The sequence below is a fragment of the Apium graveolens genome, chromosome 7 (genome assembly GCF_009905375.1).
Source record: "Apium graveolens cultivar Ventura chromosome 7, ASM990537v1, whole genome shotgun sequence".
Taxonomy (NCBI): domain Eukaryota; kingdom Viridiplantae; phylum Streptophyta; class Magnoliopsida; order Apiales; family Apiaceae; genus Apium; species Apium graveolens.
Window position 1 is genome coordinate 214,396,044 of NC_133653.1, and position 72,089 is coordinate 214,468,132.

Here is a 72,089-nt window from a genome sequence, read left to right on the forward strand (position 1 = left end):
TACAAATTAAAATATTCAGAAATAACTATATTTTAGTCCAAAAATAGATTTTTTTGAATTTTAGCAAATAAAATTCATAGAAAAATATTTTTAGAGAAAATAAAATATTCTGAGATATTAAAATTGACAAGATGAATAAATAAATAAGATAAGATAACAAAATTACATAGAATAAGCAAGGAATATGGTATAATTGATAAAATAAATTTGCGAATGAATTTTTCAATCATGAGAAAAATTCATTTGTAAATTCATTTAAGAACAGATCTCAGATATTAACCAGATTAATCACTAAAACTATTCAACATACCCAATTTACCAACTAATCTGGTAAATATGGATTCATCAAGAGGTTTAGTGAAAATATCTGCTATTTGTTCTTCTGTTGGAATAAAAAATAGTTCAACAGTACCATTCATGACGTGCTCTCTAATAAAATGATACCTGATGTCGATGTGCTTGGTCCTCGTGTGCTGTACAGGGTTGCTGGTGATGGCTATTGCACTTGTATTGCCACATAGAATAGGAATTTTGTTCAATACAGAGCCATAGTCCCGTAGCTGGTTCCTAATCCACAAGATCTGAGCACAGCAGCTTCCAGCAGTAATATATTCAGCCTCGGCCTTGTTGTTTCTTGTTGTACCATGAGACTAGCCTGCTACCTAGGAATTGACAACTCCCTGAGGTGCTTTTCCTATCAATAACACCCTTAAGCAATTGATTCTTTATAGAGGGGTTTATCAACACCCTTAAGCACATGTGGTACTTCCCTACCTTTAGCACATACATGAGGAGGGGAGTTTATGCCTAATTCTCCAATAGCAACATTGTCATCAAAGCCTATTCCAGATGTTTGATTAATAGCTTGCTTATTGTAGAACTCTTTACCTTTCGAACAAGAATTAAAGTAAGCTTTAATTTTATTCTCAAGACCGGTGATCTTGTTTTTGAGAATAATTTCGAGTTGTCTATAACAGTTAAATCTATTCTCTAGAAAAGATACTTGTTCTTTTAAATTGTCTTGATTAATGTGCACAAGTTTTAATTCATTGACCTCTTTCTCAAGGTCTTTGACCTGTTGAATTAACATTTCATTATCACGACGAGCACAATCTAAGGAACCTCCTAGATGATAAACTAATTCAGCATCAGTAAATTTTACCTCTTTTCTTGACGATGAAGTATTTCCATCAATAGCCATAAGAGCAAGATTTCCAACTTCTTCATCTTCACTATCAGTATCATCCCAGCTTCTTCCCTTTGCCAGGTAAGCCCTTTCAGATTTACTCTTCTGATTTGAATCATAAGAGTTCTTCCTTACTTGCTTTGGCTTCCTGCATTCTGTGGCAAAGTGGCCCAACTCATTGCAGTTAAAGCATCGAATGATGCTCCGATCAACCATCCCTGTTTTGTATCCATCACTGCTGGTGTTAGAAGATGAAGATCCACCTTTCTGGAATCTGTTGTAGTTGGACTTGTACTTGAACTTGGGATTCCTCTTGAATCTGATATTGGAGAATCTCTTGACAATCAGGGCCATTGACTCATCTTCCAATTGCTCCATCTCTTCCAAGGAGTAAAAATCATCACTGGATTGATTTGTAGTAGGAGGATCAAATTCTGCTACTATCACATTTTCCTCAGCCTTGGAAGACTGTACCATTCTCTCTGACTGTTGAGATTGTTGTTGTTGTTCTTCAGCTACTAGAGCAGTAGACGTGCTGACCACTCTACCTTTCCCGTAGACTTCCTTCTGCCGAATCTGCTCCAACTCGTAGGTTTTTAACACACCATAAAGCCTTTCCAAAGAAATCTCAGATATCTCGCTTCTCTTATGGCATTGATTCTATGTTCAAGATGAGATGGCAGTGTTAAAGAAACTTTTTGTTGACCTCCCTGATTGAATAATATTTTCCATTTATGTTCAGGTTGTTGATCAATGCATTGTACCTCTCAAACACTTCAGTAATTCCTTCTCCTGGATTGGATTTAAAATGTTCATACTCAGAGGTTAAGATCTCTAACTTGTTCTCCCTAACTTCCTCTGTGCCTTCATTAATCACCTCAATAGTTTCCCAGATGTGTTTGGAATTTTTACAGTTCATCACATGTCTGTTCATCAAGGGATCAAGGGAATCAACTAAAATTATTTGAAGGCTGGCATCCAAGGAGGCTTCTTCCTTTTCAGCAGGAGAAAAATCATCAGGATCTTTTACATAGGTTCTAACTTTGGTAATTACAACATCATCTTCTATTACCTCTGGTTCAATAACCATCAGAATTTTTGGACCCTTCTTTAACACGTCCAGATATTTGGGATTTACAACTTGTAAGAACAAGAGCATCTTCTTCTTCCACATAATATAATTTTCTTTATCGAACAGTGGAATTTTAACGGTTCCAACTTTTTGTGAAGTCATTATGAATTTTTGAATAAATAAAAATTCAAGGAGTTGAAAAATCACAAAAGTCTAGGATCTTGATTTGTTCGTTAATCAAAAGGCTCTGATACCAATTGTTAGGTCCCAATATGTTTGTAGAAGGGGGGTTGAATACAAACTTTACCGTTTAATCGGATTTAATGCGGAATAAAAAGGTGAAACAAAATTCAAGTTAAATAAAACTATTATTAAACTTGAATGGTGTTACAACAACGGTATCGTTTACAAGGGATTAATCTCAAATAAATTATCACAAATCTAGAATAAATTCGACATGAACTTTTTCTTTTTTTGCAATAAAAAGATCAAATGCTAGAAGCAATTTGAGATTACGTTCTAGGGATTTTGATCCGCTAGATAGTTATACAAGAACAAGAGAATGATTCCTAGTGGTTTGGATTTAACTTAAATGACTAGAAATTAATGAACTTGAAATGCAGTTGAGAGATAAAATATTTTTGCGGCTGCTGCTTCTTTTGTTCTTGAGCTGGTTGAAATGTATTGAATGATGTCTGTTAATGATCTGCTGATGTTGTCATTTATAATTCACTCAATAGAACTGAATTGAGCTGGCAAGACAATCTGTGAATTGGCAAGACAATCGGTGAGACAATCTGTTGATCTAGCAAGACAATCGGCATGACAATTGATTATACTGGTAAGACAATCGACATGACTATTGAATGAACTGGCAAGACAATCGACATGACAATTGATTGAACTGGCATGACTTTCGGTATGACAATTGATTGTCATACCATTTCAAATGATTGTCTTGCTGAATTAATATTGAATATAAATTCAAAATCAATTCTGAAAATTCATAATATTAATTCACAATTAATTAATCAATTAATCAATAAATTAATCTTTGCAGATATAATTTATTTTCTTAATTAAATTATATGACTTAATTAATTAATAGAGAATTAATACTACTCTTGAACAACAACCATTCTACTGAAAATCTTCTGAAAATTATGAATCAATTCCACCACTTCACTGTTGACACTCGATGTACTGTCTGGTTTATGAGTGACTAACTTCCGTGAGTTTCTTCATGTCTTGACTTTGATAACTTGATTTTCTTCAGATTAAAACCCTGTAATTATCTGATACCCTGACAAGATCTCTGACACTTGATTAAATCCACAATCTTGATTTATATCACTGAGGCTTGATCAATTTCTTGAACTTCTTCCAGTGAATTAATTCCTCAAGTCTATAGATGAACATTGTTTTCTGAATCCTTTGACAGATGTTACTTTGTGAGATCTCTTTGACGGTAGATCCATTATTTACTTGTTACATTCTTATTTGAGTTGAGTTAAATCCTCGAATAAACAAATAGGCTATGACATATGCCTTTCAAATTTTTAGAATGAAGTCAAAAATTAATCAATTTAAATTTTGAAAAATGAAAATAAAAATGTAATTAGGGACTGAGGGAGTAGAATTTTGAAAATATAAGAGTGCACAATTAATATGAAACAAAATTTTATTTTAACAGTGTAAAACTGAGGGATTACTAAATTTCTTTGACTACAGTTTGTAGTTTATACATGTGTAAATGTAAATGGTAATATTATATAGGATTAAAAAAGTTATTGTGAATATGATATTGTTGAGTATACAATAACGAAAGTAAAACCTAACGTGAATAAACAAGAATAAAAAAATAAACGACAATCACATATTACTATGTAGTTCATAAATTCCTACTTAACACGCCGTACTAATTTTGTATTGATCTCTTATAATTGAATTCAGTTATGATTTTACAATTATATGAGAATATTTATAAAAGAAGAAATTCGGTCTAAATCAAATTATAGTAAAAATTTGAAAAATAGAATAATTCATAAACTAATCTGAATAGTCTATTTTTATGGCTTTAATTAATAGATTTCACAAACCCAACAATTTTCCACTTGGAGTCTGACCACATCTTCGCTTCACTCTTGTAAATCTAGTAAAATCAATATTTCAATTAATAACTCTAACCAGTGTAGCGCCTTCTCCTCAATCAATCCTCAATTTCAGTTGAAACTACGCAAAACTTCACATTTTCATTGATAACCACCTTGGTCAACATATCTGCAGGATTCTTTTAACCAAGGATTTTCTTTAAGGACAAAGTAACACCGCTTATCAACTTTCTTGTAAAGTGATATCATAGTTGAATATGCTTCGTCCTAGCATCATAGTTAAATGACACTCTGATTATCGCTATACAAAATGTTGTCCGCCTATTTTTTGCTCAACTCCTCAAGACAATTCTTCAACCAAATCATCTCATTTTCTATGGTTGATTTCCACTAAACCGAATCATCCAAATGTACTGTTTCTGAATAACATTGAGGCTCTCCATCCTCGGTCAATAACATATAATATGCTGAAGGATAAAATATTTTTGGTGTCCTCACAATTCTGCTATATTTTCTTACCTCGGTATGTGAGTAACTAGAACTAGAATTGAACAGAGAATTTCTCAATCTGTATTTCATGGCCAAAGATGATGGTTCAGAGACAACCTCAGGAAGCAGTCAGTTAATCACAACTGATGTCTCTCAGTTAAGTAAGAGTGAATGTCAAGAATCTATCCATGATGTGTCTTCTGATGTACACAACTTGCATGTCACTCTTAATTCTCTTAGAAAGGAAAATGCTAGAATTAAAAATGCTAATTCCTTATTATTTGAGAGAAATAACTTACTAGCGACTCAGTTGCTTGATTAGGAGAACGCTAAGAAAGATTGACTAGCTGCCAAAAATGACTTGCTAAGGATATTAAAAAGAGAAAAAAATCTAAAAAGGCAACTAAATTTTGAACTATAAGTAATTGACAAAAGGAAGGAATCTCGGGATGTAGCAAAGCAAATTCACAAATGTTGAAAGTGTTGAATCTTTCGGTGAAGATGCTTAGAAAAGAGAGAAAAAGAAATATGCACAAGATGATTCTACAGATAATTGTGCCTCAACAAATAATAATTATACATTGAAGGAAAAGAAATCAAGGGATAAAAATTATTTATTAAAAGAAAGTATAGTACTTGAAAACTGGACATGTTAGATGAAGATGATGAACCAGCAAGCAAGAACTCTGTGAAAAGAGAAGGAAGTAAAACCAAAAGAGTTTAGCATAACAATATAGGTTACTTGTCTAACAGGAAACTAAAGGGTAAGTTGGAGCCCAAGATTACGAACAAGAGGAAGAACAACAAGAATGAAATGGCAAAGTAGGGATTAACAAGCACATCAACTACACCAGTGACAAATATGCTCTAGGAAAACTTGTGTCAAGTGTGGTAGTGTTAGTCATCTATCTGCTAATTGTAAAATCATTTCCATTTCTGTCATGTATGTTCCTCCTTTACCTATGAACTAGCATAATAACCCGTGCGAGTCACGGGTCATTTTCTAGAATTTTTTATGCATAATACAATTATAATGTTCTTAATTGTTTTCTTATTCGTAAATCTTGTATAATGTCTAACGTATATCAAATACAAGTCATTATTTATCAATGTGTATTATTTTTATAAAAGATAATACCAAATTACACAATGTTTCAAATATAACTAATTAAGCAATATATATATATATATTATTGTCTGTGTTGTATAATTTCTATTTAATGAATGAATATAAATAGGGTAGTCAGTGTACGTTTAAAACGAAACGATTATACTTAATCTGTAAAATGCCGTTAGTATGTTTACAAATAAAAAGTTAAAAAATAACATTTATGTTGAATATAGAGTTAACCAAAACTTTTGAATTTTATTCAAATAAACTATATATACTGGTCTATATTATTACTGAGTTCACTACTAACTTACAATTAACTTACTTAATTTAAAAAGATAAAAAATGCATAATTGAAGTCAGGATGACTTACAATCATAATATACAATAATGTAAAATTTACACTATTGTTAATATAAAAGTTGACTTTAACTAAAAATGTTAGTTTTTGAAATTAAACGTATGTATGCATGAAAAAATGTTAGTTTTTTATTTACACTACGGTTACCAAAATAACATTAAGTTATATGTATGTGTGTCGGCATGTAAATTGTCGTATGTTACATTTTTTAGTAAATTATGATGGTTCCAATTATTTATAAGCTAAATATTTGATTTATGTACATTTTTAATCAGTATTAACATCTAGTGAGACAAATAATTACTTAAATAACATGCATTTATAATTATTCGAAAATTAAAATTATGTAATAAATAAATTGTAATTATTTATATATGGTATTCATATTATCACTGAAAAATAATCTATATCTAGTTTTTACGCAACTGAGTATCAATCATGGTTGTAACATAAAAATATATTATATATTATAAGGACTTATTATTGATATTCATGATTTTTTTCAAGGATTCGAAGGAAAAATTATAATTATATCGTTATTTAAACCATTTTTTAAGTTACTTTCGTTACTACTCTAATATTTCTTCATATAATAATTTGATAACATTGTATACTATTCTCCTAAAAATAAATATTTTTCAATTTGATAAAAAATTTATAAATATCAGTTGAACTGATTAATTCATTCAGATTATTGAAAAATTTATATATTTTCTTTAAATAGTATAAAACACATTGAATCAAATGTTACAATATAGTATAGATATAACTTTTATTTGAATAATTCAAAATATAAAAATAATTTCAAAATAGTTGTACAATATTATCTTGATCAATGAATATTATTTATCTATAAGATTTTTTTTAAAAGCTAGTTTTTTTTAAAGTAAAAAATAAAAAATAAATCGATTTAATATATCATTGTAGTTTTAAAAAATCTTGTGAGATCTCATATCAAATTTTGAATATTTTTAAAATCGGGACAAGTCCCAAAAATAATAATGCGCTACCAGTGAAGTTAATAATTTTAATATAAATATCAATTAACTTGATCCTTAAACACCTCAAACACATTAATTTATATTAACATAAGATATTAAAAAAATTCACATTAGTTGTAAGATATTCTCGCAGAACTTGTAATTTAAATTTACTAAACGTAGAATGTGACGATATTTTTCGGTCGGGTCATGTCGTCAAATTTCGAGTATTTTTTGAAGAAGGGGCCAAGTTCTAATTTCAAATTGGAATAAAATAAAATGCTCTCACTCATTATAATTCGAGCTCATCTAAATATGTAATACCATTATAAATTATTTATATATAAGCGATTCTATTTTCAATATTTTCTTTAAAAATTATATATGTACATTTTAATACTTTTTATATTAATAAAATATGTTAAAAATATATGAGATACATTTTCAAACTAAAAAAAGATTAATGAATAAGATAATAATTCATTTATGTACTATGTCTAATTTTGTATCCGAAATTAAATTTTTTAAAATTAACCGTACAAATATTAAAGTAATTATCTTTTTTTTGCGGAATTCAAGTAACTATCTTTAAAGTTAAATAAAATATTCATTTAACACACTTACATATTATGTGTATGATAAAAAGCACATGTGACATTGTGGTGTAGTGGTATGAGGTTGTACAGGTGAATGAAATATCTCGAGTTCGATTCCCCCAAAGCACATTTTTTATATAAAAATTAAAAACAGGGGTATTTTATTCTTTTTAATGAGACTTTTTAATCTCACTAATTATCCCCTTGTTCTCCTATTATATATTTTTATATAAAAATTAAAAACGGGGGTATTTTATTCTTTTCAATGAGACTTTTTAATCTCACTAATTATCCCCTTGTTCTCATATTATATATAGAAGAGATGTCATGTCTAATATGCCTAAGATGTTTAGTTAGAACTTAAAAGCATGACAATCAATTTTATTTAGTCTTTTCAATGAGACTTTTTAACTCATTAATTATCCCCTTGTTCTCCTATTATATATAAAAGAGATGTCATGCCTAATATGTTTAGTTAGAACTTAAAAGCATGGCAATCAATTTTAGTCTTTACTCCCTCCGTCTCAACCAATTCTTTACGTTTGGTTTGGGCACGGAGATTAAGAAATATGTATAAAATAGTGAAAAAGAGAAAGAAAAGTGGGTAAAGTGGTGGGAACCATTGATTTTTAATATATAAAAGGGAGATAGTAGAGTAAAAGTAGTGTGAAAAGGGAGAAAATGGTGGGACCCGTTAACTATTTTTGGTAAGTTTTGAAATATAAAGAATTGGATGGACACCCCAAAAAGGAAAGTGTAAAGAAATGGTTGGGACAGAGGGAGTATTATTCTGTACTCAATATGCCATGGAATAGACAAGTTATTCTGAAATTTTTAATTTTTATTCACCCCTATATAAATTAATCTAAATGATTGTTAGTGAATAACAATATTTAAATTGAATATAAATATAAGTACTAAATACATAATAATTAATTAGTATAAATGATTTGAAATGAATATTTAATGTATAATAATTAGAGTATTTATGATTATATTTGCTCGTTGACCCTTATATTACTGCATTATATATATAATTGATAGATTGATTACGTTTGTAACATATGCAACTGAAACTAACTCAAAAAATAACAAATGCAACCGAATAAATCTCAAAATCAACATTCAAAAAAGCAAAAATAAAAGCCACATTTTAAAATACAAAGTTGCTGATTGTAATTTTTAAAACAAAACTTAAAAAATATACTTTTGTGATTAATTTTTAATAATACCGTATTTTTGTAAAAAAAGTTGTGTAAGAAAAAAAATTAAAAGCAAAAAACTCAAAATTACCCATTTCTCTATTGTATAAATTGCATAATATTATCTTTAGTATTACTTAAAGTAGATAAGCATATTATAAAATATGTCAATATATTATAAGACTGTAGATTTTAATATATTGGGTAAATTATTTATTATTATCACTGTGTAATATTGGTCTATTAATTATATTGATAATCGATTAAAAAAATTCAGAAGTGCACACTTTTAAAAGTAATCTCAATCACTCATTTTTTATATTAATCTTAAGTTGTACCACTAATTTTAGATCTTACACATATAATAATATAGATATATTTTTTTCATCTTTTTTGTCGATCTTCATCCCTTTTATGAACTCGCGAAACTTGAATTTTGATTGTTAATTATTTTTTTAATTTATCCCCTCTGCCCATTTTTCATATATATCTATGTTATATTTTACATCGGTCAATGCATGCTTCTGAGAAAAAAAATTGTTTCTTTTAAGCACTTTTTTCCATTTTTGTTTTCAATTTCATATGCATGATTTTTTTTCAATTTTTGTGTGGCTCTCGTGGCGGTTTTAGCTTGTATTTAGTTATCTATATAATGATGGTCTATAGATAATTTTAAACTCTCCAAAATTCACATTTTAGAAATTAAGATATAATCAAAATAAAATGACACGAAAATCAAAAAATAATTTTTTTCTGCTAGGCAATTTTTTTTTATTTGTTTCCAACTCCATTTTGATAGCTTTTTAACGATTTCAAAGTTGAATTTTGAAATAAAGAGATGATAGTTGTTTGATCTAAAATAAAGAAATATTAATATTTTCATGATTTGAATAAAATATAAGTATCCTATATATAAACAAATACTTAATGCAAAATTCGTAACTTTCTTTTCACTTTAGCATCTGGATAATTTTAGTTGTATAACATTTTTTAAAATATCCCTTAATTAAATACTATGTTGTGAGATTTGTGTGGGCTGTAAATTCGTCAAAACCTGATTTATAGAATTCAATATATATCCAAAATAAAATCAAACGAAACTTGACTAATTAAAGTTTAAGATGAAATATTTGAATACTCGTAATAATTTTAAATAAAGAATATTTTTATTTTTATTACATATAGAATATATGAATATATTCAATTTATTACTGTTATTAACTTATTGTGGTTTTTTTGATAAATAAGCGAAAGATATATTAAAATATTATAACACAGTCGGAAAAAACCTCCGTACTGTCAACTACAACCTTATTTTGAAACAAAAAATAAACTAAACAAATAGTCGTTTTGTTTTCCGATAGATTAACACATAGAATATTCAAATTCTTTGTTAGTCCCTAACAATGCAACAAGAATTACAGAAGGGGGTTGAATGAAATTCTTGAAACTTTTTCATAAATAAAGGTGTTCTAACTTAAATATATGTATATATATCAGTGTGAATTGATTTGTAGAGTGCAGAATAATAACTTGAAATGAATCAAAACACAAGTAATTAAAAACACAAATCTTTAAAAACTTTCTGGTGGATTTAAATATATCCATCAGAGATATATAATATATCAAGAGAACTATGTGTAGCAGTTAGCTCACAGCTGCTTACAAATTCTAACAACTAAGATTGCAGAGAAATGCTAAGAATACAGCTTACAAATGTTTCTCTGTTGTTGCTTAGTTCTTATTGTTCTATTTGTTACTTCTTGGTTTATATAACACCAAGATTACAAAGTAACAAGACAAGATAATAAGACAAAAACTATCTAGTCTAATACTATGCTGTTTCATTACTCTTTTCCAGCATCTTTGAATATCTTCATAATAGCATGGAAATGGTAATGCTTCTTTGTTCTCTAAAACCCAGTTGAATAGGCTTCAACATTCCATTTGCATACACTCGATGCATGTGACTGTATTATCACTGTCAACTGATGTTTGAATTGATTATCAGTCGGGTACATGATCATTCGTCGGGTTGCCTAGTTGATCATCCATCGAGTAGCATTGTTGTTTATCCGTCGGGTAGCTATCTGGCACTTGACTTCACTTCATTTATGCAGAACAATTAATCAACTTATTCTGCATATCTAGTTTTAGTCAACATGACTTGAGTACTACTTACAGAATCTAAACAATCTGTATGCAGAAATGTGCTACAGACTTATTGTTACACAAGCTACTCACTCGATGGATAGTAAATTATCATCTATCGGGACTATATAGAGTCATCCGTCGGGACTACAATCCTTATCCGTCGAGTGCTATATTTTTCACTTAGTAAAATCTACTAAGGCGTTTTGTTAATGGAATCATCAAGTTCACAACATATTTACAACAATCTCCCCCAATTTATGTCTACTGGAATTGTAGCCATAAATTAAGAGAAACTTGATGATAACAAAACACCCTAAAAATACAGCTTCAAAAGAAATTAGAAAATACTGTAAAGTGCTTCAACTAACAAAATGTACAAAGATTTGCTCACAGTCATTTTCAAGGTGCTCCTCTAGCCTGAGCAGATTAATCTATTTCCTTAAAGATCTGGATCTCCTTCCAAGCTTTCTGTTATTTTCTTCTATTTGATTTTGGAGCTGTCTATGGAATTCCTGTTCATCAGATTCTGAGAGATTTAGCTTCTCTTGCATTTCTAAAAGAGTCTCATTGCTAGAGATGCTCAATTGGTCTTCTAATTTGAAAAATCTTCTCACTCCTTTGTCATCCATGAACTCCATCAGCCAGTAGGGCCTTAGATGCACTCTTTTCCCTGTGTAGGGAATGATTAGAGTCTTTGGGAGTGCATCTTTAGCTCTAATACTCCTCAATTCTTCAATCTTCTTTAGAACCAGTCTTCTTGCAGTTACATTGAATCCAAAGTTTTTCTTGAAGGATGAATAAACCTTTATCAGCACAGCTTGGCTTTCTTGAAGAATCCTGTGAAGTAGCCATTGAATCTCCTTTCCTCCTTTGTACTTGAAAACTAACCTTTCAGGTAGATTCCTGTAGGCATCAATCCCTCTCACTTCTTCTAGTTCATCTATATAGAGATTTAAATCAGAGAATTCCTTGATGTCACATAAGTACATGTAATCTCCATTGTTGACTTTGGATTGAGCTTTAGTTAGAGATTTGGATTTGAGAGGTGACAACTTCACTTTATTGACTGCTCTTGACTTTGTTCTTTTTGACTTGCTAAGGATTGGCAAATTGAAGTCAGGAATTGGTAGACTCTCCCAGTCTATTGGTTCATCCTTAGGGACAATAGGTTCACCATGAATGTTCCAGTAAGGATCCACCTCCTTGATGTCTTCAAATACCACAGAGGGTTTTGATGCTTGATTTGTAGTTGGAGTGCATTCCTTGGAAAACTGAAACTCCAATTCCTTATCAACAAAGTCTAGTTTCCTTTTGGTTCTTTTAGCCAATTCCTTGTATCTTGGAGCTTTCTTCTGTTGTGGTTCAACTTGCTTCTTTGGATCTTGAGATTCAGTGATTTCAGATGGCTGAGCAGGAATTTGTTATGTTGGTTTTACAGCTTGTAGCTTGGCCAAGATAGCAACTTGCTCTTTCTTTTGCTTAGCCTTTTTGGCATCTAGAGTAGCTTGCTTCTTTTCTTGCTTTATTCTTGCCTTTTATTCTCTCTTTGCTTGAGCAAATTGAGGATTTCCAGCCACCACACAAATTTCTTTACCATTTCTGAAAACTTTAGCAATTCTCCTTTTTAAAGCTGAATCAGCTGGATCCTTGTAGAAGGCAATTGATCTTGATAGAATCTTCTTCTCATCAGACTTAGGTGTCTCATACACTGTATCCAAAGGGTTCTTTAATGATGATTTTGGATAGTTCACCCTTGGTTTCAGAATTATTTCAGCCTTTGGAGATTTGATGCAGGATGGATGTCCTCTTTCCAGATAGTTCATGCTCATTTCATTAACAGAAATCTATTTGACTTAAGAGTGATGAATGACTGATTTTTCTGGCTTCTGTACTAGCCCAAAATTCTTTTGTATGTCCTCATCAATTTTCTCCCAGTTGATTGGACTCAACTTCTTCTTTTCAGCTGCTCTTATGTTGGTTGCTGCTTCATTAATCAGATCAATGTTGTCTGTTACTGGTGACTTGGTGAGAGCAATTGTAGGCACAATTACTTTACTGATTTGAATGTGAAGCTTCTCCCCCTCACTTGGTCCTTTCTCCCCCTTTTTGTTATCATCAAGTTGAGTAGATGAGGAGGTTTGTGCAGCCACCAGTTTCTGAAGCAAGTCTGTCTGTTGAGCTTGATGCAGATGAATGGCTGTTAGAGATGCTTCCATGGCTGTCATTCTAGTATCTAAGGCATCTATCTTTGTGGAAAGATCGGAATTTTTCCTGAGTTGTCTCTTGATGTCAAGCATTATAGCTTCTGGAAGCTTAGAGTCCATCTTGTCAGAAATAGCCTTTTTCATTTCATCAATATCACCCTTGATGGTGTTGACATCTCTAGCATGTTGAAAGCCTTGAATCTGTTATAGTTATAGAGAAGCAAGATGTGCTTGAAGGAGCTTCTTGGTGTTGGCATTTGTAGTGGTTTGAAGAGCAGAATTTATCTGATTTATGAGTTGGATCAGGGTTGTCTTGAAGTAGTGTTCATCACAATGTTTTAAAAATGCCCATGATGGCATGCCTGATCTTGAACTGGAACCTACTTCTCCCCCTAGGTCCAATGGCTCTTCTTCACTATCTCCACCTTCATCTCCAAAGAAATTTGTTGAACCACCAGTCTCATAGTCAACATCACCAGCTGTAGAGGGCAAAGCTGTGATGGCATCCTTAGCTCTTAGCATTGACTGAGTGATATGCACCAAATTGAGCATCCTTTCTGCAATGTCATTGCACTGTTCAGCTAGAAGTTGATAAGCTGGAACAGGGTGAGTAAATGCCTCAGCATCAAGGGAGGTGGAACTATAACAGCTTGAGGTTGCTGAGATAGTCCCTCCGTGTCTGCATGTTGGACATTCATTGACTCACTAGCAATGACATCTATCCTTATAGCTCATGTGCCTGCATTTCTCTCTTGTTCTCTCTTTTGTTGTATCAGGGTCTCACCCTGGCTTCCCACCCTCACACCCTCACCTTCACCATCTAAGATGGGACTCCTCTCACTCTTTTTTGCTAATCCTGAAGAAGTGGATTGCATATTTTCACTATTTTCCTCTCCTTTTTCCTGGGAGCAATCCAGACTCTCACTCATATTGTCACTCCCTTCCCTCAATCCTATAAGTGATTGTACTACTACTAAATCTTCTGCACTTGAGCTAATTGAAGAAATGTGAAGCTGTGCGGAGACACTCGACGGATAAGGGACATCCGTCGGGGTAGAATTTTGGCTAGCCGACGGATAACTGTTGTTAAGCTTATCCGTCGGGATACAATCACTACTCGACGGATGAACAATATCCATCGAGAGAGTAGAAATGAATGAACTTGGAATTGAAACTATTGTGGACTCTGTGCTGATTGATGAGATTTTAGGCACAGATGATTCAATAGTTCCTGTAAGAATTGGCAAGTGAGCCAACAAATCATCCAAAAGATGATGCTCACTTGCACTAGATTTTGGCTTCCCCAACAAAGTTAAAGAAGGGGAATCAGGGATTGATGTGTTGATCATATCCACATCCAGAGAATTTGTGGGAGAATTTGGTGTTTGAGGTGCTTCTATAACTAATGATTTTGGCTGTGACTCCACATTTATTGGAGCCACATCAAGCTATATTTATGAAGGTGCGGTGACTGTGTCTTTAGCACCAGTTTGCACAGTGTGTGAACCCTGTGCATCTCCAAGGGTTTTGGATTTCTTCTTTCTGGCATAAGTTTGGGGTGAGCTAGTGTCCCTTACCCTTTTGACTAGTGCTCTTGGTTGAGAGCTTTGTTCAATAGTCACATCCTTTTGAGAGGATGCAACTAGAAATGAGCTTTTGTCCTTATTAATCACTGCAGTTTGTTGGGAAACTGCAGTGTGGCTAGGCTGGGAACCACTCAACTCTCCATCTTTATCCTTAGGGTTTCTTTTATGTTCACCCTGTCCCTCACTTACCTTTCCCACCTTCACACTCCCCTCTTTGGTTTTGGTGGATTTTACAACTGGCATCTTTTGAGAGATACCAGAGGGGGCTTTCTTTGATTTGGATTTTAAAACCTTTGATGGTTTGGTAGCTTGGGTAGGCAACTGTTGGGTCATTGACACAGTTGCCATAGCCATACTATAATTCAAAGAAATTTGTGAGGTTGGAATAGTAGGTACAGATGAACTTACCTCACTTACCTGAGGTGCTTCCATTACAGGGAAATAGAAGAGTGGCCTCTCCTTGTGATGATTTGCCCTGTTCAAGTCTGCAATAATTCTTCTCTCTTAAACCCAACACTCTAATTTGTTGTTTGGGTTCTCAAGCACAATTCCCTCAGAGAGATTGTTAGCTAACATCATGAAAAATCTAGCATACTAAACATTTTTACCCCTCTTATTTAACTCCCCTAATTTAAACCCCATCTCAAACAAAACAAGATCACTAAAATTGAAAAACTTATCTGTAACTAGCATGAGAGCATGTTAAGCATAGAAATATTGACAAAAATAAAATTACCGATTTTACCGGAAAAGACCTTGGTCACTATATCACACATGAAACTCCATTCCTTCCTAAGACCCAATCTCCTAATGTCACTTAACTTAGAAGTAGTGAGTGCATAGTTCATGGAATTAAGCATATTAACTATATCAGTGTTTGTGTGTGGTGAAGTCACAGTATTTTCAGGAATCTTGAAACATGCTTTGATAACATCACTGTTGATACAGAATTTCTTACCTTTAATGGTGAGTGTGATGGTCTTATCTGTCGCGTTGTATGAGGTAGTAGTCCACATCTCTTCAACAACCTCACAGAAGATGGTGGGTGATTCTAGCATTGCATAGCTGAGTTTGCAGTTCTTCACAAAATCCATCATTTTGTGGTAGTCATTTGAATGTTGAATCCCCTTATTTACTAGAGCCGTGGAGTTGTTCTTCTCATAGATGTATCCAGTTTGTGACATGATCTTGACTACTAGTGCCATTGTTAGAGAGTGGAAATTACAGAGATAGAGATGATAGTTGCTTTTGAGAGAGAGAATTTAGAGCAGATGATTTGAGAATGATAAAAGAAAAGCAATGAAAGTGAAATAAGCTTTTATACTATCTCAAAAATAACTGTCAAAATAATAAAGTAAAATAAAGTAACCAATGAAAATTGCCCAAAATAGCCGTTTAAAAAAAACTGTAAAAATTCCATCAATTATCAGTCGTGTTATGCTTACAAACTGTAAGTATACCCGATGGATAATGTTCAGGAAATTAACGGCTAAGATTAAGACAATTCGACGGATGAGGATAAATCAGTTATCCGTCGAGTTATAAAATATTCCAGAAAAATAATTGATTTTCATTTACAAACAGTATTCCGACGGATGATCGAACTCGATGGATAAAGATCATCCGTCGAGATGTAAATTCTGACACAGCCAAAATTCCATCTAAGGCTGAAAAATCAATTAAATTTCTGGCTGCATTATAACTAGCAAATTATCTAAAAAGATTTAAGAATAATTTAGCATACCTAACTCACTTACCAACCTTGAAAATGTGGATTCATCCAGTGGCTTGGTAAATATATCTGCAAGCTGCTTTTCACTTGGAACAAAGTGTAGTTCCACAGTACCATTCATTACATGGTCCCTTATGAAGTGGTACTTGATGTCTATGTGCTTTGTCCTTGAATGTTGTACTGAATTTTCAGTGATGGTAATTGCACTTGTGTTATCACAGAAAATAGGAATCCTTTCAACTTGCAAACCATAGTCTAGCAATTGATTTTTCATCCACAAAATCTGTGCACAGCAACTGCCAGCAGCAATATATTCAGCTTCTGTTGTAGAAGTTGTTGGATTTTTAACGCAGTGGGGGCATGGCAAAACACTTTTACACATACAAAATCCAAATAAAAGCATACAGATCATGAATAAAAATTCGAGGGATCGAATCTAACCTTTTAAATTAATTCGGAGACAACGATCAGAGATCCTTAGCAGTTGCTCCTCAAGTGTGAAGCACTCCACCGGTATCCACCAAGAAAACGATGTTAAGGAGGAGGAAGGAGGTGGAGAGAATTGGGTTTTCCAAACTTTTTGGGTTTTCGGGTTCCGATATTAAAAATAGGGTCTATAATAGTGTATTTATAGGCAAAATTTTCAGCTGGAATTTTCCCATAAATATTATTATTATTATCCCATTTATTATTCTCATTAATAATTAAAACACCTTTTAATTATTAATTCTTTTTCTAAACACTTTAGAAATAATTCTCTCTCTTGATTTAATATCCAAAAATTAAATCCTTAATTAATAATATTAAGAACTTTTCTTAATTAATTTATAATCAATTAAATCTCATTTAATCAATTATTAAATTTGCCAATTAATTATTTATTTCATAAATAAATAATTATTAGCCATTATTAATTATTTCCTCCACCATTAAATCATTCTCTTTTTATGGTGTGACCCTGTAGGTTCAATATTAAGCCGGTAGTAGAAATAAATAATAATAAAACTATTTTATCATTATTTATATAAATTCTCTAATTTATTAAATATGATTAATTAATTAATCACATTTATTCTACATCGTGAGGGATACTTCTCAGCATATCGCGACTATCCGGATAATATGAATTCACTGCTTAGAATACCAAGAACCTATTCAGTGAATAGTTACCGTACAATAAACTCTTTCTACCTACAATGTCCCGATTAAATACAAGGCATGGATCTCGTGTCAAGCCTATCTAATTCAATCACTTGTTTACCATTTACTATGCGTAGTTCTATGCAAATTAGAAACTCCTTTCTAATTTCATTTACTCTGGCCAGAGATTCTTGAACTAGCATAAGTGGATCAGCCTTGAACATTCGCTTCCTTCACTGGAAGGGGTAGATCCTTTATTGATCATACACTATCTTCGTGTACAAATTCCTATACCCAGTAGAGCCCTAATAATTGTCCCTGGAGACTAAGAACTAAACCAAAGCATAGTTCAATGTACACAAGATGACTATGATGACCTCAAGTCTAAGGATACTTGTACAACTATCACTATGTGAACAACTGCTGACACGTGAGTGAACTCCATCAGTTGTTCAGCTGTGCGAGTCATGTTCAGTGAACTTATTCCATAATAAGCACCTACATACTAGCTATAGTGTCACCACACAAATGTCTATGAGAACAGACATCCTTCATAATGAAGCAAGCATAGTATGTACCGATCTTTGCGGATTATTAATTACCAGTTAGTAATCCTATGACCAGGAACCATTTAAGTTTAGAGTTATCATCTTTTTAGGTCTCACTATTATGATCTCATCATAATCCATAAAAAGCTTTACTCTAAACTATGGTATATCTTATTTAAACACTTAAATAGATAAAGCCCGTAATAAAAACAAAACAAGTCTTTATTAATATCAATGAAATCAAAACAGATTACATAAAAGTTATTCCTAAATCCTAATACATGATTGGACTTAGGACATATTCCTTTCAATCTCCCACTTGTACTAAAGCCAATCACTCTGGTATCTAATACCCATCTTGTCTTTATGACGATCAAAGTGACTTTCATAAAGTAGCTTTGTGAGTGGGTCTGCTATGTTGTTATGTGTGTCAACTCTATTTCAATACAATACAAGAAATGTTACCGCACTCCCACTAACCCTTTTGTAGACGCATGGTTCATCTTCGTTTTTGATAAAATCAAACTCTTTGATTATCTCATCAAAACGAATGTTCCATCTTTCGAGAAGCCTGCTTTAAACCACATATGGTTCGCAGCAGCTTACACACTAGGTTTTCATTTCTCTTGGAAAGAAAACCATCTGGCTATATGCCAGATCTCATAGTCGTAGTAAGCGTCAATCGCAAGCAAAATCCGAACTGATTTTAACAGGGCTCCAGGTAAAAGGTTTTATCAAAGTCAATCCATTGCCTTTGTTTGAATCCTTTTGCCACAAGCCTGGCCTTAAAGGTCTCCACCTGGCCATCTGCTATAATCTATCTTTTGTATACCGTATACATAGATTCCATTCTCGATTTCATGGCACTATGCCATTTCTCTGAGTCAACACTACTCATAGCCTCATTATAGGTCACAGGGTCGTCATCATCAATGATCGACAACTCATTGTCATTCTTAATGACAAGTCCATATTACCTCTCAGGTTGGCGAGACACTCTCCCTGATCTATGAATGGGTTGTTCCACAAAAGGTTGTTCAGTCAGAACAGGTGTTTCCACTTGATCCGTAGTAGTTTGTGCTTCTTGAACTTCATCAAGTTCAATTTTGCTCCCACTGTTTCCTTCAAGGATAAACTCCTTGTCCAAGAAGGTAGCATATCTGGAGACAAACACCCGATGATCGGTGTAAAAGTAATACCCTAAAGTCTCTTTAGGATATCCCACAAAACTACATTTTACGGATTGATATTCCAGCTTGTCTGGGTCAACTTACTTGACATAAGCTGGACATCCCCAAATCTTAACGTGTTTAAGACTCGGTTTCCTTTCTTTCCATATCTCATACGAAGTTTGAGGAACAGATTTTGGAAGGCACCATATTCAGTAAATATGCTGAGGTTTCCAATGCATAACCCTATAGGAATACTGGAAGATTTGCATAGCTCATCATGGACCGAACTATGTCTAACAAAGTTCGATTTCTCCTTTCAGATACCAATCTGGAGGCGTCCACTGGGAGACTATACCATTTACTTTGAGATAATCTAGAAACACTCCATTAAAGTATTCACCGCCTCGATCTGATCGAAGAGTTATAATACTATGTTTGGTTGTTTCTCCACTTCATACTTATATTCTTTGAACTTTTCAAAGGCCTCAGACTTGTGTTTCATCAAACACATATCCGAATCCAGATCTATCATCTATGAAAGTAATGAAGTATGAAAATCCACCCATGGCTTGCGTAGACATTGGTCCACATACATCTGTGTGTACCATTCCTAGCAAATCTGCAGCCCTCTCTCCATGTCCACTAAATGGAGACTGCAGTGCCACTATGAAGTGAGATTTTCATCATCCCTTTTCTTTTATTAGTTTGTTCAATCTGAAGTAAATTATGTCACATTTATACAGACCATTATTTAAAGTACCACGTCCATAAAGAATATTATCTCTAAGAATAGAACATTCATTATTCTCAATAATAAATGAAAATCCAGCCAAGTCTAACATGGGAATAATATTCCTCACAATCGAGGGAACAAAATAACAATTATTTCAAACAATAGTCTTGCCCGTAGGCCTATGTAAATGAAATGATTCTACATCTTCAGCAACAACTCTTGCTCCATTTCCATCAGTAGAATCACCTCCTCTTCCTCAAGAGTCCTACTTCTCCTTGGTCCCTGCAACAAATTGCAGATTTAAGAACCACAGGCGGTATCTAATACCCAAGTAGAAATTTGATTTAATGACATATTCACTTCTATCATGAACATACCTGAATCAGAAGCGGTAGTCTCACTACCCTTCTTCTTCTTCTTCAATTCTGCAAGGTAAACCTTGCAGTTCCTCTTCCAGTGCCCCACCTTGTTACAGTGAAAACAAACAACTTTGCTCTTGGGGTCTTCAGCTTTTGGTGGAACCGACTGTTCTTCACCTACTTTCTTCTTCTTGGAAGAGTTCCTCTTCCTTTTCTTAGGATTGGAACCTTCACCAATTAGAAGAACAGAACTCTTCTTAGGGGGAAAATTTGATTCCGCAGTCTTCAACATGTTGTGGAGTTCAGGCAGGCTGACATCCAACTTATTCATGTGAAAGTTCACAACAAACTGCGAGAACGAACTCGGAAGCGATTGCAAGACCAAGTCTTGGCTCAGCTCCCCATCCATGGCAAAACCAAGTTGTCCAAGACGTTCAATCAAATTGATCATCTTAAGTACATGGTCATTCACAGATGATCCCTCAGACATCCTACAACCGAACAGCTCCTTCGATATCTCATATCGAGTTGTCCTCCCTGCCACATCATACAACCCTTGTAGATGCATGAGGATAGTGTGAGCATCCATATGCTCATGTTGCTTCTGTAGCTCAATGTTCATGGAAGCTAGCATGATGCATTGAGCAACATTTGCATCATCAATCCACTTACGATACACAACATGTTCATCATTATGTGCATCACTAGCAGGTTCAGTAGGCTTAGGTGAGTCAATCACGTATTCCAGCTTCTCAATCCTGAGAACAATTCTCAAGTTTCGAAGCCAGTCAGCATAATTAGGACCAGTCAATTTGTGAGCATCTAGTATGCTCCTGAGTGATAGTGTAGAAGACATAACGTACAAACTAAATCTGTAAATGATAAACACATAACAACACTTAGCAAATATTCGATTTCATTTCAAAACACTATATGAATCGGGTCTTTATTCATAAGTGGCTCCCACTAGTTTTCCTAATTTATTCAACCCCCTACGTGAAAAATTAAGCATTCATAATGCTAGTGGGAATAGGGATCCTACATTCCATTACACAACCCCGGCTGTAGCACGAACCGCCATGTAATGTTCAATAGGCAGACAACTCTTGTCAATTACATCTCATATTATTCCCTAATCAAACTTTAGCCTCTTGAATAATTGAGTCTCGGCTGTAGCATGACAAACTCAATATTCTAAGTCAAGTCTAACCCAACATTCCGTACAGTTGAATCAGTCCCCAAAGGCCCACGGCTGTAGCACGTACCGACCTTTAGATTCTTATTCAATGTACACATCTCTATGTAATAGACAAGTATTTCTTATTTCGAAATCAAAGCCCTCGGCTATAGCACGAACCGACAATGATTCAAAAATAAGAACTACTTTTCAATCATGTTGGAAGGCTATGACCGACACAAGCCCGTTGTATCATTGGCCAATTACTACTTGATATTATTTAATTTTAGAGGGATTATATTACGTTACAATCATAATCATATTATAAAGAGATTCTTCCTTTTAAATTAAATATTTCAAATCAATAATCAATAATCAGATGATTCCCAGATATGGTGGAGCATTGTCAAGAGGCGTCACTTAATAACCCTTTCTTACAGATAGAAATCTGTTGTTGACAGAATCATCCTTTCTCTCATATCGAAAATTCATATTCAATTACGTGTTTCACAAACACAAGAATCTCATGATTGTATTCATAATATTATTCTTAAGGTTATGAAACAATTTCACTATACTAGGTTGTCTAACAAACGCCTTATTTTCATTTAAGTTCACCTAAATCTATCATCGCATGATAAACCAAGCATATATCACATATATCAACATGAATAAACATCAAGGTAGGCATGTTAAATCATCTAGCACATTAGTCTAAGCATTATACATCTCTATGTATCACATGAAGCATTTAAAAGCAATTAAAATAGTCAAAAACAACTTTAAAACACTTCATGGAAATATAAACAGTTCAAAACTTTTATATAAACTAAAATTGATCACTCCAATAGATCCGTCTTGAAAAAACGAATCCAACGGTATATTGCACGCCTAAAACGGAGTTACGAAACTCCCAGAAAATCAATTTTAAAATCAACAGACGGGCTGTAACGCATTACAGGAACGCGTTACAAGTCCTGTAACGCATTCCGGTGATGTGTTACACCCCTTTTAAGCCATTAAAGGGTGTAACACATTCCGTGAATGCCCCACAGGTGTGTAACGCATTCCCGGAATGCGTTACACCCCTATTTTTTATTATTATTATTATTTTCAGCAGCCGCCTTTTGCTTTCCTCGGAAAACGAGCCGCCTGACCTGCTTTACTCTGTCTGTGCTTCCGTGCAATCTCAGACAGCAATCAACAGCAGATGACAACATAGATAACAGATATATACATACAAACAATTCATATATATATATATATAATTATTTAATTACAAATTTAATTGATACAACTTTAAAAATTCATAATAAAAAATCTATACATCATAAAATTATGAAAAAAATACCCAGACGATCTACAACACTTGTAGAACCCAGATCAACTTTCAAAATTATTCTGAGAAACGATTTCTCATCAGACAAAATTAATCCATGATATAACTTGTAAAAATCATAATTAATTCATACAAGCACATAAAATTCTGAAATTTTTACCACAGATCTATATGCATACAACCTATGCTCTGATACCATTGTTGGATTTTTAACGCAGCGGGGGCATGGAAAAACACTTTTACACATACAAAATCCAAATAAAAGCATACAGATCATGAATAAAAATTCGAGGGATCGAATACAACCTTTTAAATTAATTCGGAGACAACGATCAGAGATCCTTAGCAGTTGCTCCTCAAGTATGAAGCACTCCACCGGTATCCACCAAGAAAACGATGTTAAGGAGGAGGAAGGAGGTGGAGAGAATTGGGTTTTCCAAACTTTTTGGGTTTTCGGGTTCCGATATTAAAAATAGGGTCTATAATAATGTATTTATAGGCAAAATTTTCAGCTAGAATTTTCCCATAAATATTATTATTATTATCCCATTTATTATTCTCATTAATAATTAAAACACCTTTTAATTATTAATCCTTTTTCTAAACACTTTAGAAATAATTCTCTCTCTTGATTTAATTTCCAAAAATTAAATCCTTAATTAATAATATTAAGAACTTTTCTTAATTAATTTATAATCAATTAAATCTCATTTAAACAATTATTAAATTTGCCAATTAATTATTTATTTCATAAATAAATAATTATTAGCCATTATTAATTATTTCCTCCACCATTAAATCAGTCTCTTTTTATGGTGTGACCCTGTAGGTTCAATATTAAGCCGGTAGTAGAAATAAATAATAATAAAACTATTTTATCATTATTTATATAAATTCTCTAATTTATTAAATATGATTAATTAATTAATCACATTTATTCTACATCGTGAGGGATACTTCTCAGCATATCGCGACTATCCGGATAATATGAATTCACTGCTTAGAATACCAAGAACCTATTCAGTGAATAGTTACCGTACAATAAACTCCTTCTACCCTACAATGTCCCGATTAAATACAAGGCATGGATCTCGTGTCAAGCCTATCTAATTCAATCACTTGCTTACCATTTACTATGCGTAGTTCTATGCAAATTAGAAACTCCTTTTTAATTTCATTTACTCTGGCCAGAGATTCCTGAACTAGCATAAGTGGATCAGCCTTGAACATTCGCTTCCTTCACTGGAAGGGGTAGATCCTTTATTGATCATACACTATCTTCGTGTACAAATTCCTATACCCGGTAGAGCCCTAATAATTGTCCCTGGAGACTAAGAACTAAACCAAAGCATAGTTCAGTGTACACAAGATGACTATGATGACCTCAAGTCTAAGGATACTTGTACAACTATCACTATGTGAACAACTGCTGATACGTGAGTGAACTCCATCAGTTGTTCAGCTATGCGAGTCATGTTCAGTGAACTTATTCCATAATAAGCACCTACATACTAGCTATAGTGTCACCACACAAATGTCTATGAGAACAGACATCATTCATATTGAAGCAAGCATAGTATGTACCGATTTTTGCGGATTATTAATTACCAGTTAGTAATCCTATGACTATGAACCATTTAAGTTTAGAGTTATCATCTTTTTAGGTCTCACTATTATGATCTCATCATACTCCATAAAAACCTTTACTCTAAACTATGGTATATCTTATTTAAACACTTATATAGATAAAGACCGTAATAAAAACAAAACAAGTCTTTATTAATATCAATAAAATCAAAACAGATTACATAAAAGTTATTCCTAAATCCTAATACATGATTGGACTTAGGACATATTCCTTTCAGAAGTAGACACTGAATTCTGCTTTTTTCTGAACTAGGACACAAGCTTGTTTCCTAGAAATTGACAGGTTCCTATTGTACTTTTTCTATCAATTCTACAACCTACATAATCTGTATTTGAATAACCAGTTAGATCAAAACCAGAATCTCTAGGGTACCAAATGCCAAGTTTTGGTGTTCCCTTGAGATATCTGAAAATTCTCTTAATAGCTACTAAGTGAGATTCTCTAGTATCAGCCTGAAATCTAGCACATAAACATGTAACAAACATTATATCTGTCCTACTAGCTGTTAAGTACAGAAGTGAGCCAACCATGCCCCTATAACTTGAAATATCCACAGACTTTTCAGTAGTGTTTAATTCGAGCTTAGTTGCAGTGGCCATCGGAGTTTTTGCAGATGTGCAATCCATTAGATCAAACTTCTTTAAAAGATCATAAATGTATTTAGTTTGACTAATGAATATTCCATCACTAACTTGCTTAACTTGCAGACCAAGAAAGTAAGTTAGTTCTCCCATCATACTCATTTTATACTTACTTTGCATCAATTTGGCAAACTTTTTGCAAAGTTTTTCATCTGTAGAGCCAAAAATAATATCATCTACATAAATTTGAACACGTATACTAGAGCCATTAAAATTTCTAAAGAATAAAGTTTTATCTACAGTACCTTTTGTGAAGTAATTTTCTAAAAGGAACTTTGATAAAGTGTCATACCAGGCACTAGGTGCTTGCTTCAGTCCATAGAGTGCTTTCAATAGATAGTAAACATAATCTGGGAAATTTGAGTCTTCAAAACCAGGAGGCTGACTGACATAGACTTCCTCCTCCAAATCTCCATTTAGAAAGGCACTTTTGACATCCACTTGATAGACCTTGAAATTGGCATGGGCTGCATAGGCTAAGAAAATTCTTATGGCTTCAAGTCTTGCAACATGAGCAAATGTTTTATCAAAATCTATTCCTTCCTGTTGACAATAGCCCTTAGCAACCAATCTAGCTTTGTTCCTGACCATTATGCCATTTTCATCCATCTTGTTTCTGAATACCCATATGGTGTCTATTGGATTCTTTCCTTTAGGCTTGGGCACCAGCTTCCATACCTTATTCCTCTCAAATTGGTTTAGCTCTTCCTGCATAGCTAAAATCCAATCAGGATCCAACAAAGCTTCTTCTACCTTCTTTGGTTCTTCCTTAGAAAGAAAGATGCTGTATAGGCATTCTTCTTGAGTTGCTCTCCTTGTTTGAACTCTAGAAGATACATCACCTATGATAAGCTCAAAAGGATGATCCTTTGTCCATTTTCTTTGTTGAGGTAGATTAGCTCTGGATGAAGAGGCCTCATTGTTGTCTTGATGTGTGATTGAGTTTTGATTATTTGAAACTCCCCCTGAGTTTATGGATCTTTGATTTGAGAGAGGGGAATTTTCTGAAAGTGATCTATTCTGACTTTCAGCCCTTTGTGATAACCCGACGGATGGTGAATTTTGAGTACCGATGGATGAGGCTAGTTGTCTATCGACGGATGATGCAGATTGTCTACCGACGGATGATGCATTTTGTAACTCGATGGATGTTGAGTTAACATCTTTATTGAAGGTAGATTTTTCTACACAATCCTTAATAGTAGTTTATTGATCACTTTCATCATCACTGTCATCACTGACCATCTCCATATTTTCAAACTTGAGGCTCTCATGGTAATCTACATCTTGTAGTCCTTCAATCTTTTTATCATCAAACACAACATGTATTGATTCCACAACAATGTTGGTTCTCAGATTGTAGATTCTGTATGCTTTACGAATAGCATACCCAACAAAAATTCCTTCATCTGCTTTAGCATCAAACTTCCCATTCTGATCAGTTTGATTTCTTAAGATACAACATTTGCAGCCAAAGACATGAAGAAAATTTAGAGTTGGCTTCTTGTTCTTTAACAATTGATAGGGAGTCATGCATTTTACCCGATTAATCAGAGAAATATTCTGAGTGTAGCATGCAGTATTTACAGCTTCAGCCCAGAAATATGTTGGTAACTTAGATTCTTCAAGCATTGTCCTTGCAGCTTCAATAAGTGATCAGTTCTTCCTTTCTGCTACTCCATTTTGTTGTAGAGTTCTTGCTGCTGAAAACTCATGCATAATCCCATTTTCTTCACAGAATGCTCTCATAGTAGAATTCTTGAACTCAGTTCCATTGTCACTCCTGATTCTTCTAACTTTAAAATCAGGATGATTATTGACTTGCCTTATGTGATTGATAATGATTTCACTAGCCTCATCTTTAGACTTTAGGAAATATGTCCAAGAGAACTTTGAGAAATCATCAACAATAACTAGGCAAAATCTTTTCCTTGAAATTGATAATACATTGACTGGTCCAAACAAATCCATGTGTAGCAGTTGCAAAGATTCTTCAATTGATTAATCAAGCTTCTTCCTGAATGATGCTTTGATCTGCTTTCCTTTTTGACAGGCATCACACAATCCATCCTTAGAAAACTCCACTTGAGGAATGCCTCTAGCCAGTTCTTTCTTTACTAGTTCATTCATGGTCTTGAAGTTTAAATGGGATAGCTTCTTGTGCCATAACCAACTTTCATCCTGACTTGCTTTACTGAGAAGACAAGTAACAAATTCTGCATTTGATGAGTTGAAGTCAGCTAGGTACACATTTCCTTTTCTCACACCAGTGAGAACCACTTTGTTGCTCCTCTTGTTAGTGACAACACAGGCTTCTGAATTGAAGGTTACTGAATTGCCTTTATCACAAAGCTGGCTGATACTCAGCAAATTATGCTTGAGACCATCCTTTAAGGCAACCTCCTCAATGATGACATTGTCTTTTGAAATCAAGTCATATCTCACAGTATAACCCTTACTGTCATCTCCAAAAGTGAAACTTGGGCCAGCTCTCTCCTTGAACTCTATGAGCAGGGTAGAATCACCAGTCATGTGTCTTGAACAACCACTATCCAAGTACCAGAGATTCTTTTTGTTTCCCTGCACACATCAAAATCAAATCAAGTTGATTTGGTACCCAAGTTTCCTTGGGTCCTGCCTTGTTAGCTTTCTTTTTCTGTTTCTTAGGTTTGATCTCATTTGACTTGGGGATATCAGATTCATCCTTAGTCATTTGAGTTGAACCTTTGAAACCATTCATTACAGCAAAATTATCATGCATATTTTGATTAACAGGGAATGGCATGCTATTAGTGAACATGTTATTCCAGTAAGGCATGCTAAATGGCATTTGTGACATACTAAATCCAGCATAATAAGGATTAGGTGCAAATGGCATATTAGCAAAATATGCATTCAAATTCTGTGTAGACATAGCATTCATAGGCATAGAAGGCATGGCATTCATGTTGGGAAAGGGAGGTGGCACAGATATGGAAGTAGGCATGGCATATTTGCAATTAACAAAAAAATGATTTACACTACAACACTTGACACAGATTTTTCTAGGAGCGTATTTATTAGGTGTGTAGTTATTGTGTTTGTTAATCCCTACTTTACCATTTCTATTATTTTTCCTTTTAGCCTTTGTTTTAACCTCAATCTTTTCAAGTTTGTCACTCAATTGCTTGACAGTCATATGACCAACATTAGCCTTCTTCTTCTTCTTCACTTGACTAGATTCTCCTGGAACAAAATTCTTGGAAACTGATTCATATTTCTCATTTAACTTGACAAGCTTGGCTTTACTCACAGGCTTGCTCACAGTCGACGGATGAGGATTTATATCACTCGACGGATAACCCTTTTTGTTATCCGAAGGATGACCCTCAGCATCCGTCGAGTCTACATCTGTTAGCAATCCTTCAACCAAATTGGATTCCAGCTTCTCATTATCCTTCTTTCATGCTATATCACAAAAGGACTCAATCCCTTGAACTTTGGTGATTTGAGCATGAACACTTCTAGATGTTTTCCATGCCTTAATCACCTCATGTTCTCATTCAAGCTACTTCTTCAAGATCTCTTCTTTCTTCAAGGACTCAGTTAATTCATCCTTAGCAATTTTACACTCAATTCTTAATTTTTTAAATTCAATGAACTGAGATTCTAGCACATTATTCCTCTCACTTAAAAACAAATTATTTTCTTTGATTTTAGCATTTTCCTTAGTAAGAGACTTAAGTGTAACACGCAAATGATATAATTCTGTAGACCTGTCATTTATTGCATCATTACACTCAGCTTTAGATAAATGTGCAAGGTTAGTGGTGATTACCTGATTGCTTGAAGAACTTGTCTATGTTTCATCAGACTTGGCCATTAGGGCTAGATTGACATAGCTGACATCCTCATCCTCATCCAGACCATCAGCTGCCCAGTCATTCTCTTGTGTAATGAAAGCCTTTTCCTTTTGTTTGATCAACTCAAAGTATTTCTATTTATAATCAACAGGCTCAAACTTCTTTTTGCAGGAATCTGACTTTCTACACTCACTGGCAAAGTGCCCTGCTAAGCCACATTTGAAACATTTGAATTTTGATTTATCCATCATGTTTCTATTTGGCTTAGCTGCTCCAAAGTTCTTCTTGAACTTGAGCTTGGAAAATCTTCTGGAAAGAAATGCTATATGTTCATCAATATCTTCCATTTTATCTTGGCTCAAAGAATCTTCATTTTCTGCTATCAGCCCCTTGCCCTTATTTTCACAGACCTTTGAAGTTGATTCAACAGCTTCCATCTTTATCTCCTTTTCTTTTTCTAACTCAGCAACTAGTGCAATGGATCCTCCTTTCTTCTTTCCTCTCTCCATCCTCTCATCTTACTCTATTTCAAGCTCATAAGTTTTCAGGATGCCATACAGTCTCTCCAAAGTAAACTCCTTGTAATCTTGAGAGTTTCTCAATGAGACTGTCATAGGTTTCCATTCCTTTGGAAGAGATCTAAGGAATTTAAGATTGGAGTCTTTTATCTGATAGACCCTTCCATGCAACTTCAGAGAATTTAGTAGTTTTTGAAACCTACTAAAGATGTCAGTGAAAGACGCACTTTCTTCACTATGAAAATGCTCATATTGCTGAATGAGCAGCTGCATCTTGTTTTCCCTTACTTGCTCAGTGCCATCACAGATAATCTGTATAGTATCCCAAACTTCTTTGGCAGTTTTGCAATTGATGATGTTGTCAAACATGTCACCATCAACTCCATTGAACAGAATATTAATGGCCTTCTTATCATTCCTGACTTGTTCAATATCAGGATCAGACCATTCATGCCTTGGCTTGGGGATGGATGGCTCATTTCCAGTTGCAGCTCTCATTGGTACATGAGGGTCTCTTTCTTTGCAATCTACATAAGCCTCATCTTGAGAAAGTAAATGAAGATGCATTTTTACCTTCCAGTGATGGTAGTTATCTTTATCCAGAAAAGGAATCTTGACTCCAACATCCTTCTTGTTCATCTTGCTGTTTTGTTGTGATTTTTAAACTCTTTGTTTATCAAGAGTTTGCTCTGATACCAATTGTTAGTCCCTAACAATGCAACAAGAATTACAGAAGGGGGGTTGATTAGAATTCTTGAAACTTTTTCACAAATAAAGGTGTTCTAACTTAAATATATATATCAGTGTGAATTGATTTGCAGAGTGCGGAATAATAACTTGAAATGAATGAAAACACAAGTAATTAAAAACAAAAGTCTTTAAAAACTTTCTGGTGGATTTGAATGTATCCACCAGAGATATATAATATATCAAGAGAACTCTGTGTAGCAGTTAGCTCACAGCTGCTTATAAATTCTAACAACTAAGATTGCAGAGAAATGCTAAGAATACAGCTTACAAATGTTTCTATGTTTGTTGCTTAGTTCTTATTGTTCTATTTGTTACTTCTTGGTTTATATAACACCAAGATTACAAAATAACAAGACAAGATAATAAGACAAAAACTATCTAGTCTAATACTATGCTGCTTCATTACTCTTTTCCATCATCTTTGAATATCTTCATAATAACATGGAAATGGCAATGCTTCTTTGTTCTCTACAACCCAGTTGAATAGGCTTCCACATTCCATTTGCATACACTCGACGCATGCGACTGTGTTGTCATTGTCAACTGATGTTTGAATTGATTATTCGTTGGGTACATGATCATTCGTCGGGTTGCCTAGTTGATCATCCGTCGAGTAGCATTGTTGTTTATCCGTCAGGTAGCTATCTGGTACTTCACTTCATTTATGCAGAATTACAAGTCATCATTTATGTACAATTAGTCAACCTATTCTGCATATCTAGTTACAGTCAACATGACTTGAGTACTACTTATAGAATCTAAACAATGTGTATGCAGAAATGTCCTACAGACTTATTGTTACACAAGCTACTCACTCGATGGATAGTAAATTATCATCCGTCGGGACTATATAGAGTCATCCGTCGGGACTACAATCCTTATCCGTCGAGTGCTACATTTTTCACTTAGTAAAATCTACTAAGGTGTTTTGTTAATGGAATCATCAAGTTCACAACATATTCACAACATTCTTCAATCTAAAAGGTCTTACAATGGCATCTCGATCAATCCAACCTACACTAGTTATGAAACTAGTAGCATCACAAGCATCATCTGTAGCCCAATGTTCAGAACTATCCATCGACTGATAATGGAGTAACAGATAACCCCAAAATATGAATAATTTTTTGTTGTGAAATGTAAGCTTTTGCGATATACACCACCGTCTCAGATCCGATGCGATTCTTACCGATCTCCCAAAATATCATATAAATCCTTTTCATAAAAGTTATCAAAAATCATAACAAAACACACAAAAATTGCAAGACATAACACACTAACATCCCAAAAAGATGGGTACGAATAACAACCTTGATAACAAGTACTCAACAAGATTTCATCCAAAAAGGATTAGATCTCGGTTTTATTGAAAAACGGATAAATGGAAGAGCAAAGGACGAGGAGGGCGAGGATCGGAAAGGAACCCTAGATACACACGGGAGTAACTCTAAAAACCCTAGTTCTTTTGGTATGTAGCAAAACCCTTTAAGTCTTTTGGTATGTAGCTGGTTTGTGAATTTTTAACTAATTGTGGTTAGTACATCAGAATGAGAATGATAAATAAGATAATCTTTTATTATAATGTGATTGGTCTATAATTATTATGTGCTCTCTTATTGATATAACATAAATTTGTATAAACCATCTCTAAATTAAAGTTTATTTTCTGAGTTTCGCGTGAGCTGTAAATTCGTCAAAATCTAATTTGTTGAACCAACAATAGAGCGAAAATAAAATTAAACAAAACTCGGTATTTTTTCTGCTAAACAAATTTATTATTTTTTATTTCTTAAACTATTATAAAGAGTTGTTAGATCTTGAATTAAATAGATGAATATATGTTCAATATAAAATTAAATAAATATCTATATTTTCATGATTTAAACCAAAAATAGTAGGTATCCTAAATATAAATGAAAACGTAATTATGATTTAAACAAAAAATAAGTAGACATACTAATTATAACGGAATATTAATGCAAAATTTGTACATGTATTTTCTATTTGGTTTTGTGATAATTTTAGTTGGTTAATAATTTAAATCATCGTTAAATTAAATATAATTTCGTGAGTTTCGTGTGAGCTGTAAGTCCGTCAAAATCTAATTTTTAAAACTCAAGATAGAGATTAAATAAGATTAAATATAATCTCATAATTTTTTAAATAAAATATATAAATATGTTAAAATAAGTAACTACTAAATTTAAATTAGAATTATTAACTAAATATAAAAGTCCATGTGATTGATTTGGAGTTTTTGGTCTAAAATAATTTAAATTTCTGATTGGTTAACTACATATCTAATTAGACTCATAAAAATATATATGAAAGTAGTAATTTAAAATATGTTGGTTTAATTGTTAGATGTGGCTTTCCATTTAAATAGAAAATATGTGATTATAAAAAATATGTGATTGATTAACTAAATAATATTGTTAATTCAAGTATTATAGTGAAGGATGTGTTTTTTTTTGTGTTCTTTATATTTTTGTTTTTTGAAATTTTGTTTTGTGTCCTCTATATTTTTTATATTTTTTTTGTGATCTTCATTATATTCTATATTTTTCTATGCTCATTAAAGTTTTTATTTTTGTATTGCAAAATAATCATTCAATATCATTACATGTTAATTCTAAAATACAAAGTATTTTTTAGGGGTCTAAGTATAGGTCTTATTACACAGTACCAAACAAAACATCCCCACACAAATTAAATAATTGACACACAAATTGTTAGGCACCCGAAAATCAAAAATAAATTAATCTCGAGAAAAGGGAACTAGTGTTCTCTCATTTTTATTCATGTTCTGTGATTCTCTCCAACATTATGTAAAAAATTTACGTGTTCTTTAATTTTGGTTGTGTCCCAATTTCTTGTATTTTTTATTTTGTGTCCTCTTTTATTTTCTAATGTGTTATGTATTTTTTGTTTTGTGTCCTCTATTATTTTTTTATGTGTTCGGTATTTTTGTTTTGGGTTTTTTGTATTTTGTTTTTTAATTTGATTTGTACTATATTTTTCGTATTTTTCTTTTGGTGATCTTCACTTTATTCTATATTTTTATATGTTCTTTAAAATTTTATTTTGTATTGCAAAATAATACCACACATTTCATATCATTACATGTTAGATTGTAAAATATATAGGCCTTAATCTGTAGAAAAGGAAACTAATACCAATAAATTAATCAAAGCCGTTGCTTGCAAAATTTGTCTTTCTTTTATTATTATTATTATTATTATTATTTTTTGACTTCGCCACAAGCAAAAAAAACAAGCAGAAGGCAATAAAGAAAAGCAACCACCCAATCATCATTGAAACAAATGGCTACTACAACTCTCTCGGTCCGGCCCAACCGCGCCATCTTCTGCCGTGATTTCCGACGACCCATTTCACCGGCGCGTCGATTAAAACAGACCCATCTCGACAAACTGTTCAACAACCGAGCCACGGCGCTTAGTTTGAGCCATAGATCATTATTAGGCGTGTTTTTGGCTAGCTCACGTGCTGATGACTCAGCTCCATCTGAGATGTCAGTGGAGACTGCTTTAAAATTGTTGGGTGTGGATGAAGGAGCTAGCTTTGATGATATTCTTAGAGCTAAAAAATCTATTCTTGCTGGCTGTAAAGATGATGACCAAGATTCTATTGCTCAGGTCCAATTTCTTCTTGTTTGTTTTCGCTAATTAAATTACACACACGCGCACCAGGAATTGAACTCTTAATCTCCCGCAAGGGAATAAAATAAGAGCTCAACCACCGTACCAACTTTTAATTTCTTGTCGTGGTAGTTGATTATGTAGTTATGATGGTTTTGTGTGTGTTGTGAGATAAGGAGGATGGTGTTATTGTAGTGATTTTGGTGAATATATACTTAATTATGAACTTCCCTATATGTGTTTCATATTCGCGTAGTGTTTTTAGCATCCCTTGGAGGCACTACAGATGTATATGGATTTTAGATAATGCGAATTGCCAGTTTGTAGCTTATAATTTTGATGAATATGTATTATTTAATATTAATGTTTTATGGAGGCACGTCAATTTATTGGATGGCCTCTTCACATTCGTGATTAGGCTTAATTTCTCGTCTTCGTACCTAAGAACTGATTCAGTTCTTAACTCAAGTATAATCTATATAGTATCCGCGTATTGCTTACACAACTTCATCTAAAATGCAATACTTTCTCCATGAGAATCATGGAAAAATGAGAACGCATATGCAGCTGTTAAATTCTTGGGGATATGTTCAAATTTTGTGGACTAAATTAATGGGATAGAGAAGGAAGAAAAAGTAGAAATTCGAGAACTTTGTTTAACTACAATGTTGCTAGATTCTGTTTCTTTTAGGGAGCGATATATCTACATTTTGAACTTGAATCCCATTACTGTGAGTTATTATCTTTTTGCATAATATAATACAGCTTACTGTCCAATAAAATTATACTACTAGTGTACTTAAGTATCTACTATAGTCTCATGAGTAAATCCTGTGTTTTTGTTAAGGTAGTGAAGTGGTGAATGTCAAAGGTCAAACCCTTTATATGCCAATATGCATTAGACAAACTAGGTATAGTTTTAGGCATCAATTGAAGGTAGTTCATGGTTTCAGGAGTTATCTTTCATCCTTGCAACTTGAAAATTCGGGAATTACTTGCTGAAACAAAGATGTTACTCGTCATCTTCAATTCTATGTTTTTTAATCTACTAAGTTCTAGTGTTGAGGTCACAAAGTTAAATGTACATATTATCTCCTTTTTCATATAATCTTTTAACATTTTTTTGGTAATTAGATATATTTCTATACAACAATTATTAATTCATGACAAAGTCGGATGCGAAACCCGGAGTCTCTGTTTCTTGCAGATGTCATCTGTATCGTTTACTCACTGATTTATCATCTAACAGGAAATCTCACAGAATTATCATCATACTTACTATCTGTTACTATTAATGAATTTGCAGGTAGAGGCTGCATATGATATGTTACTCATGCAGAGCTTCTCACAACGAAGAGCTGGAAAAGTTGTCAACAGTAGCATTCGATATGCTGATGTTAAACCTGTTGCTGCTCCTCGACTGGGATCAGCACCAAAGTGGTTGCAATCAACTATGAAAAACTCTCCAGTTTCGATTGAATCACCATCTACCACAGATCTGGGCATACAAGCTGGAGTATATGGAGCTCTAATGGTGCTAACTTATGCAAATGGAGGTTCTACATCATCAACAGGTGTATACAGCGGAGCTGATGTTTCTGGGTTGGTTGTAGCATCTAGTTTTGCGGCATCCTTATATTTCATGACCAAAAAGAACGTTAAGCTAGGTAAAGGAATGATTAAGACGTTTTTTTTAAATGGTGTCTTTTAAACTGGCTGGCTTTTCTTTTATTTAATTGTTTTATACCTCTTCCATCACATGAAGATTCTCATTTAGACTTTTGAAGCACGACTAACAGGGTGCGAAACATCAAACTAGTGTGAATTTCAAGGATGTTAGTTGATTGAGTGAATCATTTAAAAGTTACCACATGAGTTCTTTTGGCAAGAATAAAGGGGATTTTTTGGAGGTGGGAGTCCGATGCGTGCCTTTTTAGCCTTTTATATTTATAATTTATGAACTTTACCTATAGTTATACTTTATATGTGTACAAAATATTATTTATAGATTTATAAAACCAATTGACACTTAGATATAAAATCTTGTAGGAGAAATAAAGAATTAAGGAGATCCTAAAAATAATATCGGTAATCAACTATCCGATATATGTTAAATCCTTCATTTATTCAGTGGTTACTCCATAGTATATGTTAAAGCTTTCTATATGACCTCGTCACTTGAATTGGATAAACCTAGGCCACCTTAGTATTTGATAGAAAGGTATTGTTCTTGTAATAATTTATACGGTTTGTGAAGTGAAAATCATATAACAATTTATTAATAAGATACATGTGCATCTTGTTAATCTGCATTCCATTTCATTAAACATCTTTAAAAGTAATGGACTTCGGATTACTTTGAGTCAAAAACTATTTAGTTTACGGAGCTTGCTGCATATGCCAGTCAGTGATGTTTGCTTTGTATCTTTTACAGGGAAGGCTAGTCTAATTACAATTGGAGGGCTTGCGGTTGGCGCAGTTGTGGGGTCAGCTGTTGAGAACTGGTTACAGGTCGACATTGTTCCATTTCTTGGTGTACACTCCCCTGCTACAGTTGTGAGCGAATTTATTATTTTCTCTCAGTTTTTGGTTTCTTTGTACTTGCGATAATAAAAGTGCATTAAATCTTTCAGATGCTGGTCATTTGCTTCTGTAAGATGTGTAATTATATGTATTTGTGCAAATAGAATATTAGAACATCACATCAGTTGAAACATATGCTTTGAAATGGTAAGATAATTGTACAGCTTTATTTTACATTATACCTCAATCATGAATGGAACATCGAAACCTAGAACTATCAGCCTAGTTTTAAACATGATAGATAACTTAGCTGTGTTGAGAGTATAGTTTATAACATGGATGTGCAAAGTTAACTCCCTCTCCATAACCATTTTCTAGCAATTTGCATTCAGTTGTTTTGGAGGAAAATAAGGTCAGTGCACAAACTTTCCTGTGTAAGGACTAGTAACACAAATTCTCACCTTAATGTCCATCCCTTCACAACTAATTGGGATTTGGCTAATGAAGATTTAAGGAATCAGCAAACATGGAACTGTCCTAAACAAAATTTGGGCAACTTCATAAAATCTGCAATACTAGAAACTGATTATGGCTACTAACAAGAACTAAATATAAAATGAATATGCCTCATGAACTGCTTCGGCACAACAGATAATAAAACTAGTGCAGCTTCTCGATGTCTCGAAACCAGGAAACTTCTGTTGCTATAGTATGTCATCTAGTACCATCTTCTCTAACACGGTAGATCTCCTTAAATGAAGGATTCTTAACGTTGTGATTTCCTTCTCTGTAAGACTGTAACGGCGAAGCTCTAGAGACATTTGAAGAAGACTTGGAAACATTTGTTGAGGACTCGAAAACTCTACACAGCCCTGCATGAAACCATTTGACGCGATTCTTAATTTTCCCAGCATGCTGTTCTTGTGTTTTTCCTTTTCTGTTTCAACCTTGTCTTTGAACAAACCAATATTTCCTCTCCCTCTCAACACTTATGCTGAAAGTCTAACTCTACATTATGGTAACTACCATTGGTAAGCATGCTTGGACCAAGAATCAAGATATCTTGTTCTCAGTTTTCTGTAGTGTAAGAATCTTTTTGACAAACAGTTTGATAAACTATATGATTTTATTTTCTGCTGCTCTTCCTCTTATTGGTAATATAAAGATAAAAACACAAAGCTTTTACATTTTACAAAACTTTTAGTATTCACCTGGTGGGGCAGAATCCTCCTGTTGGAATAGAATTCAACTTTGGCCATGGGGAGCTTCAATGGATGCCTTTTGTACTAGCAAGTGCTCTTCCGGTTACCCCAACTGTGTCCAGGAGTCCGCAAATTACACTTTTCGAACTTTTTTGTTATTTGAGGTTGTATTTTGTCATCATCTTCCATCATAATTATTTCATTTTCGTTAAATTATAATCCTTCCTTCCCATTCATTTTTACCGCATTTCCTTTGTTGTCCCAAACCTATTATCCACTTTCAGTTTATATGGTAATTTAAGTATTATTTATGTTAAGTTGTAGGAAAAATAATAGATTTTTTATAGTTTTTAATTTATTTAATATGATTGAATGAAATGTGAAAAATTGATTGGTCACAAAATAAGTGATTTCATCAATACTTACCTGAGTTATTTATTAGTCAAATTTTTGGTTTTCTTTCTCTAGTTATTTCAAATTTAGAAAATAATTATTTACTCCAGTAAAATATAAAAAGTTGTCTAATGAAAATCCAATTTAATAAAAAAGTCATACGAGAATACAGTTATGAAAAATCGTTTTACTCTTTTAGTTAAAATAATGAGCACAATCAGATTTTAAAATAATAAAAAAGAAAATTGAATATGATATTATTTCGGTCATTTATTGTATAGGTGGCATAATTTAGGAATCGTAATAAAATGAAAAAAAATGAAAGATTGAACTTTCTGTTTCTATTTTTCTATAATTGAGATTAATATCGGTATTTAAATAGTATTATAGCAAATAAAAAAATTATAAGTTAGAGACCTAGGGAGGAAATCAAAATAAATATTATTTATTAAACTTCAGTCTGTCATTTTAGCAAGTAAAATGATTCAAAATTTTGATGGCTACAGCGTTAAAATAAACGGATAGATTTCGAGAGAAATTACAGCAAGACGACTACTACTTCATTGACAGGACCAACTCAGCTATAGAAAACTTGTAAACACAAAAACAAACAGAAATATTCATAAAACATACCGTCACACAGAAGAACTACGATTAAATCTCTAAACGAGTCAAGAATGCCAAAGAGAAGTTCTTTACCATTCTCATCCAAGTAATTAGGCCCTATTAAGGATTTTTCATTTCGGTCACTAGAATGACTATATTGAAGAAATGCAGATGCTCAGTCTTTGAAGAATTAAAATAACCAACCAAGAAATTTATAACTATAAAGCACAGCCAAATGTAGCGCAGAGCAAGCAAGTTTTTCAAAAGGAAGAAGGTAGAATTGAAAAGGTAATTAAACTCTATCATGACTGTCAATTCTCTCTTGGTTGGCATATATAAGCTAAACCCATTGGTATTAGTTCTTGGATAAAAAAGTTAAAAGGAGTACATTTAAAAGGATCGACAGCATATGTTCCCGTCTCGTCTTTAAAGAAGCTACCTCGTATTCACATGAAAATAGTACAACAGACGACAATTAGCCATTTTCTACATCGCTGGCGTCATGCTGAAGGGGCAAGAATCCTAGAAGGAAGACTTATTCCACTCCCTTTTACAGACAGGTTCGGACCCTTTGCTGTGCTAGCCTTGCTCACAAGATTGGAGTCCAGAAACAGAACAATTACTGTGATGTCATCATGGAAATGTCGTCGTACTCCACGGTCAATCTTTTTCAAATCGGAGTATCTCATCTCCCTCTTCTTTGCTGCTTCATGCATAGCAGTTTTTACTAATCTCTTGGCACTTCCCTGCATTAAGGTAATGGAATCATAGTTAGTATACAATTTTTTATCCATTATATATGTCGAATGTATACATACTCAAGTAGCGGTGAATGCTAGACAAGATTCCTTAATTTATATTTGCACTGAACTGAATAAAATTGATTACACCTTTAAGTTGGAAACGTTAATACCGATATGAGTTGTCACCGATCTAAACTTTATGACCAAAGAACATACGACAGCAAAACATACTCGAGGAAAAAGGGTAGTATCTAGAATTATATGTCTTACATTGTGAGGATTCTTTTGAACTATATCAACTGCTTCTTGGTTACTAAGATGCTCCCATAGACCATCTGATGCAAATATAATGAACTGATCATGAGGCTGCAACTGGTGCACCGATATTGATGGATCAGAGCTCAAAATTGGCCTTTTAATAGGTTCACGGAGCCGGAACTTGGCATATAATGGCTCCCTATTGAATTCAGCCTTCTTTAAGTATACATCACCGATGGATCTTGAGATCTGCCAAAGAACAAGAATATTTAATCTTTGAGATTGTATTATTATAAGGTGTCAAGGCAAGTTTTTTAGAGACTCGCTGCAAGTGAAAAAAATTCATATACATGTTATTACTTATATTACTCTGAATGAGCTCTCTCTAAGAAATAAAGAACATCATAACCAAACACATGAAGAAAACATTTGACCAACAAAGAGATGCATAATCAATCATTGGATACATTTATAAAATAGCAGTAGCATCTACGACAGGAGCTGAACATGCAACATTGTAGATAGAAGAAAGGGGTAACAAAACACATCATTTGGAATGATCAAACTAAAAATTTACTCGGGAAAAAAGATGTCAACAAGAAAGTAGGAACCTATATTACAATAATTTTCACTCCTGAGATTTTTCAAAAGCATACTCTCTTCTCTCTAAAATTAGGGTGAATAAAAAAACTTTTGTGTGCCTGTAATGAAATTTCAGATCCTGTAATGTCCTTAACAGGGACTTGAGCACCAGACTACTAAGATGCTTAAATTGATGGATGCCTCTCTACTATAACAAAATTGATTTTGAACCGCAGGAGAACATACCTGTATTAGACCCTTCACTCGCCATACATTATGTTTCAAAACCACTATTTGGGGATCATCTGGGTGAACAGAATGTAACTCTTGTCTCACAGACTCGATGCACGCATTGTGTTCTGCTGAAAGCTGAATTGCAAGAACTTCCCCTGTTGCCTTGACAAGTCTACCTAACACAGCACGGGAATCGCCAAGATTTGCAACATAAAGATTTCCGCTGCATATCACTCCAACCAAACAGCAGGACCCAACTGCTGCGAGTTGTGGTTGTATTGGCCATTGTTTGCGAACAATAGAGGTAAAACTCTCTTCTGTTGCATGGAATGCCTTTCTGATAACCTCCTCAGACATGGATTGATGCTCAGATGTGAATTCTGCAAAATACAGACAGATGCTCAAACCTCAAACCCTCGGAGAAGTAAGAGAAACTCAAACCACATAAATCAACGACTCCTTGGTTGTGTCGCACTATTTGGTTCCCCGCACTAGAGCAGAAAGTTTTTCAGGAACATATCAAATTTACTAAGGTTTCACATTAAAACAAAAACTTGCATGAAACAAGTCGCTACTAATTTGGCTCATCAATGAAGGCTCAAATTGAAAGTAAGCATCGGTATCCACAAAAATTCACAGTTTATCTTCATTTAGTATAATTTTTTAAGAAAAGCTCTTTTTGTACTCTACCTATATCAAAGTAGCAGGAATAAACAATCAATCAATGATGCTTGAAAGACTTACATATCCAATACTATGACTTAAAACTCTGTTGGAGCAAAAGAGACTTACTTTTTAGATGCTGAAAGAGTTGAACATTGATAAAGCGTGATGTCTCGGGGCCGCCGTGTCCATCATAAACTCCTACAAAAGTACCATACGGTCCTGACTCGTGCAAGCTCAAGCAACCTGATTCGAGCTGACTCTGATCCTCCAATAAATTGTTGGCTTGAACAACAGCCATCGAAAACTCGCCATTAAAGTGTTGCCCAGAATCCTTGTACCACAGAAGCCCATCTTGGCGCCCCACGGCATCAGAACTCTTAACATAACTATCTGACCTTGGCCTGAAACAGGCCCTCAAGAAGTTCATTAATCCGGTCAACATACCTCCTCATTTAGATAACACTCCTAATGGTCCACATTTGGTAATGACCTCAATCAAGAATTGCCTAAAACTCCCTCAAGTTTCCACCTTGATGATAACTTCTATTTGCACCAAACTCTACAAAAACATCACACAAATAATTGACCATCACAATTAGAGTTTCACATGAAAAGCCAACAAAACAACAATCTAACATGCACAAAACTCCATAAAAAACATAACTTTAACACAAGCATGACTTGATAAACCTAAACAAACTAAGCCCCATCAAATATACAAACAAATCTACAATCTTTATGCAATTAAACACTATAAAGCTTTAATCTTTATGCACTTAAAACTAAAGTGGTCTTACATGTATATATAAATAATAAAATACATAAAGTTAAAGTGGTCAAATTCACAACAATTGTGTGATCAAACAGTTCAAATCCAAAATGTCAAACCAACACAAAATATCCAAACTCTTGACTTCCAAGCACACAAAGATTACCAATCTTATAATTCTAATCAAAAAAACACATCAACAACATTAAAAAAAGTTGCTGAAAAAACTAACCTTAAGAAGTTGAAAAAACCAGAAGATCTGAAACTAAATGAAACAGATCTGAGGACCCAACAAAACTAAACTAGTTCTTGACAGTTTAGTTTGGTTCTTGTCTGAAAAGAGTGATTGGGTTAAGAAGTGTGGTTCAGACAAAACACCATTAAGAAAACCAATACTAGAGAGAGCTTGAATCCAGCAAAGCAGAGGACCAGTAATGGGCTCCACAACCTCCTGTAGAGTCTACAGGGAGAGAAAAAGAAAAAAAAACAACTCAAAGAGAAAAAAGATAAAATGAAATTTGTATCACACAAAGAGATAGATACATGTGTAAGATGGATATATATATATAGGGGTCAATGAAGTGAAGTTACAACTTACAAGGATAATGATTCAATGCATGGCAAGTGTATGGATTTTTTATTACATGAACATGACCATGATGCCACGTGGATTCAAGTGATATCATCCCCTCAATCAATGCCTTTTTTTACTTGTAATTTCTTTCTAGAATTACCTTCTTCTTTTTCTCCCAAGATATTTTTATTATGGATACCATACCAGTCATCTGTTTATTTGTTTCGGAACAAATATATGCTACTGGCTACATAATTAACTTGTAGTTCTAAATTTAGAATTTAAATTTCTGAAACTAATTTTCTAATTCAAGGAGATTTTTGGAAATTACCTTATACAAAAACTTATAATTATTTTTTATGAATCCATTCCCTCCATTAATCATAATATACATATTTTTCAATCATAATATACATATTTTTCGATCAAATTAAATAAATTAATAATTATCTTAACATTTTCTCAAAAAATAATAATAATAATTATCTTAACATAAAACTGCGATAACAATAAGAAAAGGTTATTGTTAGTGTGGTAGTCAGTTTTAAATATTTTGTACTTAAATTCCAATATTATATTTATTTATTTTTGTATACTTTTTATAAATTTTAAATTTCTTATCTTATTACATACTAATATTTATCTTTTACGTTGTACTCCAGAGATTTTTTAGAATATAAGAGAAAGGAAGATAAAGAAGTGAAGAGAAAAGAAATAGTAGAAGAAAATAATAAATTTTTTAGAAGAAATGAGAAGAGAAATAGCAGAAGAAAATAATTAGTCGTGTGCTCCCGGGTTTTGTAAAAAGAAGAAAAAGTGACTATGAAAAAAGAAGATAATATGAGAGCATCTTTCCAAATCTTCCATTTTTAGGAAGAAAATTTTGGGGGGAAATTATAGGAAATTTTCTCTCCTGATCACTTCTCTCCTCTAACCAAAAAACTCGAAAACACATTATCTTTTCTTTTCTTTTCTCTTCATTTTCAAACTCTCTAGCACAGTTTTAGCATTGGGTCGTCCCCCAAAAACAATCAATACCCCCATTTGATAAATTAGCTTTGTACCCGTGTCATGCACGGGATAATCATCATTTTTTTAATATTTTTTATTTATTTAATTAAATTTTTTATAATATTTTTATTTTCAGAATACATTTTATGTTTTTCGTAAATAATATTATTTTCAAAAAATTGTACTTTTTATTCTTATATATTTAGTTATTATTGTATTTTTACATATGTGTTATAATTTATTTTCTTTCTTTGTTATCTAATTTTTTCACATTATAAATTTGTAAAAAGAATATTTTAATCATATCACATAATATATTTACATAATTATTTTTCTTTTATTTATATATTTTCTTTTCAGGAGTTTGATTAAAGATTGAAAAGTTGTTGGGGATTTTATCATGTCGTGTTTGTAGCAATATTATATAATTTTTTCTATTCTAATAATGATTTCGAAAAAATATTTTACATTTAATTGTCATAATACTTTGTTTACTAACCAATTGTCATAGTACTTTTAAATATATTTTATTATATTTGTAATTTTGAATTGTAATAATTTATTATTATTAATATATTTATTCCTAGTTTTTATATTTTAATGATTCATGTACACTAAATTTTTTCAAAGACAATCCGTAATTTTTTTATTTTACAAAATGAAATAAAATATATGTAATATTTTATATATAAATTCAGTCTAAATGTATTCCTCATTTTATAAGATAAAAATTAAAATTATCTATGCAAAAATATTTTAAATCAAACATACCCATTTCAAATTTTTTTAAGAAAATGATACTATTTTAACCCGATTAACAAATGAATTGTTGATTGTTACTTATATTTATTTTTTATTAAGATAATTGTTACTTGTATTATATATAACACTAATTAACATTATTTTATATCATTTAAGAATAAATAATTAGAGCATAACAAAAACTAATGGAAAACCATGTTTAAAACTGGCGAGATATAATATATAATTCTCTCCTGTGTGAGAGCTTTGTTATTCTCTCCTCTCTCTGAGTTGTGAGAGTTCAGTTTGTCTTGCATGCATGGCAAGGGTGGAGGATATTAATGAGCGTATGGCTACCATGGATTTGGAGGATGAGTAAAACGAGGGGATATATTTTGGGGAGGAGGTTAAAGAGGTAACAAACAAGTTTGAGATGTATCTGGTGGGACGGTTTTTGACAGAGAAGAATCTCAATGTTAGAGCTATGAAATCGAAACTTGTAGATGTATGGCGTCCTATTCGTGGAATCAACATTAAAGATCCGAAGCCCGGTATTTTCTTATTCCAGTTCTATCATATTGATGATATGCAGTGGGTTATGTCTGAAGGTCCGTGATCTTTTGATGGAGCAGTGCTGATCATTAACACAATTGGTAAAGGGGAGGATCCCCTAGAGGTACCACTGTTTGAGCTTTCTATTTGGGTTCAACTGCATGGTTTGCCAAACAGTTTGATGAATGAAGTAGTAGGCAAACAACTTGGTGACTTTTTTGGTTCGTTTCTGACTTACGATCCAAATAACAACACTAGCATATGCGTGAATGCATGAGGCTGGGAATTAAAATTGATGTGAGAAGGCCATTGAAGAGGAAGAAGAAGATATGTCGAAAGAGCGGAGCAGATTACATTGTGCAGTGCAAATATGAAAGGCTATGTGATCTCTATTTTAGGTGTGGCATGGTGACACATACAGAGAGATTTTGTAACAAAAGATTGAACAAGATTAAATGATTGGTTAGCAGTTCTGGGCTATCTTAGGAAATGAAGTATTTCTCTGTTGCAAAGATTGGTTAGCCAATTGCTCTTTCCCATCAAGCTTAAATGATACTAACGTGGTTCTTATACCTAAGAAAGAGAATGCAAGCTGCATGAGTGACCTTCGTCCAATTGCTCTTTGCAATGTGTGTTGTACAAAATCTTGGCAAAGGTCTTAGCAAACAGACTGAAAGTGATCCTTCCATCTCTTATTTCAGAGCACCAGTCTGCGTTTGTTTTGGGTAGGAGCATTACCGATGATGTATTGGTTGCTTTTGAGTTAATTCACCATATGCAGAGGAAAAGAGCCAGAGAAGAAGGTGAAATCGCTCTGAAACTTGATATTAGTAAGGCCTATGACAGGGTTGAATGGAGATTCTTGAAGGAAAGGATGTGTGTGATGGGTTTCAACCAGAGGTGGATATCGTGGATAATGATGTGTGTATCGACTGTATCATACGAGTTCTGCTTCAATGGCACGTCTGTTGGTCCTATTCAAACCACAAGGGGTCTCCGCCAGGGGGACCCTCTATCCCCTTATTTGTTTCTTCTATGTGTAGAAGGTTTGTCTACTAGCTTGAGTAAAGCAACAAGTGAAGGTCATATTCATGGGTCTCGAATCTGCCAAGCAGCTCCTACAGTTACTCACCTTCTTTTTGCGGATGACAGTTTTCTATTTTTTCGTGCTAATCGTACGGAATCGATCACCATCAAGAATCTCTTTAACGCCTATAAGAGGATGTCGGGACAGTTTGAGAACTTTCAAAAGTCCGGAATACACTTCAGCTTAAACGTTAAACAGCAGACAAGAACGAAGCTCTCAAATATTCTAGGAGTCACTAACAGCTTGCATGACAGTAAGTATCTGAGCTTGCCGTCATTAGTGGGGAGGTCAAAGAAAAAGGTGTTTGGTTTCATAAAGGACAGGGTATGGAAGAAAATTCAAGGTTGGAAATCGAAGAGTATCTCTCAAGCAGGGAAAACTATTCTAATCAAGAATGGTGCTCAATCTATTCCATCCTATTGCATGTCCTGTTTTTTGTTGCCTAAATCGTTGTGTCGGGAGATGGAGCGGGTTATGAACAAGTATTGGTGGAATTCAAAACCTAGACAAAACAGAGGTATCAACTGGCTAGGATGGAATGACATGAGTGTGTCCAAGCATAAGGGAGGCCTGGGTTTTCGAAGTCTCTACGGTTTCAATATAGCTTTGATTGTAAACAGTGTTTGAGACTTATCAAGGAACCTCAGTCGCTTGTTGCTCGCATATTCAAAGCTCGTTACTTTCCTAACTGTCATCTTTTGCATGCTACTCATCAAACGGGGGCAAGCTTTATTTGGGCTGGTTTAATGAATGCGAAAGATGCTCTGTATGATGGTTTTCGGTGGGTGCTTGGAAATAGGTTGTATATCAATGCAGTTAAGGATCCGTGGCTTAGAAACAAAGTCGACTTTACTGTTGATCAGTCTATTGACTATGGAGTCTCTAACATTCCCGTGTCTGAATTCATCAATAATAACGATAGAAGCTGGGATGCTGCCAAGGTTATGGAGTTCTTCTCTGCGAGTGATGCAAGCTTAATTCTTCAAACTTGTATACCTCATGGGACTGTGCAGGACCGTGTCGCATGGCCCAGATCTCCTACCGGGGTGTATACGGTCAAGTCAGGCTATCAACAATGGTGTGATAAGAACTTGGGCACCACGGGTGTCTTTCCTAACAAAGGTTAGAGCATATTATGGCGAATAAACGTGCCTCACAAGGTCAAAACTTTCCTCTGGAGATTTTACTGTAACAACATTCCAGTTCGCTATAAGTTGAGAGCTAAAGGTGTGCATCTTCCAACCGTCTGCCCTATGTGTGACTCGGATGTAGAACATCTTTTATACGTATTCTTTGGTTGTCCCTTTGCTGTGAGTTGTTGGCAATATGTTGGTTTGACTCTTGACAAGAGCATGGTGGAGTTCGCCCCTGACTGGCTTCTGCAGAAACTGAATGGAACAGGTCATGAGGAGTTAATCTTAATAGCCAAAGTTCTTTGGGGGATTTAGTTTTTCAGGAATAAGAGAGTCTGGGAGAATAAAGTAGTTAATAGCAAGATTGCAATGGACTGGAGTGCTAAATACTTCTCTGATTGGAAGTTGGCAAAGGACAATAGAGCTGCAATGACTACTACCTCCATTATAAACTGTCAGACTTTTCCCCATCAATGGAAATCTCCTGCTACAGGATCTTTCAAACTCAACACAGATGCATCATTTAAAGTTGGAGAGGGTTCATTCTCCATAGGGCTTTTCCTACGAGACCATCAAGGAAAGTTTATTGTCGGGAAAGTTCAACAGTTGGGGATGGTTAGTTCGGTTCTTGAAGCCGAGGTGCTTGCTATCCGTGAGGGTCTCCATTGGTTGGCTTCGCTTCCATACCAGAATGTCGAGGTTGAGTCTGACTCTCTATTAGTTGTTCAAGCGATTAAGCGGCCGCATGATAATATTCTGGAAGTTGGTTTTGCTTTAGATAAATGTCGAGTTATGATTCAGTCTATTATATTTGCTAAAAGGCAAGCAAACACAACAGCCCACTTGGTGGCTAGATTACCTTGTTTGCTAGATTGCGAAAGCACTTTTACGTCTCCTCCAAACCTAATGTTAGAGACTTTGCTGTCTGATTCTTCTTATTAATGCAATCTTCTCTTTTGTGTCAAAAAAAAGAATATATAATTATAGTTCAATTTCTTAGTTAATTACCTATTGTGTTTGTTTTACAGATTATTAAATATTATAAAAGAATAAATGAAATAAATATAATTTATAATGTATTTTATTAGATCTGTATTTCAATTTTGAATTATAATAGATTTATTCTTATTATATGTATTACTTATTTTATGTTTTAGAGAATTCATGTGCTCTAAATTTTTTAAAATATAATCCTTATTTTTCATTTTTACAAAATAAAACAAAATAATGTAATATTTATACTTAAATATAATATAAATGTTTTTCGTTAGTTTATAAGATAGAAATGAAAATTATCTATTCAAAAATATTTTAAATCAAACTTAATTACTCCATTGTTTTTTAAAAAAATGATACAATTTTAACCCGATTATAAATGATTTGTTAATTGTTACCTAAATTTATTTTTATTAGGATAATTGTTAGTTGTATTATATATATAATATAATACTTTTAATATTGTTTTATATTATTTAAGAATATATAATTATAGTAAAAATTCTTAATTAATTGCCTATTGTGTTTGTTATACATATTATTAGATATTATAGTAGAATAATAGAATAAATGAAATAAATATAATTTATATTATACCTGTACCTTTAGCACATGTCAGACCACACCTTACTACCAAAACCTCTTTACTCAAATTATATATAGGATTTAATAATTTTTATAATTTTAAAATCATTAAATTTATACTCCTTTACTTGATAAATTTATTATACCATATATAATTAAATTTTTATTTGTGTATCTTACTCCAATTATATATAGGATATAATTATCATAAATAAGTTGATAATAATATTTTTTTTAATTTTAATTTGGATTTATCGACTTTTCTTACTTTACTCATGAAATTTATGTTATTTGTAATTTTTAATTTATAAAAATATTATAAATTTTCAGATGGTAAATATTGTGAATTTCAATTTATTTTGTCTACTTTTTTATATTAAAATCTTTTTTAATAAAAAATTTATGGGTAAATTTTGGTGTGACAATTTTTTGAGGGTATGTCGTTATTAGTAATATTTTTATTTTATTTTATGTTTATTATGACTTTTGTATTCTACTTTCTCGGCTTATAAGTATTAGGGTTTTTCGCCAATCTTGTACACATTGTATTGTTTTTTTACTGTTACTTATTTTAACTAAACTATGATGCTATTAATAGAGAGGAGTTTACAATATTGACTTTGACGACCATACCATCGTTCTGAACCACCTAAACCCCTTACACTAATTATTATAAGTACTAGCACGGGATGATTTATAAATATTTTTATATTAATTTATAAATATTTTTATATTTTTTAATTTTCTTTTAAAAATGCTTTGTTTGTTAATATTTACTTGTGATGGTATCTATATGTGTGTGTATATTATTTTAAAATATGTTTTTGACTTGTTTTTGTATTTTTTGTAATTTTGAAATTAACAAAGTTTGTAGATTTTTTTTTCTTCTTAGTATCATTGTTATACTATACACAATAATTTTTCCATTTATTTTAGTGAAATTAATTATTTTAAATTTATATACAACTATATTTGTTTTTAAATATTAACTTTAATAAAATTTAAATATGTACCATTTTTATAATTTTACATTATATTTGTTTATTTGTGTTTAATTTTTTAGCATAAACATTGGGAATATTTGTGTACTGAAATTTGAAACTAAAAATTCAAAATCGTCTAAAAAGTTTTTTTGCTAACATGTATACATGTTTGATTATTATTTTACCAAGTGTGTTAAATTTATTTTTACATATTTATAATTATTATTTTCTCTTATTTATATCTTTTTAAATTATATTATATAGCATATATATATTATTTATGTGCAATTATATTTTGGCAAAATATTAATTTTAGTAAATCCAGATATCTAGGTTTTATATAATTTTATATTATATTTCTTAATTTATTGTATATTTGTTAGGTTGAAAATACATGTGCAGTGAAATTTGTAATTAAAAATTTTAAGCCAATTTAAAATGTTTTTGATAACATGTATATGCGGTGATTATTATTTTATCAAAAAACAGTATAGTGAAATTTATTTTTATATGTTTGTTATTATTATTTTCTCTTATTTATATCTTTTTAAATTATTTTGTATAAAATATATTTTTAAACATGTCAAGTATTATATAATATATTTTAAAAAATATATATTTCTTTTGTAATATTTATGTTATGGTTATTATATCTCATGTATAAACATGTTACATTTTTCTGTTTTCGTGTTAATTTGATTATTTACATCTTAGTATATTCTTTGGAATGTATATTTATTTATGTATTATATATTTTAAATTATATTAATATTTTGATATATTATAATATTTTAACTGAAATTGTTCTTTATTGTCAATATTTATGTATTATAAATACATTATAAATGTATTAGAAACAATAAAAGTTTATTGTGAAAATTATCCTTTTCACCATGTATGCCTTGGTATGGCGGGGAGTTTTTTTTTATAATTTTAACACTCATGAAAATTACATGACCAAACCAGTAACCGTAACATATTAACTGTCTTACACCTGTCTTACACCATAGGATATAATAATTAGGTTTTTTTGTCAATTAGGTAGTGTTACTTGTTTTAACTAAACTATGATGCTATATTAATAGAGAGGACCATGACGACCATACCATCTTTCTGAACCACCTAAACCCCCTTACACTAATTATATATAACATTTATGAAAATTACATTTGTTAGTCATGACCACCAAACCAGGTAATACAATATTAACTGCCTTACACCATAGAATATAATAATTAGGTTTTTTTGTCAATCTAGTACACGTTGTATTATTTTTTTAGTGTTACTTGTTTTTTTTGTTTTAACTAAACTATGATGCTATTTTAATAGAGAGGATGTTGACGACCATACCATTTTCTAAACCACCTAAACCCCTTTAAACTAATTATATATAATAATTAGATTTCATTTGAAATTTTCGATTTAATCAAATCTGTTTGGGAATTTGGATTTGTATTTTATTTGAAATTTAGTACATTCAAATATTAGTATAAATATGAAAATTTAAAATGCCAACTCAAATTCTGTTATTTGAAATCACTCATTTAAAACGAAATGGAGAATCCTTTTACATAGAAACTTGTAAAATTCCATTAAAAAAAATACAAAATTTGATGCTAGTATTATATTTAAATATTATATAAAAAAAACTAACACTTAATATTAAGAAAATACTGATTTTAAATTAGACTTTGCTGTAAAATTATTTTGGATAAGGGTAATTTTATTATAAAATCACTTTGAACTATTTGATTAATTTTTAATTATTTTTAAGAAAAAAAATGTGCAACTTTATTTTTTGAGTTGATAATTAAAATTTGTAACTAAATATGATGAAAAATCAAAAAAATGTGCTTATTATATGTATTTATATAAAGATTCTCCGCGTGCTACACAACTTTATATAAGGGAGTATTCACTAAAATGCCACCCTATATAAATATGTATATATATAGGAAATAATGTATATATAAAATTGATAAAAAAGAATATAATAATTTGTATTTTATGGAATTTTGTATAGGATAACTTTTGTCATAAAATTTCTTACTTTTATCAATTTGATTCTAAAATTTATGCACACTTAAAAATTTATTATAGAGGTTTTTTCAAAAATAAGTTTTTGAATTTTTTTTTGTAAAAAATGACATTTTTAAGTTTTCATTTACAAAATATTATTTTTTAAAATTTTTTTACAAAAAAATACGATTTTCCAACCTGATACAACCTCAATTGCAACAAAAAATCGGTCATTTTCAAAAAACGTAAATGAAGATATATATGTGTTTTTTTTGTTACAAAGCGTATTTTTATAATTAAATTCAAATTATAGTAAAATCGCATATAGGTTTACAAAAAACAGTAATTTTGTCTTAATTAAAAGTAAAATATTTTCCCTGACTAAATAACTTCTGTATTTTCCCATTACTGTACGGTAAAACGTCTGTACATCAATATTTTCGAGATTTAAAAAATATTTTTTTTGTGAAGTTATTCTTACGTGAAGGTTAACAATAAAATTTAAATTAATAAAAAATAAAATTAAAGAATTAATTACAATAACCATATAAATATTAATAAGTTTATGTTTTACGGCTTAACTGAAAAAGAAATCATTACATGAATCATGAAAGAAATGCAAGATTAGCCTAGAGTATGACGGTGTAGAAATAGAAAGTGTTTCGAGTCAAAAAATTAAAAAGGATGCTCGAAAAATGAAATTATTTTGAATTTAATAAGATGGTGACTATGGTGATAAATTATTATGGACACTCAAAATAAATGATGCAATATTGACCTGTACAACTAAAATAGTTATCACACACAACTTTAACAAAATATTTAAGTTATTTTGAATATCTAGCTAACGAGATTATATTTGTCGGATAATATATAAATAATTTAAAGTACTTTTAGAAAAATAAATTAAAGATAAATGTTGTTGGAGGAATTTCGTAATAACACGAAATCGGAGATTGCTGAAATATTAGAGCGTATTTCGTATGAATGTGGCTATTTTTCGGGAATTAGGGTTTATAAAAAATAGGGTGGCTGGACTTGGGAGGTGTCTCGATTTGTCTCGTTATATCCGATCCCTTTGCCAAGATGCCTGCGTACCAATTTATATTGGATCAAGCCTACGCAGTTCTATGAAATTGGGCTTATCCCTAAGAGACTTTAGGGATAAGTTTCGTTAATGTGCTTGATTACCAATTTTATTTGATTTAATCTTGGCGTTGCGATATCTTTCTTGATTTGAAAGTTATCGTTTCGAGATATTTTCCGTAATTAATTGATTGTGATTGATTATTCCTCGTTTCAGGGAGAGGATATTTTTGGGCAATAAATAATCAAATATTAATCAGAATTATTAATTAATAAATATTAGAAATTTGGACTATGCCAAATTATGGCATAACAATAAACTTTAAAAAATATAAAATATTACAATATAAATTTTATTCTTATAATATTAATTATAACTTGTACAGATTGAGACTATAATTTTTTTAGTATAATAAGCAGGGTTATTACTCTACGGAGAATTAGTGTCGGGAAATTCTACTGTATACAACTTGCTAGGAAAATCATAACATATGACTATTATAAAGTCATAGGATGTATCTTTGGTGCGTCTTATCAGATGAGTTTCACCCAAATCACTGTTCCATACAAATTGCATTGTATCCTGAAATTTCAGCTTTCTACATTTCCCATCAGCTTTGCCATCCATCCGTGTGCAGTGACGGACCCGGGCACTAGGGCGTTAATGGATCGGAAATTCGGTCCAATCCGGTCCAATTCGAAAACTAATAAGGTGAGTATTCATTATTTAAAAAAAATCCGATCCGAAATAAATCCGATCTGGTAACAATCCGATCCGATAAGTACCGGATATGGATTAAAACCGATCTGATCCGTTAATGATCGGATGTGGATAATTTATTATAATTCATATACATATATTTACATATATATAATAAATTATATATAAAATATAAAATATATTTATATTATTTTTTGTTAACATTTTGTTACTGTGCAAGTCACAGAGACACTGTGTTGGCATTATCTTTGCTTAATTGTGTGTTAATTTTTAATAATCTATTTATTCACAAATGTGTTGGCATTATCTTTACTTAATTGTGTGTTAATTTTTAATAATCTATTTATTCACATACTTTTGTTGACATATCTGTGATGTACGCAGCTTCTTAGTGCAAGAAACATGGCTAACAATTTTGGAAATCACAAAATCAAATTGATAGATGAGTAATACTTTTGGTAACAAGTCCTTAACCTGAGGTTAATTACAAAAGGGGCTCATTTTAAAAAAAAAAATATTAACAGATTGGAGCTCCGGTCCGTGATCTGTGATCCTAACGGATCCGGATATGGATCGGGCTATAAAAAATCTGACAAAATGCCGATTCGGATCCGAATGCAGTAAAATTAAATGGATCAAGATAGGATCAATGTCGATCCGATCCATTGACAACCCTACCGGGCGTCATGGGCATGGCCAATTAAAATTAACCTGAGTTATATGTTATTTTAAAAGAGGTTTAAAAAACTGATTCGGTTATGATCTTTCTTTAACAACTTAAATTTGTACCCACTTTTCTATCTCCGTCTCCTTTTTCGCCCATTTTACCCATTTTTATCTTCATCTACATCCCCGTCCCCTTTTATCCCTTTCTTTAATAAATCGAGTTTTGTTTCAAAAAATTCGAAAAATTTATTTGAGTTTTTCATTTTAATTTTCAGATCTACTAAAATAAGAGTTCGGATTTTATATAAATTTCAGTTTTTGAATTCAAAACATCTTATCTAACAAAATAATAAAATCCAGTATAATTCTGAGATCTTTAAATTTTACTCTTTTTTTTCGTTTGTTTGAGTTATTATTTGTTTATTTGATTGTCTCGTTTTATATGATGTGACTCGTTTTGTACGGTTTGGTGGTTGTGTTAAAAATAAATTTTACGGTGTATTGGAGATCTGGATATCTCGCATCAATAATACTTTCAAGCAAAGGTAGTGAGAGTCATAAGGATGTTAAAGATGGCAAAAATGATCAGAAGAAGGGAAAGGATGAAGGTAAGAAGAAGAGGGAGGGTGGAGAAGATAGAAAAGACTCCAAGAAAACACCATTAACCCAAATATCCAAAATTTTGCCAGCCTTAACTTAAACACCTAGCCAAACACAAACTCATAACATCCATACCTCAAAGCATAATTACCTATACAAACCAACTGCCAACTCTTTACTCAAAATTCTTATCACACCAAACCAAACCTCCTTAAAGAAACTCTTCAAACGTCCTTCATTCAAACCTTAAACTAAAACTCATTTCAATTCTATTGGGAGAAAACCAAAGCAAAATAAAGTTGAAGCTGGTGCACTTTGGAACTGTTTTAATCCAAGTGATTTTCTACATATCTCAGAAAATATAACAGATGCTGACTACCACAAACAACTAACTGAAGAAATAGTTAAAGTTTGTGTTGAATCTTTGGGAAAAGTGAGAATTTACTTTAGGGATGACACTTTCAACTTGCTAAACAAAGAAATTATTGAGAACTACTCCACTGTAGAGCTTGAAGGATAATCAGTTTGATGAATGAGGAAGGCCGAGTTAGCTGAAATATTGAGAGAGGTGAATGAAATACATGCTAGAGAAGGCTGAGAGGGAAGAAAATGAGATGAAATATGCCAAGGAAATTGAGATATTTGAGCAGAGGTCTGATGAGCTGAAGGCTAAGGGGCTGAGCAGAGTTTCTCCAAATGGTGTGTTTTTGTATATCAAGACTCATAAATTATTAAAGTATAGTACGACATCTTGATAGTTACTCCCTAAGTGAATGACTCAAACTGGTAGAAGCTCTAAGAGGAACTGAGATCATTGAAGAACTTGAGTATCTTGTCAGACTCAAAGATTTGATTAGAGAACTATCAGTTTATAAAAAATTCAGATAATCATGTAAACTCAACTTTGTATGTAACTACAAGATTGTATAAAATTTGTACTTTGAAAATTTGTCAGTTTTATTTTTAATTTTAAGCTTGGGGTTAGTCTTGTTATCAGTAATGAATTTGTGACAAGCAATCTTCTCACAAATTGGGGGAGATTGTTGTGCAATATATGTCTGTACATAACAAGACTAAGTCACCTTGATAATCCTAAAGATAAGTTGTATGATAATCCCATTGTATTCAATAATTGTATTTCCTGAGTCTGTAAAAGTACTCAGTATATTTGACTGGAAGTTTTTTCTATGAACAACCATCAAGCTAAGGATTAAACTCTAGAAGAAGATCAATCATGATCATACCTCAGAGAGATGTGTAGAAGTTTGGAGTTGAATAATGTTATTCTAGGAAAAATGTTCTAAGTCAGATATAGACAATTTACAAATCAAGAAATATAGAGAAGTATGTCGAGAAGTCTAAAATGGTTTGTAGAGAAGTTCCAAGAGATATCGACAAGTAAATCTACATGTAGAGAACTGGAAATATCGACAAGTCAAAACCTTATGCGGAGAACCGGAAATTTCAACACTACACCATATATGGCCTATTGTAATGGTAAAAAAAGTGTTGTTGAAAGTCAAAAAGTGTAGCTTTAAGTAAAAAAAGGGCTATGGTCACACTTTTTTGAAAAACCAGTTCGTCACCAATGTGGGCGTCATCTTAGGAGTCTATGGTTTCATTTTTAATTTAGGTTACACTGTCGAAAGTGTGACCATAAAGGGTATATGCCAATATTTTCCCATCTATGGTAACATCTGTAATATTGTAACTATAGACCTATAGCTACACCACTATAGTTTTTGTTACATCAAATTGGTGTTACCAGAAGTATTTTTTTGAACAACTATCTTTCCATTGGTAACACTATTTATATATGGTAACACTTTTTTATAAACATTATGTACCTTTAAAAACAGTTTTTATAAATTTTACTTACACTTTTTAAAGTTTTGCCAATACATAAAAATTGACAATTTACATTATTGATTACACTTTAAAGGGCTACGTCAACACTTTATTTTTAAAAAAACAATAAAACATTTGAAAGTACCATTTCCCACAAATATAATCTGCCAACAATCATCAATATTTACAATCCAAGACTTTAAAAAGGTCCAAGCCAGTAGTTAACATGTCCAAAATAATCATGAATATTGGCAAGCCAAAATACCTTAAAACCATATAATAGAACTACTAAATACCTAATTACCACTTCCAAGTTAACTACAAGTGCATAAAATCAAAAGTGAAATCGTGATATGTACTACTCGGGCCTATCGAAATCTTCTATCAATTTATCCGACTCATCGAGGTCGAGGTTGATGTTCACATTTGGATTTATCCGACTCATACAGGGTTTGTAGCTGGTGTGCAGCTGAAACTGATCTTTTATACCTCTTGTATGATGAAGAAGAGTGAAAGTACCTAAAATCAAAGCCAACGAAAAAACTAAGTACAACTTTTCAATACATCATCTCGTAAACACATTACTTGTTTAAATTTAAACACTAAAACACACCTATATCTCCTCGATTATGACATTTGCACAAAAAATATTGTAAAAAAACAAACCGCGAATTCTTCTTATTCTTACCCCATACAACCAAGTAGAGCCCTAGTATGATTAATATGGCTCCGATGATGCTTGTTATTTTCAGAAAATCTAACTACATAATTACAGAAGGGGGGTTTAATGGAATTCTGGTTTCTTTTCAATTTTAAAACTTCCTACAAATATAAATATAACAATGTTTGAATAAGCTAATTGCGGATAAGAAATATTCAAGTATTTAAACACAAAGTACATAAACAAGGATATTTAAAACTTTCTGGTGGATTTTTATTTCCACCAAAGATATATATAAATGTAGAAGATCTCTGTGATGCAAAAGCTCACAGCTGCCTACAAGAGTTTTTACAAACTGAAACTTGAGAGTTTTAAAAGATACAGCTTACAAATGCTCTCTTGTTCTTGCTTGTTTTGACTGTGTCAAATCTTTTTTTTAACTCTTTGCTACACTTGGTTTATATATCACCATGTTACATGTGTAGTAAGATAAAACATAAGTCTATTATCTAGGTCTAATCACATATTTCTTCATTTCTCTGTCCAGTGCAATCCAGATAGATATGTCATCTTTGAACGTCCCTGTTTTGCATGAAAATGGAAATGCTTCTTGATCTTCATAATCCTGATTACAGGCTGCCACATTCTTTTTATATACAATCAACCCATGTGACTGTCAAGTCTCTATCAACTTCTATTTGTATATTATCCGTCGGGACTCTGTAGATCATCCATCGAGATTCTGTTGATCATCCGTCGAGACTCTATTGGATCATCCGTCGAGACTCTATTGGATCATCCATTGATTGGGATTTGGGCCATCCGTCGAAGCCTTATAGAAAAATCCGTTGAAAGTATTTCCATAGCAGTTGACTCAATTTCATTTATGCAAGATTACAAGACATCTAATATTTATAATTAGCCAACCTATTTTGCATATCATTCTAGTACCCAACATGACTTAGAATATCCTACAACTTCTAATTCTTCAAGACAATACAGTATAAAGCAATGTGCTACAAAAACTTATTTAAACATAAACTACTCTTTCAATGGATGACAGAGTAAGATTATCCGTTGAAATCTACACATACATTTAATCAAATCTACCGAGGTGTTTTGGTAAAATATCATCAAGTCTACAACATATTCCTAACAATCTCTCCCAATTTATGTCTACTAGAATTGTAGGCATAAATTTAGGAGGACTTGATGATAACAAAACACCTTATGTTAGGTCACACAACACTATAGAAGGGGGTTGAATATAGTGTTTATACAATCAAATCGATTTCAGCACAAGTATATAACAAAGATCAAGTATATTCAAATAAACTCTGTTATAATAGAACTGTTGTTCTCTCTCAGTGATGAACAATATCACTAAGAGCTGCTAGGTTACAATTAATAATATTCTTGACGATAACACATATAGTGTAAACCCTAAGCTGTGTTTATATAGTACACAGTTAAAAGATATCTTCTAATTGATATGGAATATAATTCTATCTTCTAAAATATATCAATCAGATATCTTCTACAAGTCTTCTAGTCTTCTAAGTCTTCATGCATATCTTATTTTGTTTTAGTCCAGATCTTCTCCTGTAAATCAGCCGCATTCCTTATCTGAAGTCTTCCCGCACTTAAGTCATGATATATATCTTCTGTCACCTTAAGTTCTGATATTAAGTTTTGACTTCAGTAAGTTCTGATTTCAGTAAGTCCTGTTAAGTCCTATTGTTAAGTTCTGAAAACTAAACACAAATCAGATTAGACATGACATCTCAAATATATCTAACAATCTTCCCCAACTTGTAAATTATGCAAAATATACAAGTTAATAGATTTGATGATGTCAAAAACATTTTAAGTACAAATGCAATGAGAGTTTAATAAGACAACTAACTACAACTTACAGTCCTTGTAGCTTTTACCAATCTCACTAAGTCAATCTGAATCCAAAGTGATTCTTGACAAAGTTTGATATCAGCTTTTCTTCTTTATTCCTCAGGACTTGAGCTATTATAGCTTTGACTTGCTTCAATTCTTCACCCTGACTTCCAATCTAGTAGATTGCAGTCCTAAGTGCTGAGATGTGATTTCTTTCCAAACCATCACCAAGTCTGATTACTCTTGGATGGGAAGAGTCTTCATTGTGGCATAGACATTTCTCTTTCAGAATGACTTCAAGTTTAGCAGAATCTTTCTTCATTGAAATTTCACTTCCATCATCTTCAACTATACTTGGAATGAATTCTGTAACCTTTGAACCAGAAATTCTTGCTTTATCCCTTATGGTCTTCATTATGAAATTTGACCATCTCCTGGTAAGACTTTATCTCTAAAAGATAATGAAAGAATTGAAATTCTTTCAGAGATTTGTTCAGCATATCTGATTCTAACATTTGATATGTTCTTCAATCTTCAAGAAATAGAATCAGATTTTCTTTGACATTATGCTTATCATGAGCATCCAGTACCACTTGAATATTTAACCTTATCAAGGTGTTCCTGTGTAACTTCTTCAAAAGGTTTATCAGTCAATAAAAATGGATCTCTTGTAAGTACTTCAACTCCGGTCTTTATTTTTGCTTCTTCAGAATCTAGTCCAGCTCTGTCTCTTGCTTCTCTGGCTTTCAATCCAACAGTCACGAAATCAGATAGCAGCTGGCTTTTCTTAGGATCTGATGGATTAACATTCTTCCATAGGAGTTTTCTCTTATCAGTAAATGTCAATTTATTCAAATCAACTTGAGCACTGTCAGATGTTGATGTCTTGATGACTTGATCATGATTTGATATTTCTTCTGTAGCTTGTTGTTATTCATTCTAAACAACTTGAGCTGTGTCAGAGATTGTCTTGGTTTCTTCAGTTATCTTCCTTCTCTTCAGAGTTTGAACAGTTTCATCTACTGCAGCACCATCATCAAATACTTGAACAAGTTTGCATAAAGGTTTTATCAGGATTTGGGGAATCTTCATCTCCTGTGGCTTTGTCGGTTCATCAATTTTTCCTTTCCCTTTATCTTTGAGATCAATTTGTGATCTTGTCTTGGGCTTTGAAGCCTCAGAATTTGACTTTTCCTTTATCACAATGCCTGTTGCCTTAGGCCTTGTAGGTTTCTTAGCATCAGAAGCTTTAAACTTTAGATTTGTCTTCTCAACTGCAAATTTAGCTTCTTCCTCCTTGAGATTCTCTAAATCCATTCCAGGATTATGTTTAAGAAATAATCTTCTAGCAATCTCTTCATCAAGTGTATGGATTTTAGGATCTTTGTAGTAGACAGTAGTTTGCTTTCCCTTTAGCTTCAGAGTTTGTAAAAACTTCTGAGAGTCTTTACTTCCTCCTTGAATCAGAACATCAGAACTTGATATCAGATTTTGATTATCAGATCTTGCTATCAGATTTTGAGCATTTACAGCATCAAAACTTGTCTTCTTTTGAGTAGAAGATTTGCTTGAATCAGAAATTAGTTTCCTTGAAGAAACTTTGCTGCTTTGCCCCTGACCTTGACCTTGACCCTTGCTAGGGTTTCCCTGGTCATCTTCTTTGTCATCCTTTTTCTTCAGTACTTGAGTATTAGAGCATTTGGACTTAACTACCTTCTCCCCCTTTTTGGCATCATCTGGTAGTAGGAGAGAGAAAAGAAGTTCTACTGAAGATTGAATTTCATTAAGTTGAGCTTTTTGAGAAGCTTGATTGTGTAGGACCTTAGTAATTTGGGCATGTTCTTGAACCTTCTCAATAGCTTCAACTTTCTCAGAAATAGGTCTGATAAACCTCTTTTTATATAGCTTGATCTCCATATCCAGCTTTTCAGCTTTTTACAGAAGTTTGTCAACCTTTTCATGAGTTGTAGAGTGTTGACCTTGAAGAGACTTGATATTTAGAGCTGTGACTTTGAGTTATATCTTGAAATCTAAGTTAGTCAACAATTCATCAGCTTTAGCAATATGCTCTATCAGAACTTTTGAGCTTGGAATGAAATCAGATTCATTCCACTTCTTGGTCCACTCCACTCCTTTGTGAGTTTCTTCCCAAGGAATAGGAGCAGCTTGTTCAACAAAATTTTCAATCAGTGCCTCCTTTCCAAGAATGGGAGTTGGAGTATTAACTGGAGCTGACTCTCCAGAACTTGCAGAAAACTCATCATCTTCTGACAGTATCAAAGTGTGTGTGACTGAAGGTGATTCTGCAGCAGCTTCATCTAAATTCTGATCATCAGAATTTATCTCCAGAATTGGAGTTGTTGGTATCTCATCCTGTAAGATAGGAGAAGTAGCAATAGTTGGCTGAGCTACAGTTGGAGCTTCCAGATAGAGCACAATTGGAATGATTAGCCTGTGGATGTCAATTTTAGGACTTAATCCTGAATCTTCAACTGTTGTTGCTTTAACTGGAGAGACAGGAGGTGTGATCACTGTTTCTGGAACAGTGTCTTTAGCTTGAGGTGGAATGGAAAAGCTTCAATTATAACAGGTTCTGATGAGATCAAAGATTCCTGATCCCCTTCCTCAGCTTCTTCAGTATCCTCAGAGTGAGGTTGTTCCAAATGCCTTCCTGCTCTCTGTTTCTTTGATCTCCTGGATGGTGTAGGAGTTACTTTATTAGCATCAGAACTTGAAGTTCTTTTCCTCTTCAAAATATCAGAATTTTCAGCTTTCGTTTCTTTCTGAGAAGTTGTCTTTTCAGCTTCCACAGTCACAGGTTCTGATGCATGAACCTGGACTTGCTCCTCTTCTTCATCAGACTCATCCCTTAGAATCATTCTTCTTCTCCTTAATGGAGATTTGGGAACATATTTTGCTCTTGAAGGTTTGGGTCTTGATGTTATAGCAGATGGTTGTGGTTGTAAAGATTGTGCTGTTTTGAAATATGTTCTGATGGTTGGTTGTGGTTGAGAAGTTTGAGCTGTTTGTGTAGTGGTTGTAGGTGCTGATGGAGGTTGGGATGGTTGTACATCAGGATATATAGCACTGTATGTGAGAGGCTCAGAGTTTACTAAGACCTGTTTGACTGACTGTGGAATTTGGAGGGGTCTTAGTACAGCCTTCTTATTATCAGTAGATAATAAGTCAGTGAAAGCCCTTTTAGCAAGTTTAAAGGGTTCAATCAACTCACTAGCTAGTTGGGCCTTATCAGAACTACGGAAACTGTAAATAAGTTGGCAAAATCTAGCAAAATATACAGTATTTCTGTCCTCTTGCATCCTATCTCCAATAAATCCTAGCACAACACTAGCATAATCAAAATGAGTTTGATTAATGAGAGCATACCCGATTTGCTGACTCAGGATTGGGATTGTATCAAAGTTGGAGCACTTGTTGGCAAAGGCCTTGGTGATGCAGTCGAAAAAGAAAATCCACTCCCTCCTGATATGGGGCCTCTTCAATTGTCCCAGCTTGGACAAAGATTTTTCATAACCAAGGTTTGCCATCATCTGTTGAAGAGCTAGTTCCCCAACTTGTGAACTGTAAACACAGTTTTCTAGAAGATGTAAAGCATGTCGAACAGTTGACAATGTAACCAAGTGTTCATCTTCCCCTGTTGTCAATATGATGGTTGGGGACCCATTTGCACCACCATCATCATAAACACCACTCCTCCAAAACTCCAGCACTTGAGTTCCTGAGAGTGCTTCTGGTTGGGTCAAAGCATACCCAATCTCACTTCGAGATAGAAAATCTTGGATGAAGTGAAGTTCTAATGGAGCTTCATCCTTAGAAAGAATAGCCATATAGTTATTAGGAACAAACTTGGCTCCATCATAAATCAGATCTTTTGGTGCCATTTCTGTAGAGAAATAAGTGAGAAAATGTGTGTTTGCAAAGTGTTTGATAAAATACATGTGAAAAATAGAGCTTCAGAGAATATTAGAAAGAGAGAGAGAATAATAGAGATAAGAAAAGAATTAGAAAGTAGGTAAAAGATTGTAAAATCTTTTAACTCCCATATATATACTCTCTCCACTCAACAACTCTTTTTGAAAGTAAAACAGACACTTTACACCTGTCAGCCAGTAAATAGTTAAAGCAGTAGTTAGTGGGCACGAGAAATAAGCAGTAATTATTGTGCACATGCACTTGTCAAGGAAAACACATTTCCCACTAACCCCATGATTATGATTGTTTTTATCTCACTTAAATATATTCTGATAAAATATGATCGTTACCGTAAATATTAAAACTAAGCCAAGTAATTAAATAATGCCACGTAAGCATCAGAGTTTCCATCAGGATTTGCATCAGAACTTGACTATTATTAGAATTTAACGGTCATCAAAATATGGCTTCTGTACTCAAACAGTGAATGCTTGTTTATGTGATTCTTCATACAAATACTGACTTGTTTCTTCAGAGTTTAATCCTCAGAACTTTCATCAGAACTTGTCCTCATAATTTATGCAAATAATATTTAACTGTTTGTAAAAAACAACTTAATCACCACAGTAATTTTCATCATTCATATGGAGTGAGAGTGTGTGCATTTGCAAATGATCAGATAATGATTAAAGTCTGATAAACTGCAGTATATCTTAGAAATAAGGCATAACTAAGAAAAGTGCTTAAAATCTATCTTTAATTTTGAAGTCTACTATAGAATAAATTTATGCAAGAGTCCACCTCAACTGTTTGTGCTCATTTTATGCATCTTTTGACATTCTTTTAACAGTGGCTTCTCAGTGTAAGTGAATCACAACTGCTATCAGAATTTATGCTATTATCATAGTATTTCTCCAGTAATCTAAGAATGTGAAAAGTCACTAAGAAAAATTTATTTGCTTTTCTTATGCATATTACTTAATACAAAGAATGCACTTGGGTCTTCCCTTTCACATATTTACTCTAGATCTCAAAGGAGTACCTGATTTTGATTTTCTTCTTTTCTTTTGTTCAGTTAAGTGAGGCTTATCAAGCATGTAGTTCATCCTAAAGATTTACTAACATCAGAATTTGACAGATAAGAAGCAAGAATCTAGTTTGTGACTTAGTAGTAAGATACACAAAGTAAATTTGACTAAGCTCAAAATCAGAATTTACTTGTATTAATAAATTTTCACATAAACAACTAATTCAAACATGGGATTTCTAGTATGTTAAAGACTACTAGGTCAGCATCTAACACAGTAATCCTCATTGGAATGAATAATCACAGAACATTCAAAACACTATCAGAGTATATAGAATCACATCAGATAACAATCAGTATTTAATATATTACAAATAAAGCACATATTACATGGAGATAAGACAATCTGTAAACACTGATCATAAAGTCTGATGCATGAGAACAAAAACTAAGCAGATTTTGAGAAAGAACCTGAAACCATTCTGTAATAACCCCAATTTTGGGGAAATTTTGAAACCCTTATGAATAGTGTTTTTGCTGAATGAGAAAACTTTTCATGCCACACTATGTAGGGGTTCTGATATGGATATTCTGAGATTTTATTAGTACTTTATATGGGATATAAGTGTATGTAAAGATCGTCAGAATCCAAATCCGAACACTTTGATTTTTCCCGGAAATACACTAGATACGGAAAGATTTGAGAAAAAGGTAACAGGATAAAAAGGATTTAAATTAAAGGATTATAGGAGAGGATCATAAAAGGAATATAATATATTGAGAAAGGTTAAGGGAACCTAAGTAATAAGATCCTGGGTATGATCCTTCAAACGATAAACGAAAACAAAAGTTAAGCGAACCGTATAACAGATCAGCGGTCATTAGGCAAACAATTAGGAAGTTAATCAAAGGGATTAGAGAGGATGATGTCACCCAACCAATGAGAAGAGGACAAGGAGGGGAGGATGACATCATGAGGATGACACAAGCATGACATGGGAAGGAAGGAGATGTGGTGGCTTTTTAACCACACAAAATCAAGGGCAACTAGGTAATTTACTAAAACAAATACAAAAATCAAACCAACCAAGCCAAGCAAATCATTTTTCATCAAAATCAAAAAGAAACCAAGGCATTGTTCTTCATGCTCTCGGCCAAAACAGAACCAGAACACTAAAACTGCTGTATCTCCTTCATTTCTCACTCAAATATTGTGTGCTATAGCTCATTGGAAAGGTATTGAGATGGCCTACAACTCTTGTTCACAAGTCTCGTCCAAATAATCATGGTAAGACCCTCATTTTTACAGTTCTTTAAATCGGACTTTTAGAAACTTCAAAGCCTAACTTTGTGTTCTTGATTTCTTTGGAAAGATCAAGCTTGTAGGAGGCTCCCTAAGGCTTCCTAGCAACTTAACACCTCCCAAGGAAGGTATAAACTTCAAACCCTAGCCTTTACTTTATTTGTTAGTAAGTTTAATGGTTGGTGTTGTGAAATGAGAAGCATGGATTGTGATTATTAGTAGTTTGGTTTGATTTGGAAGTGTTTTTGGTAATTGAAGCTTGATTATAGTTCATAGGTCGTGATTGTGGTTGTTTGAGTTGAAAAACTTGGAGATTATGGACTGATGTGGTATGGTTTAGGTGAAGTTTTGTTGTATTGATGGTTATGAGTTGGTTGGTGGTTAATTGGAGTAGTTTAAACATTGGTAATCGCGTAAACATAGCCGTCGTAACGTCCGATTTTCTTTGGACTGTTTTTGTGCATAACATTAGGACCCGAGAACCCCCTGCTAGATTATGACCACTGCCATGTTTAGATAGCTCATGTTACGAGCTTCGTTTTGATATGTAGTTCGTTCGATTCCGATGCACGGTTTAGGAGAAACGACCGTTTCAAGTAACGGCGTTTCGCGAACGAAACTTTTCCCCTCGCCTTACTTTGAAACATAGGTTAAAGACCAAAAAGGGTTAATTAATGCATGAAACATTTATGGTAAGTGTGTTAGGCAGTTGGTAAGACACTCGCGAAGGAATCACCTTAAAACTCGTAAAGGTTAAATTATTAAAAATGGTGGAGCCGAGGGTACTCGAGTGACTTAAGAGAATCAGTAAGCGCAAAACGAGCGTTAGAGTCTGAGTTGGTTAGAGTATAGATTTACAAGTGACTTTGGTTTAATTCCAACTTACTTGTTGTTTATAGGTTACCAGACTCGTCCCGAGCCATTCGTAACCCCCAGTCGCTCAGGCAAGTTTTCTACCCGATATACTGTTGTTGTGATGTAAATATATGTATATGCATTATCTTGTGATAGTGCATGATTGTTATTAGCAAATTTTGCGATATATTGGAGCATGCTGATATGGTATATATGCATGTCTGTTTCGTAATCTGGTTATCTATCTGTTGATTTCAATGCTTATAGTTGCATAATACCTATGCTAGAAATAAGCAAGTAGTTGCGTATACCCTTAGTATAGGGGATAAAAGGTGAACATATTTCTAAACCGGGAGTCGATGTTCCCGAGTATATTATATATATATATTTATATATATATGGATATAGTTTTTAAAACTATGGATCGAATAAGGTTTATTCGATACCTTTATTTTACTTAATTGAATATTAATTTGAGTATTCATTCGAGGGCTTATGACTCAGTTTATTTTATTATTTGAATATTATTTGAATATTCATTCGAGGGCTTATGACTCAGTTTATATTATTATTGAATATTACTTGGATATTCATTTGAGGATGTATGACTCCTTTATTTTATGAATATTATTTATAGTATTCATTCGAGGTATTATGACTCCGCTTATTACTTAATAATATTCTTTATTGTATTAAAGAATAAGGTGTCGATAATCAAACTTACTTTTGATTATTCAAATAAAGATATTACTTTCGTATAAGTATATCTTTGATTATTTGCTATTCATTTCAAGTATAAGTTTTAATACTTCTACTTCAATTATTTTATAAAGATTATTCTTTATGGGAATATTATTTAAATAATAATATTCAGACATTTTCTAAATATTCTGGGGACTGATTTACTTCATTAAATCAGCTTCACTCCAAACATTCTTAAAAATGTTTTGCGAGTCTTCAAAATGATTTTTTTAAAAGTTAGAGCGGATCCCAAAACTCATTTTTTTTAAGATCCTCCTTTCGAAGGGGATTTAAATACTCGCTCAAAACCTGAGGGATCCGGCTCTGTGGTGTGTTTTATATTCGCAACAAGGTTGCTGTTTTGATAAATGAATTGATTACTTACCCAATACTCGGGAAGTAAAATTCTTGGAACAAGTTAATCCATTAACAGGCATCGCCTGGGAAATATCGGTGAGTTCTCCTTTCCAAATAGATACGACTTCTTGGTGGAGCCGTATCAACAAGTTTCTACTTGGGGAAAGTGGGGACAAGCTTTACGTTTCAGAGTCATGGATTTCATCTGAACTAGGAGTGGCGTAAGTGGCCGAGTAGCGCCGGCCCAGCCTTATTATATTGGCCCAAATGGCCTGGAAGTTCCGCTAAGGCGGTCCATTCCTTAGGAGTTCAGTGTTCGGTTGACAAGTAAATCCGACAGGTTCTCCTCTACATGTAGAAAATGGTGGGGTTGTACTACTACGACTGATCATCGTAAGTGGTCTTCCTGGCGCGGCAAACTCCCGTAATGAGTTCATCATCCAATTGGATAATTTCTGCAACACTACCCAGAGCACTTCGATAGAAAGGCTACGGTTGGGCGATTGTTGAGTGTTGGCAGGGTCAAGTTTTCAAAATGATGTTTACATCAAATGAAGTATCTCGTAACTTCATTTTATTTTGATAATATTTTAAAGATTTAATCTATTCAAATCTTGCCTTATAGTCTCATCTATGTGATGAACTTTTGAAGCTAATTATAACTTGAACGGTGGTAGTTCAAGTAGTATTTGGGAAAGATATAAGTATATTGGGGTATCTTGTAACTTCATCTTTTAAACTTATATCTAATTAATAATTGTCTTATGAATGACAAAGATTTTCAGAAAAACGTTGAGACAAGGTTAGATATATGAGATCACCTTGCAACGATATTTTTTTTATACAGTTATACACTGGGACTTTGTGTATATTGTGCATGGAAGAGGACTTCCAATATTTTGAAAAGTATATATGTATATATATATATACTGAATATTTTGCGACTTCATCGCATTAAGATATCAACTTGGTTCATTTCTTTTGACCAAGACTTTCATGAGTACTATGAGAAGGCTCATATATTGTTAATCATTATACATATTATTTTGGTGGGCTTGCTGCTCACCCTTGCTTTCTTCTTTCATCACACAACATCAGATAGACAAGATGAACCGGACCAAGCTCCCGATTCGCAAGAGGTTAGGAGACGTTCCGCAGTTTTCTAGAAGCACTGATGCCGCCATAGCTGAGGTAGGAACTACCAATAGGCTAGGCTTTCAACTTTTGATGTATCAGATTATGTATATTTATGAATTGTAATAATGGCAAAGAAATGTAAATTTATTCAGAAACCTGTTTAAGGTGTATTGGCATATAATTATGGAATAAAACGACTTGTGATTATTTTTGGATATTCATCTCTGAGACTATAACTTGTGGTGTGTGTGTTTATTGTGGGGTCACGGTACAGAGTAGTTGATTATTTATTAAGATTGGGTGTTGTTAAGGGAAATGGAACTCGTGACAACCCGGATCCCCGACCCCGGATTTGGGGGTGTTACAGAAGTGGTATCAGAGCGAAGCGTTATAAACCTTAGAGATGATGTGACGTTAAGATAATAAGTTCACTAAGATAATAAGAACTCTTGCCAAGTTCATAGTCGGGCTACCTAACGTAGTACTGACAGTTAAAACCCTTATGGGAACCCTTATAAATATCGTGATAGAAGCGTAGTTCGTTATCGTAGATGGTAGCGGGACTCCGAACCCTGAGGTTGAGGAGCAACAACGTGATGATGTTTATTACTAATTGGAGATCGGATTGTGGATCCGATAGAGTGTCCTAATGCAGGACCGGATGATGTTGATATTGAGAATGTAGCGGTTGAGGATGTTGTCCTAGAAGGGATAGTTGCTGAGGAGGATCCCATGGAGGATCCTGACAAGATTGGATAAAGGACCACTGATGAATTGATGACCATGGTTAGGTCGACTACCAGAGGTAGGATTGGCCGGTCACTACCGGAGGTTCGTTCAAGTTTGTAAAGATAGTAGCCCTTTAACGCAGCTTACTCGTAAGACTGAATAGTTTGAATGGACAGAGAAATGCGAGAAAAGCTTTCAAGAACTGAAGCAAAGATTGGTGATGGCCCCTATGTTGGCATTGCCGGATGGAAAAAGGAGATTTTGTGAATTGTATTGACGCTTCGCATAAGGAATTAGGGTGCTCTTATACAGCATAACAAGGTACTCGCGTACGCATCAAGACAATTAAGGGAATTTAAAATTCGATATCCCCACCCATGAGCTTGGGCTCGTGGCAATAGTTTTGCCCTAAAGATTTGAGGCACTACTTGTATGGAGAGAAGTGTGAGATTCACAAACCATAGGAGCTCTAGTACATTCTTACGTAGAAAGAGCTCAACATACGCCAGAGGAGGCGGTTAGAGCTAATCAAGAATTATGATTGGGAGATTCTTTATCATTCGGGGAAAGCCAATATGGTGGCTGATGCCCTTAGTAAAAAGGAGAGACTCAAGATGATAATGTCTTTTGGAGAGTTTATAAGAGATTTTGAGAAAATGGAAATAGTAGTGAAGGTAACCGGAGCCGGTACCGAAAAGCTGTTTGAGATAGCAATACAGCCCGAAGTATTGGAAAAGAACATATTGTGCCAGTAAAAGTGATGAATGAAGGCAGAGAGCCAACAAATAGGTATGAGATTAATACCGAGAGAGATGATAAGGGAATAATGAGGTATTCCTATAGAATTTGGGTTCCAAAGGTTTAAGAGCTTAAAGATGAAATCTTAGATGAAAGCTAGTTTGAGGAATAAGAGTTAGAGCAAACCCTGAACGTGATAGTCAGGGAGGTTGCCACCAAGACAAAAGGAACCCATAACATAATGAAGTGGAAAACAAGGATTTTTAACGTATAAGATAACCCCGATTATGGGAGAAGATTGGAACATTTCATACTGAGAAAATAGAAGTTGAACAAGATAGGGAGAATCAGGATGGTACTCCTATTGGGCAATATTTATGGACCTTTTTAGACAGAACTTAGACTATTATCCCCAACCACCACCCTGAGGAAACAATGCGGTGAGAAATTCTTTCAGGACCTTTAAGTCGCTAAGCTCTTAGAGTTCCAAGGAACAAGCTGACCCAGTCGAGGCAAGAGCCTGGCTAAAGGAAATAGATGAATCATTTGAGATTCTAAATGATGGACGAATCACAAAAGACTGTTTTTGTCACTTACCCTCCTAAGAGAGGGGCCACCCGCTGGTGAAAGACCAAGAAAGGCACGGAGCCAGAGGTTAGAATAAACTGATTAAAGTTCAGTCAATTGTTTTCGGGAAAGTAATTCCCAAGGTTATGGAGATAGTGTAAAAGCTTTAGAGCCAGAACAAAGGCGGATGAGTATGATGAATTATGAATCTAAGTTGTAAAGGTTATCAAGATTCGTTCTGAGGACACGAATCCAGAATGACGGGATATTTGAAATCAATGTTTATGTTGTGTTGGTTCATGAAATAATGATAAGAGAAAGGAAAATAAAAAGAAACTGAAGTGGAAAGGAATATAAAGGCAATAGAGTTTGAGGAATGATAAGGAAGTTGGGTATGAGGAAACCCTAAAGACTCGTAGCAATAGAAATAGAAAAGTAGGTAATCGTCCGGATGAGAGTGATTCACCATGAGTTAAATTGATGGTTGAAGGTATAAGAGATACATATATTTTATCCCCTGTAAGTTGGGAAGATTCGAGGAAACCTTGAGATAATTCGAAGGATAAATAATGAGACGCGGATAGACTGAGGAGACAAGAAAGTAAGAAATTAAGAAAATTGGGTGAAGGAAGTGACCTTCAAGAAGGTAAAGTGTAAGACCGGTGGCATGATACCCAGAAAGGGAGACGCCAGATATGAAAGATATCCCAACATTGAGATGACTGTTGAGATAAACAACAAAAGTAAATAAGGAATTATTAAGAAGAAGTTCACGTTGAACATGACCAATATCTTCCAGAACATCCATGTTATCATTACCAAATCAAGAAAGAAAAGTGGATGACCATTGTTATCTTTTGGAGGCCATATGGATTGACCTCAATTTGAATAAGGATGTTATTATGAAGTTAGGTATAGACTATCGAGGTGGGAATGATTGAATAAGACACCCTTATCAGGGATATATGACTTGATTTATCCATGGAAGGATGCAGGTACCTTTTAAAGGTGGAATTAAGGATAGAACATCGGTAACTTAAAATGAATCCTAGGGGAATGCATAAAGGTTGGAATTTCACCCTTAATAGGGACAGTATGAGTTTTGACAGTATGATTTAGAAAGGGTTAATGTAGCAACAACCTTTAAGAATCAGTGGAGAAATTTTTCAGAAGTATATAGACAATGGTTCTAGTAATAGTAAATGGTATTTTAATATGCCCTGTATCTAGGGAATACAGGAGGAACGATTGAAGGATAACCTT

The 72,089-nt window shown here is 33.2% G+C and overlaps 3 protein-coding genes across 3 annotated transcripts; 2 read left to right on the forward strand and 1 right to left on the reverse strand.

The window, feature by feature from the left end:
- The first annotated feature begins 33,913 nt into the window (after positions 1 to 33,913).
- LOC141672918 (uncharacterized) lies at positions 33,914 to 37,080 on the forward strand. The gene is made up of 3 exons (XM_074479616.1): positions 33,914 to 34,307; positions 35,617 to 35,977; positions 36,745 to 37,080. The coding sequence occupies exons 1-3, from the start codon at positions 33,975 to 33,977 to the stop codon at positions 36,918 to 36,920; spliced, it is 870 nt and encodes a 289-aa protein (XP_074335717.1). The 5' UTR covers positions 33,914 to 33,974; the 3' UTR covers positions 36,921 to 37,080.
- Positions 37,081 to 39,311: 2,231 nt separating this feature from the next.
- LOC141672917 (putative protein phosphatase 2C 28) lies at positions 39,312 to 42,822 on the reverse strand. Its single transcript, XM_074479615.1, has 5 exons — positions 42,519 to 42,822; positions 41,644 to 42,076; positions 40,864 to 41,231; positions 40,048 to 40,284; positions 39,312 to 39,780 (listed from the first exon to the last, which is right to left on the reverse strand). Exons 2-5 carry the CDS (start codon positions 41,957 to 41,959, stop codon positions 39,535 to 39,537), a joined length of 1,167 nt encoding a protein of 388 aa, XP_074335716.1. The 5' UTR covers positions 41,960 to 42,076; positions 42,519 to 42,822; the 3' UTR covers positions 39,312 to 39,534.
- Positions 42,823 to 46,997: 4,175 nt separating this feature from the next.
- LOC141674462 (uncharacterized) lies at positions 46,998 to 47,699 on the forward strand. Its single transcript, XM_074481169.1, has 2 exons — positions 46,998 to 47,373; positions 47,455 to 47,699. The coding sequence occupies exons 1-2, from the start codon at positions 46,998 to 47,000 to the stop codon at positions 47,697 to 47,699; spliced, it is 621 nt and encodes a 206-aa protein (XP_074337270.1).
- Positions 47,700 to 72,089: the final 24,390 nt, after the last annotated feature.

Coding starts and splice junctions, on each gene's coding strand:
- LOC141672918 (XM_074479616.1), top strand. CDS start 33,975: ATGGCTACTACAACTCTCTCGGTCCGGCCCAACCGCGCCATCTTCTGC. Junction 34,308..35,616: donor ACCAAGATTCTATTGCTCAG/GTCCAATTTCTT, acceptor ATGAATTTGCAG/GTAGAGGCTGCATATGATAT. Junction 35,978..36,744: donor CAAAAAGAACGTTAAGCTAG/GTAAAGGAATGA, acceptor TATCTTTTACAG/GGAAGGCTAGTCTAATTACA.
- LOC141672917 (XM_074479615.1), bottom strand. CDS start 41,959: ATGTTGACCGGATTAATGAACTTCTTGAGGGCCTGTTTCAGGCCAAGG. Junction 40,285..40,863: donor GAGTGAAGGGTCTAATACAG/GTATGTTCTCCT, acceptor GTTCTTTGGCAG/ATCTCAAGATCCATCGGTGA. Junction 39,781..40,047: donor TTCAAAAGAATCCTCACAAT/GTAAGACATATA, acceptor ACCTTAATGCAG/GGAAGTGCCAAGAGATTAGT.
- LOC141674462 (XM_074481169.1), top strand. CDS start 46,998: ATGAATGCGAAAGATGCTCTGTATGATGGTTTTCGGTGGGTGCTTGGA. Junction 47,374..47,454: donor GGGTGTCTTTCCTAACAAAG/GTTAGAGCATAT, acceptor ACAACATTCCAG/TTCGCTATAAGTTGAGAGCT.